The following is a 55381-nucleotide window of genomic DNA, read 5'->3' as shown; positions in this document are numbered from 1 at the left end:
TTTAATATGCAACTGCAATAAGGGAATTCTATTCTATGATTTGTATTGATGATATGCACATATGATTTTTTTTTAAAAATTTCTTTTCAAAAGTGTATTATAAGAATTCAGGATCAGAGTATTTTAACGAGTGTGAAAGTCTGATAATGATTTCAGCATATTAAACAGCCAAAGTGATAAAAGAACTACTTCAGATATGCAAAATCAAATTCCAGTTGTCCAAAAATATGTTGTGACTTATTGTCATTTTGCATATCCACAACTGGCATTAAGACTAGTAAGAATGCAGACGTATATTAAGACCAGGATTAACACTGCAAATTGCAAATATCCACACAGTTCCTATCAGTTTTTACAGACTTCTTTCTGTGTTGTGTATTTATTAAAAATAAAAATAAAAAAATGCGCTTGACATTTCACAAGTGACAACATGTTTTTAGAAATTCAGAAACTTCATATCTCTCATCTACTGAAGTTTTCAAAGTCTTTGTTGAGGCTTCACAGTGTGGCGCATTGTGTTTGATTTAGTTATCCTTCAGATACACTACCAGTCAAAAATTTGGACACAACTTCTCATATAATGGTTTTTCTTTATTTTCGTGACTATTTAGATTGTAGATTCTCATTGAAGGCATCAAAACTATGAATGAACACTTCTGGAATTATGTAGTAAACAAAAGAGTGTGAAATAAGTCAAAACATGTTTTATAATTTAGATTCTTCAAACTAGCCAGCCTTTGCTTTGATTACTGCTTTGCACACTCTTGGCATTCTCTCATTGAGCTTCATGAAGTAGCCACCTGGCATGGTTTTCACTTCACAGGTGTTCCTTGTCAAGGTTAATTTGTGGAATTTCTTGCCTTCTGAATGGGGTTGGGACCATCAATTGTGTTGTGCAGAAGTCAGGTTGGAACACAGCTGACAGCCTTATTTGACAAGGCAGCATATTTCTAATCAGTTAAAACTTCAATTTATAATTAAATTATACGATTAAGTTCTAACAAAACTCAATTTGTTTTGACAACCATCACTATAAAGACTTTTGGTGATTCAAACTTCCTCTGTTTAACAGTTTTTGAGGTCTCTGCGCTCCTGGAAAAACTTAACTTTTAGGAATGCTGTTATACCTTTAGTTTTAACACAGTTAAACACAGAGCTCTACAGAAAGTTTCTTTGACTTTATGGTTTGGTTTTTCACATGACAAGCAGAATAAACTATGGGACCTTATAGGTGTGTTTCAAAATTCTTTCCAATCAATTCAGTCTTCCACTGGTGGACTCCAGTTGAGTTGTAGACACTTTTTTTTAAAGCAAACAAGATGCACCACAACAAAATCTGGAGCCGTAGGAAAGAGAGTGGAATTTTGTACATGAGAGATTTCAGTTTTAGATTTTTCTTTGCAAATATTCCCAAAAATATGCTATATTTATGGGTTGTTTAATGTACATTAGTGGGAAAATGGCAGTAAAACAATGGGACCTAAGTAGGATGTACACATTTTTTTTTACACATTATTATTCTATTGTCAATATAAATATGGCCACAAATTAAAACACAGCATTTCTACTGACTTAATTGTACCTTCATAAGTCTTGGCAACTGGCTCCAGATGACAGAGGAAGTAGTTAATAATTACATTAAAGACATTTGCAGTCGCTCCTTAATAACCCGAGGACATTTAATTCTCTGAAGAATATAGCACAGGGTCACAATAATGTTTTTAAATTCAGTCATTATTAAATTTCACAGCAGTAGCCTTTGATTAGGAGACAGCACCTGGTTTTGGAGATGCAGCTGGTACATAAAAACAGCCTGAAGAATGGAAGTAAATGTAAAGGTAAAATTATGGACTGAGAAAAAAATAGATTTGTGCTTGAGAGAACTTAGCAACCAGAAATCAACTATTTGAGTTAATGCCTCATGTTTAACAAGGAAGAGTACAATGTCATAGTATAGAGAGAGCTGTTCTGCTTTCAGTTAATTCCAGTCTTCATCAGCAGATGCCCAGTTTCATTTTTTTCTTTAAATTGAGCTTCAGAACCCAAGAAATCCAGCAGGTTGTTTAGAATAAATGATAGTCAGCATTTCTGCCTTTCTGATTAATTACCCAACAGTGGTTTTACAAGAAAAAAAAATTAAATGTTTCTGCCCTCTAGTGGTAAAAACTGCAAACTACAGCCACAAGAAGCAGAAGTGTAATTTACTTATCTGTCTATCCACCATCTATACACCGCTTAATCCTCATTAGGGTCACGGTGGGGCTGGAGTCTGTCCCAGCATATAGAGACAAACAAGCACTCTCACATTCACACCTACGGACAATTCAGAATCATCAATTCACCTCAGCATATTTTTGGACTGTGGGAGGAAGCCGGAGAACCTGGAGAAAACCCACGCATGCACAGGGAGAACATGCAAACTCCATGCAGAAAGATCCCAGACCCAGGGGAACCAGGGATCTTCTAGCAGGAAGGCAACAGTGCTAACCACTGAACCACTGTGCAGCCCTAATTTATTTATCATTCACCATGATTATCTGGTTGTATAATTATATTGATTATAATTATACATATTTTGTTTTACATCGCTTAAAGAAATACATCATTAAGAACTAAAAGGCCAAAAATTACACAAGTTGATGTAAAATTACAGCCTGTTTTTATTACAATGTGTAACATCATCATAGGCAATCGTATTGTTTTTACACATGTAAATGTCCTTCATTAACCAGTAAAGAGAACACAATGTGTAATCAATATGAAATTGAGGCTAGAAAATAAATATTCACTATTGAATGTATCTATCTGGTATTAATATATTTGATGCCCCAGTTTTTCTTACTGTGTATATTACCTCTGACCATTATTAATCTGTCTAATCTATCTGTCTAATTAAAATGTGACTATAGAAGAGTTAAATGCAGATGGAGGGGCAATAAAGGAATCATGAAACAAAGATTTTAACATTGTTTTTAATGGTGGGAGTTGAGCATTACAAAGCAAGAGCAGACATCATCATTCAGTCATTCACAGATAAAATCCCTGATGAAACAACTATGCATTTATGGCTTATAACCGCATGCTTTGTGAGCACAGATGATGGTTTGAAAACATCATTTGTTTGGGGCAATTTCCACACTGAGATAATGGTAAATCTTCTCTGCTGCAAACTGAGAGTAAAATACAGTAAATGATATCATGTTGCAACCAAACTGAACAAAACAGATACAGGTGAATAAATAAAGTGTTTCAGTTGCCATTGTAAATAGATATAGAAATAGAAACACTGTCTGCAATATATTGTGTTCCCAGTACTGAAGTGGTGACGTATTTCTCCAGTGAACATGCAGGTCCAGTGTGCATCAAGCCTTTTATTTTGTACTTTAAGAAACATTCCAAGTGAAAATGCTGCAATAAAACAGCTTATCCACAATAATAAGCTTTAAGCAAATCAGTGTTTTACATGATTTTGTGATGGATGTGTTGAGGAGGCTGTCAGCCGATGATTGCATCAGTTTGACTGACCGCTCATACAACTGTAATCCTGCACTAATCTGGGGCCAAATTCTGTCACTGGTTTTCTGCTATTTGTGGTCATACTGGGAAATCTGTAGTAATAATGCACTTAGTGTAAGGGACAGGTTAGTCAAAGTCAGTCTTTTCTGACTGTCCCCAGAGGTGTGCAGGTTTTTATGATGTTTAAAACAATATTTGAATCTCAAGACTCTGAAAATTCTCATAAAACTATGCAACATACCATAAATAACTATTGGCAAGTATCTTCTACTTGCACACGGCAGATTGTTGTTCCCGATGTTTGTACTAAACAGAAAAACAAGTAAAGTATGGAGAGAAAAAAAAAACAGGCTGACAGCAACATCACCATGCACCCGAAGGTTCAGTCCTTTAACTGCAGGTGGAGAAAGACAGTGCTGACAAACAAATGAGAGGAAAGCGAGCAAATGTATTACATTTCCATAAATCATAGCAAACGTCTGTGCAAAATGACAACAAACCGAATGCGTAAAGGACCGTACCTCATCCAAACTGTTGTTTCATAAACTCATATCTATGAAGCGCATACATCAGCATTCCACTATGAGACTTATAAAATGGCAAAACAGCTTCAGGCTCGATCACATCATCTCTTACACCAGGTTTTGGTTTTTGTAAACAGTAACATTCCAAAAAAAAGTGCTCACAGAGAGCCTGGAGAATGTAAAGATACAGAATGTAAGCTTCAGGAAACTGCAGGAGAGACAGAAAGTCACTAAAACATGATTTGTCGGGTTGAAATAAAAAGCCTATGTATGAATAGATGAATCAAAGACAGATTTGCTCTGTGTGTGCTTGTGTTTGTGTGTAAAAGGCCCACTACTTACACACACTGCTACTCATTTATCGAAAGCTCTTTGCCTGTAAACATTTACCAAATTTCTCCCTTCCAAGACATTCCTCGCAGACGCACCGGCGTAACTCATTAATTAAATAAATAAACAGGTAACATGGAATACATTCAAGTACATCAGTTCCTCAATACTGGAATGCAAGCGGGTTCTGCTTTTTGCAGCTTGCACCACTCCGGCTGTCTAGTTCGTGGGCTACAGAATGCAGCATATAGTCAGTCATCACATGCACCTCAAAGATCTCTCGCCTCGTGGCTCTGTGTTGTTCAGAGTTTTTGTGCCTCAAGCTTTACCGCCCAATCTGAACACGCTGGGTCAAACTCTGCCCACATCTGCAGCAGCTGTGGGCTCACTTGATGACCTCATGATTGTGGGGCTACACGCCACAGCTTTCCTGAAAGTCCTCCAAGGTTGCGGTCTGATCATAGTGCGGTGAGGGTGCGGAACAGCTGGGTGAGGCAGAAGACGGAGGCGGTGAGTGCAGTACACTGTTTGGCCAGCAGCTTGGTGCTCAGATCCTGGCAGCTGCGTTTACTGCTGGCTCGTTCTGCCGCCAGACAGAAGTCCCTGAATGACCGAGCCACGTCCGCCAGACCTGCGACCGCCTCTGCATTCCTGCGGTCGCACCTGTCACAGCCAGAGAACCAGAGGCATATACCTGCCAGCTCCACCAGGGTCCGGAAACTGTCAGCCAGGGAATGGAGCATCTCCTCGGGGCTCTGTCCAATCCCAACCACCTTCTGGCAGCCCGACATCAGTCGGCGAGCCTCTATCTGGAGCACCCTCTTGTTCTCTGTGAAGTGGGCAGGGCATGTGTCCCGTGGGTGGCGACCTCTATGACCTGCCACAGCACCGCCACTACTTTCCAGGATGGAAAGGAGCTGGTCCACGTCAACACGGAGAACCTGGAAACCCGCTGGGGGTTCCGGGTACCGCTGCTGACCGAGTCGACCGATGGTATCTTTGTGCGTTTGGGACATGAAGGAATCGGAGGACTCGGACAGCGGCGAGAGGAGAGGGCTGAGCTCGGATGTGGAGGAGGAGAAGAGGATGGAGCGTGGGAAGGAGGGTGAGTTGTGGGTGGAGGAGGTGGAGAGAAAAGAGGGAACGGGGGCTGAGGTCATGAGGGGAAGGCGTGCCCCAGAGGTCTGGGTAACACCACTGCTCTGAGTCCGGCAAGAGAACTCGTAGACTGTCAGTTCATCGTCGAAGCTGTCCCCCCCGCTGAAGCAGTTGGTATAAACCGCCGGGCAGCCGCAAGCGTCCAGCGGCACTTGAACACCCTCCATGACCGACTCACATCCAGATGCTAGCACAGAGGCGCAGCCAAACTCTGATTTCAGGAGTGGAGTGGATTCAACATCGGCCGGGGTCTTTGCCTGATCCTCACAGATGGTAAACACTCTGCAGCCAGAGGAAAGTGTCTTTGGTGAGTCTGAATTCTGCTCTAAAGGCCTGCAAAGACCCATTAAAGGTCTGTCACTACTGGTCCTTTTTAATTTTTGACTATGAAAAGGAAGTCCTGGCCCGTTTAGATTCTGCGTTGTCACCACTATCGGAGGTGGGATAGAAGGTGACTGATAGCTCATTTTGTAACCTGGAATGTCTTCATCTGGACTCAGGACTTTGATGTTTGGTTCTGGAGGATCTTTTACAGGTCCAGGAGTGTCGATATTTAAGCCTCTTTGGAGGTGGCTCACGATGGAGGCTGGAGGCTCTGTTATGGGACCTGGTGTGTTCTTGTTGGATCCAGAGTACAAGAGTTGATTTTGATATTGTGGTTTGGGCTCAGTCTGAACAGGCAACTCAGATTTTACTTCATTCACTTCAGATCCCAAACTTAAACTCCTCGCTGAGGGTATTTCTGCAAAAAACTCCCCGTCCACCTCAGATCCTGTGAGCGTTGTATCTGAATCGTCTGACTCTACTGTTTCAGCATTTGCCCCCATCTCTAAGTTGATAGTTTGTGTGACATCATTGACGTCGGTTACTTTAATGGTTATATCTGCGTCCCCCTTACTGTTGTCCTCAGCAGGACTTGGGGTTGCATTTTCAGCTCCAACTTGATGGAGAGTGTCTTGGGATCGAGATAAATAAAGGGGCAGCTGTTGGATCTTTCCTCTGAGCGTTGAGGCAGATAATCGTCCCATGATGCTTTGGGAACAGGGCTGGAAGAGGAAGTGACGTGGAGACAGAGGTTCTTTGGAAATATCTGGGACTGTAGCTGTGTTAGCCTTCGCTAAGCCAGGAGTAACTGAATTTTCTTCAACTTTAGTGCTTGGCACGGTGGAATCACTTTTGGGCTTATCTGCCCTTTGATTTGAAACATTCTGAAGGGTGGCGTTGCTTTTCAATTTAGCACCTGAATTAAAAGCAGGAGACATGACACTTGTTGCAGCTCCAAGCTTCGCCGTGATAGAGTTTATAGCTCGAGTATAATCAGAATTAACAGAATGAATCCTTGGGTGAGCTTCAGAACTTGAACAAGACTTAATTTGTTGCTCACCTTTACCTGCTGCAGCTGAATTAGTACAGATGCTATGTTTTTCAGCTGTAGTGTGGTCATCTCTCTTGTCACTTGAACATAAAACTAAGGAATTGTTGGTTTCTTCGTCGTCATCTTCAAACACGTTATCTGAATTGGTACTGTCTGTAACTTCATCGCTAACATTAGAACTAACATCATTAATGCTGGTTGCGACTTCTACGCGTGACTGTGGTTTGTTAGCATTATTACTCACCTCCTTATGATTTGAAATAGTAAGTTTGCTTGCCATGTTTTCGCTGTCTCCTTCCTCCTTCGCCTGAATTTTTTGAGGAACTGGTGATGGAGGTAGTGGGGATGAAGGTGGTGGAGGTGGTGGTGAGTATGACTTTGGGCTTGACTTCTCAGGCATATATTCCTCAATATATGTGTTTATATCAGGACCAATCACATGGGATACCAAAAGACCATTACTACCCTTTTTATTCACTTCTGTTAAACACGTGTTGGCGTCTGGTGGCCTTGCAGCTCCTATGAGTGGTCTCTTTGAGCTAGACGAGTATCCCAACATCCCGTCTTTCATCTCGTCTTCATTCTTGGTAGTCTCTGGCAAAAACAAATGAGAAGTAAATGGTCCATTCCCTGTCACCCCGTTTGGTTCCTCTTTGTCTTCATCCTCTTTCTTCTCACCCATCTCCTCCTGTTCCTCCCCCTCCTCCTTTCCGTCGCCCCTCCGGTCAGCACTTTCCTTCCCGTCTGGATCCACCCGGCAGCGGACAACAGTAATGGTAGGAGATGCCGCTTTCACCAAATCTGTCACCGATTTCGATTCCATCGCATCAGGCTCCATCTCCATGTCCTGCTTCCTGGTTATGGAGGGCGACTTTGGGCCTCGACTTTGCTCATGAGACCCAAATCCAGAACGAGAACCTGGTGAAAGTGATACAGATTTTGACAGGATGGGTTTTGACTCCAGTTGAGCCGGTTCCCCTTCAGAGTGAGTGAGCGAGGAGACAGTAGGACTCGGATTCTGGGTTTGTTCTGAAGGTTCTGGATCTGAACTGAGCATCTCGGCAGCAGTGGCTTCTGCTAAAAGGTTTTTGCAAAGCCTGTTGGAGGCCAAGTCCTGCTTTGATTCTGGATCGGGTTCTGGATAAGACACCCTGGAGGTGAAATCAGTTTCCATGAACGAACGTCGCTTCCGTGATCTTTTTCTGAGCTGGAAATATGTTTCTTTGCTTTCCTCTTCTTCATTTTCGCCCTTTCTGTCCACTTTTGCTTTTCCATCTTTTTCTGCATCCGCCACACAGACTCGAATATCACTGAGGCTGAGTGTGCTGAGAAGGTCCAGCTTCATCTCTGTGCAAATATCTGCAAGATAGTAAATAAGGCATTGGTCAAACTTGTGTTAAAAAGCACAGTATATATCACAGTTCATGTACTATATATGCAGTATACTGAAGCAGGAAACAGGATCAATGAAAACTCTGATTTTGTATCGCTTGAAGGTTTATGCCCAGTTTTACAGAATAATTCCTATAAAACCACCTTTTAAAAAAAAAATTATGAATCACTTTTATTTCTATTAGTGTGTTGTGCTGTACCAAGAGGCTGCAGACACATCAGTTTTTAAAATAAAGTGCTTCAGCACTTTGCAATCAAGATACAAGTAGCAGTGACTGACTTAGAGACTTTTTTTTGCCCTGTCAGACTTCATAATGGCCATCCCATCTCATTTGTGGTTTTGCATGCAGCATACAGGCACAAGTCAGGACTACAAAAGTCAACAGATCTCAGTTAATATTATCCTAAAGGATGCTGACACTAGGGAAAATAATGCAGAGAAGGAAAGTACTCTTTGAAGTAAAGATGTAAAAGAAACACTACCTGTCATAAAGAGTAAGGTCTCAATGTGTATATATATGTCTATATATATCTATACACACACACCCATGTATGCTCGAGCACATCAGCTTATCTACAACTCTGCTCAAACATTGTAAAACTACTCTCTAAACACTTAGGATAGATAGGTTTGACAGCATTGGTTCTTTAGGTTTGTTAAGTATGAAGACCCAGAAGTCTGAATCATTATTTATAAGCCTATCATCACTACACTTTTCAGGGGGAAATGCTCAGCCATTGTGCTGACTGCTTATTTTGGTCATATTTCCTCCAGCATACATAAAAAAATATATGGACAAGGTTAAAATCTTTATTTTTTTTACTGATGAGGACTCTTTATAGCCAGTGGTTACCAAGTAGGGGTCAAATTTTCATCAAAGTCTCAGAAGAAATCACACAGGGTCATCAGATGATTAATGCAGTAGGAAGAGCATAGCTTTATTGTAGAAAATTATACTATTTTAGTGAGTTTTAATAATTTAGTTTTCAGTGAATTTCATCCTAATTTCATCTTGTGATCATGTGATTGTGTTTAAGTTAGGTCTAAGCAAAAAAAATCTGGGACCACTGCTTTTATATTTAATTAGCAGTGTTTGACATTTGAAAAACACCTAGAAAGTAGAGCTGTATTTTCAGTTCATTGTTTGTACTGTATAGACTGATGCTGCAAATTGTGCATTTCACTGCTTCTTTTGCCTTTCTGTTTAAAAGCATTCCACTGTCTTAGTAATTAAAAGTAAAGTTGAACCTCATCTAATCAAATTTAAAAGTAGTTGAGTGAAAGTTTTCAGTTTAAAATGTTGTGAAATAGATATATAAAATGCTGTAGTACAACTTATGAATACTCAGGTAAAGCGACATATCTCTAAATTGCACTCAAGTGCTGCTCTTGAGTTTTTGTACTTGTAAATATCTTTGAACAATTAAGTGTAATGAATGAAAGGAAAGTGTGGTTGCATTGAACTCCAGACACTGCAGGAAGAATCTTTATGCTCAGCATTCACATCCTGCATTTCTGTAGGTGTGGTCCATTAGTTTCCTGGCAATTATGTTCGGTTATTCTGTAATCCAATGCTTTATCACTTAAACACAGTAAATGCTTCAGCCACTAGATGGCAGAGTTCACAGCTTTTCTTTTTGATCCCTCTACAGCGTTTGAAAATGACAGAATAACAATCACCTCTTGGCACGGCCCCTGAGGTCGGGTCTTCGGGCGAGGTGAAGCGATCCCTAGCGTCAAAGAACTCATCGTCAGAGCTGCTGTCTCCAAAGCCGGGTGGCGGATGTAGGATGGGGATCGTCTCCAGGCCTTCAGCTTTGGGTTCATCTCCCTCTACCTCCTTCAAGTCTTCTCCCTCATTCTGGTGGGGGAGGCTGCGAGCGCTGTCGGGGGTGATGTTGGAGCAAATGTTGTAGTAGCAGCGAGTATCGCTTTGGTCAAAGTTAAACACAAAATCTACATGTGAGGAAGAGGAGGATGGGAGTGGAGACAACAGATGCTCTTTAAAACCACCTTCGCCTGCTTTTCTCATTGCCACTTCCATTTCTTTCAACATCTCTGTCCTTTTCCTCCTCCTCAGCTCATCCTCCTCTTCGTCATCTTCCTCGCTAGCCTCCGGGGGGCTCGGCAGGAAGTCCACGAGGCGGGAGAGCTCAGCAAAGCACAGGGAGCTGTCGTCAGAGCAGAGGTTACCTGAACATTTCTGGATGTGGTGAAGGCCCTGAGAGGAGGCGGAGGTGATGAGCTGGGGGTCGGCTCCATCGCCTGACCTCCTGCAGTCCTCTATGTGAGCTACGATGAGGGGATGGGAGTGAGCTGGCGGAGGGGTGAGGAGGTGAGGCTGAGCGTGCCTCTGGGAGTAAGGGTGAAGTTGATGGAAAGAGTGACTTTGTAAGGGAGCGTTTGGATGGATGGAGGAGGAAGAGCAAGAAATCAAGTCGTCTTCTTCCAGGGCATCGAGGGAGTCACTAGAGGGGCTGGTGAGGACACGAGAGTCAGTGTGACATGAATCTGAAGTTTCGGATATCGACGGCTGCTCTTCTGCTGCTCGAGCCTCATCTCTACCTACAGTCTTCCCTACTTGTCCAGCTTTTCCTCCGGCATCAATGCCACTTACCTCAACTTGTACTTGTCCTCCATTTTGCGCTTTCTCTGTTTCGTCTTTGTGCTCTCTACCTATATTCTTGCCGTCTAGTGGAGACTTTTTTTTTTCTGTGTCAGCATCCTTTTCTTCTTTCACTTTCTTATCCTCCCAAAGTTTATCTCCCTTGTCTTTGCCATCTTTGTTTCTCCTCCTGTCCCTGTCTTTCCTTTTCCTTCCGTCTGGGTCTGATGAGCATCTGAGACGGGGGCAAGGCTTCTCGTCAAGGGACACCAGGTGGACCAGCGGCTCCATGTCCAAGTCTGACGAGTCATCTGAGTCACTGCAACATCGTGACACGTAACCTGCGAACACATTACAACAGTCATTTCTAAGTTAGAACATACAAGTGTGCTGCATATAGAGCTCAATCAACTATTTTCTCAATTATTCAGTTAGCTGTTTGATCTAAAATGTCAGAAAACGGTGAAAAAGGTCAACTAGTCCTTCCCAAAGCCGAAGATGACATCCTGAAATGCCTGATTTTGTCCACAGTCCAAGATATTCAGTTTACTGTCACAGGAGAGTAAAGAAAAACAGGAAATCCTGCTTCATATTCCAATATATGTGCATTTTCTTTGTACCTTCCTCAGCAGAGACTCTGTGCTTTTTGGAGTCATCTATCCAGGGAAAGATGTTGAGGTTGGGGTCAACAAAAACTCGGCAGTAGCCTGCTATGAGGCAGGACATATCCTTAGCTGCTGCTGACTCCAATAGTAATGTGATGGGCTTTGTGCAAGAGAAAAGAGACAAGAGAATAGGAGATGAGAGATGTAGTGGAAAGACAATTTCAGCAGTGGAAAAGCACTTACAGTAATGTTGACATGCAGTTCTGCACAGTGTGTGTATAAATGGATACACAAAATGATGCAAACAGATCATCAATAGACTTTAGAAATTAATTATCCATTAAAAAAAACAGCTAAAAAGGCAGGTCATGTTAAATTGAATGCTCTTGTGTTGCAGTTTTAAAACAAAAACGAGCCTTTCAACTCTATTTTGGAAATAAGAGAACAGAAAAAAAGGTGAATAACACGACCATGGTATACTGGGCATGTGTTTGCTGTTGTAGACCTAAGGCAGAAGACTGGCTGCACAGCAAGCACAGCACTAGTGAAAAGTAAGACCAGAGATTTCCTGAACTGCACAATAGCTGCTCACAGAGACAACAAGGTTAGTAACGTCTGCAATTCATTACACACGTTGAATTAACTGCTGGTAGTCAAGACTTGTCTTTATTTTCTTCTGGAGAACAGTCACTTGATAAGAGGGAATGAATGTAGTGACAGTAATTCCTGATCAGAAAATACATGAAAGTGTCTTCATTATTGTTTTTAATACCCTCTGTTTCTGTCTGTTCAACCTAAAAAATTTCAGTTTGTAAACTAAAACTGGGCCAGTAGGGTTTCCAGAAGTCTCTGTTTCATTGGTCCTACAATGTACAATGTAGTGAGGACACTTGGAGTAAATTTAGCATGAGTTATTAATTTCAAAATGAATGTATTACTGTGGCTACAACCTTAAGCCCTTAACCCCTGAACACCTAAATTGGTAAAAAAAAAAACCTGCCACAACGTGGTATTGTTATTGGTCAGCCGCAAACTATAAAACAAGAAAGAATAATCAGATTATAAACTTTTCAATGATCCTGGAACAAAACGGTGGTAATATTGCAGTTAAAAATGATCCCACAGTGAGAAAAATGTGACAGAAACAAAAAACGCTCAGAAACTGCTTGTCTGGAGATCAGCAGTTCTTGGGCAAACTCATAAAGTCACAAAAGAAAACTAACCAACCTCCATAAAAGCTGAATTTCCTGCATCACAACGTCAGGTACACCAAGGTATTTGCACAATTTCCTAAGTCTGTGTAACTTGAAGGTGAAACACAAAAATCCTAATAACACATGCTAAACACGTAATGCTAACTGGTGTACACCCTAACATGACCCACCTTGTTAAATGTTATTCAAGATGTGTACCATATTTTGGCTCATTTTGTATGTTGGAAATGTTGGTGTCTCCTCTGGGCTCTCACCTTGATGTCCTGCAGGTATATTTTGACCAGGCTGACCTTGTCGGATTCAGGCAGCAGCTCGATGCGTGTGATGCTGGTGAATTCTGTGAGGGTGGACAGGATGCTCAGCTTGTGGTTGACCACCTGACTCACGCCATAACGTGCCCCCACCAACAGGGTCACCATTGACTCCCTGTCCTGCAGCTGAAGTGGAAAAAGTGTAGAGAAACAAGAGGTTTAAAACTACTACCAACCTATAAATACATACATATACACTGACAAAACCCTACCATCATTGTGGCACCAAAGGATTTCCCTCCAAATGACTTGAGGTCGTTGAGCTCCTCCAGGTAGTTGATTCGCGCTTGATCAACTGACACGCCTTTCTGCTTGGGATCGTGCTGTGATTGGCTCTTCTTCATGTGGTAGCCAATAGCCTTCCTTAGATCTTTTTCTCGCATGTTCCTCAGCAAGGTGGATGAAACAAAGTTCTCTATGCCCCAAGTCTTCCTGGAACAAACAGAGAAACACATCCCCAAATCATGATGCTGCCACCACCATGCTTCATACTGGGGATGGTGTCTTTATAATGATGTGCAATGTTTGCAGTCCGCCAAATGTATTGTCTGTTCTAATGGCCAAAAAGCTAAATTTAGGTCTCATCATACCAAAGAACCTTCTTTCAGTTGACTTCAGAGTCTCCCACATGCTCTGTGATGAACTCTAGTTGAGATTTAATACAAGCTTTTTTCAGCAGTCTCTCTTTCTTTGCCGCTTTCCTGTAAAGCTTTGACTGGTGAAAAACCCAGGAAAAACTTGTTGTATGCACAGTCTCTCAGCTGCTGAACCTTGTAACTCCTTCAGAGGAATCATAGGTGTCGTGGTGGTCTCCCTCACTTGACTCTTTCTTGCTTGGTCACTCAGTTTTTGAGGACGACCTGCTCTTGGCAGACTTACACGTGTCATATTCATTCCATTTCTTAATGATAAATTTAACTGGACTCCAAGGGATATTCAGTGACTTGGAAAGTTTCTTGTGTCCATCACCCTGACTTATCCTTTTCAATAACTTTTTCACAGAGTTGCTTGGAGTGTTGTTCTGTCTTCATGTTGTAGTTCTATCCAGAAGTACTGATTCACCAGTAACTGGACCTTCCAGATACATGAGTCTTTCTCCTACGATCACTGACACATATTCACCACACTCAGATGAGCTCCATTTCATTAAATGTGTGACTTTAGCACCAACTGACTGCACCTTTGTTGAATTAAGTGAGTCACTTTGGGAGGGTGTGGGAGGTGTGGGTTTAATACTTAGCAATTTGTTATTTTACATTTTCTTTATTTAATTGACTGCTGAATACCTTTTATTGGCACTGTGCACAATGTGCAGCATGTTCAACAAGAAAAGGCAATAGAGTGAAGCAAAGGGAAATTACTATGTGTACAATCTGCACGTGTCGTGTTTATATTCACTACGTTTCATGTCTGAAGCCTGGATATACTGGAACACTGCATCTGTGTGGTTGGATTTTGTTGGAGGATGATTAATTTAATTCCACCAGGCCAAACAAAGACTTATTTGATGAATATCATAAACATATTGACTCATTTTGCTGAGGTCTGCAAGTAAAATAATAGAAGTACAGCTTGAAATGATGTCCTGATGTCCTCTTTAAATAAATTATGCTTTGTTATATCATATTTGCCCTGTAATACATTCTCAGAGCTCTGATTTCGTTAATATCCCTCTAAAGATGGTAGAATCAGCAGGGATCTTGTGTTCTGTATGTCTCACGTGATCATCTTCAGGTTGATCTTGGGTGACTGCCCACAACTTGCCAGCCTCTCCTGAATGTGCAGCGCTGCAAGTCTCAAGGCGGTGTTACACCTCATCTCTACTGCAAAGCGCTCCTGCAGCACATCATTCACCCCCTAAAACACAGTAAATAAGGGCACAGATAGAATGAATGACAAACTGTTTGATAACCAATCTCATGTTCACTGCACATGTTTCATTATCATTCACAGTTTAACTGCTGGTGTGTCTCATTAGCAACATTTATTTTTTTCAGGAGAAAAATATCTGTAACAAGATGAGGTAGCTTCGTACTAAAAACACAAGTTGGCTTTCAATTCATTATGGTGAGCCAAAATGTCAGCACTGAGCATAAGGTTTATTTCACTCATGCCCACTCATCTAAATAGCTGCTCTATAGGGTGCCAAGGATTTGCTTTACTCGTTGAGTAAAAATACATTATTTATCCCTTTCAATAAATTAAAGGTGGGATTCAATGAAAAGCTGCGCCTTTCCGAACCAGCTGTCCTTTCAATCTGAAAATGTGTCACTGCTGCGATAGTTGGACTGTTGCAAGTGTTACAGAACTTTGCTTACTGATTTTATTCAGACTTCCTTTTAAAGTGAGGAGCCCCAAGCAGTTTCTGGGCATTTTTCTGCTGCTGTCACATTATTACTTACCCTGATCTCATTTTCACTGCAATATAAAGCGTTGGACCTCTGGAAACAGCACAACTGTGACTAGAAGTAGAGAGAACTCAGAAATGTCTTCTGTTTATAACAAATGTATGAAGTAGTGGTGGGATGCAATTTAAAAAATTATCTAATTAATTACAGGCTTTGTTATTAATCAATCGCGATTAATCACATTTTTGCCAAATAGCAATATTTGACACAACGAGCAAAGTTTTTCAATTCAAATAAATGTTGGTTGACAACTGAATCGATGCACAGACATACACATGAATTTAAACAACAAAACTGTTTGGTTCATTGATATTTATCTCTGTATTTTCCATCTGCCTACAACTTTCACAGATTACTGAAAACTCAAAGTGCAATTATAGCGATTATGTTCAACATTTTAGGACTTTTTGTAAACTCAAGCACATTCAGTGTCTTCTAAAGTGGTCTATTATGGGATGGCTACACTGTTTGCAGGTACGAGGACTGTCATAGCTTATGTGTCCACAAGATTGTCAATTTCCCACATCCCACTCTTATGTGTATATATGCATTGCATGCTGGTTGTGTTGCAGCGCTTTTCGAGCTGCATCTCCCCAGAGCTCATTTGCATAAAGTAGACTTCACTTCTACTTTATGCAAATTCGGTGCGGGAAGCGGAGGTCCGACACATTGCAAAATATTCGTTAAACATCTAAACTAGCCACTGTTGAACTAAAACGGGGACAGATTCATTAGCTGCACAGCTTATTTCTCACCTCAAATGCTTTGAGAAATACTTTTTGCTGAAGCATTCGTGTAATAAAAGAGAAAGTTTGCAGCCGAGCTGCCATTTTGGTCTGACGTTTCTACCAAACTGAAATTAAAGCGCTGTCATGTGACCAGCTAGTGGCCCACTACAGCGCATCCTGGGCATCTTCTTTGCGGCTGACAAACAGACTTTAGATGCATTATTGCTACCTGCTGGGCTGGAGTGTGCATCAGTGTTACAGTGTGCCAGAAATTAGGGAACTGAGAAAGGTGCGAAAAAAATTACGCGTTTTTAAAGCGTAATTAATTAATTAATTAATTAATCAAAATTAACGCGTTAAAGTCCCAGCCATAGTTTAAAGCTATAAATAATTTTAAAAAATATTGAAAGTTGAATGAGATCTCAGTCACAAGGTCTTCACACAAGATTGATTAGGCTTGATGGCATCATGTAAATCTCACTGTTTTTCCACTTGTACTAAAGATTTAAATGTGGTGTTTGTGGTGACATTTGAGCACATTTGTAGCAACGTGTTTGACATCAAATTGCACTGGTATGTCAGATCTGAAGTGAGAAGCAACTGTAGCAATGCAGAATAAGCAATGCGGAATAAGCTACAGAAACTAGGAATAATGTGAAGCTTCTGGAGGAAAAAACAAGCAGAAGCCAACTCAGAAGTGCAGTTCCTCGAATGGCCATGAGGCTCTAAAAAGAAGTCAATCTCCATAGTCAATGCTAAAATAGTCAATTTTACAGCAGCAATAAACATGATTACACCCTGGTGTAAACAACAGTTGTGGTCTTATTGCTAATTTCCACATTAATGACAACTGTAATGAGGGTAAATCTTTATAAAACTCACCGATTTAAACTGCAAAAAAGTTCAAAATTATGCCTGATTAAGGGTGTGGCCACTTTGAATGATCGGCATGTACTATCAAGGGACACACTGCCACTCACACTTCACCTTTCTGTTTATTATTGAATTAGCTTAGAGGAAATCAGGCACTGCCAAGATGTTGATGAAGGAAGCCACCAAACTGAGCTTCAAAACCAGCGTTTGGAAAACCTATGAATGCCGTCAGAAAGCATTTGCCATCTTTATTGAAAGGTTAAGAGAACAACCTACAAAGCATCCCAGAAATGTTTCTAATGCTACAGATATAAAGAAATCTGGAATTCACAGGAAGAATTACAGACTCAAAAAAGAAAGCGAGTTCAATTGTAGGTTTAAACATACATCAACAGTGTTTTAGTAATTACTCTCACTAGCAGTAGGGGGAGAGAAAAACTCCACACTGCAAGTTTAACTGTAACAACTGAAAAGCAACAAAACTGAGCAGTGATCTAAGGAGAGCAGGTGTTCTGCAGCTTCATAATTCTACCTGCAGGTAAAGGTACTCAAAGGCAGTGGGATCCTCCTGCAGCATCATCTGAAGGTTTTTGGGCATGAAGCAAACACGGAACAGACACCTGTAGTCATGGGCCTCCTTCTTCTGTACCACCTGAAGAACACACATGGACACTTTGCTTTGAATATACACTTTTTAATGCAGGTGAAGCTTGATTTTCCAGTTAAACCCAGAACAGATGAATGTGTGTGGATACCTGCTGTACTCTTTCCTCATCGTGCAGCAGCAGGAGTTTGCTGATGCTGTGCTTCTGCTCCAGCACCAGGGAAAAGTGTTCAATACGGCTCAGAGAAAGCTTTTCCTTCAGTGTCATCACAATGTCCTGATGTGCAAAGAAAATTACATCATGAGAGATAATATTTTATAACATCAGCAAACACGATTGCTCAGGTGAGCTGAGCTGAGACTCGGAGGTCTCAGAGAAGCCAATGTAATCCAGGGAACTAATGCACACACAAGTATTTGGACTGAGACTTAATTGTTGTAATCTTTGCCTCTTTACACCATCACAATGGATTTTAAACTGAGCAGTCAATATATGATTAAAGTGAATTTTTTCAGCTTGAATTCAAAGGGTTTAACAAAAACTTACTTACTTTACTGCTTTGACTATTCAAGAATTACAGGCCTTTTTACATAATGCTTTATTTCACAGGCTTTAAAGTAATTGGAAAGTTAACTGATAAGCAGTTTTATGGACAGATGTGTCCTGTTTCCTCATTAAGACAAATAAGTTAAAAGATAAAAGGTCCGGAATCGTTTCCAAGAATTGAATTTGCATTTGCTACCCATTCATGTGAACTATCAATATAAAATGTAGAGTGTAAGGCCATGACAGGCCATTAAAATGGGCCTGTCAGAGAGAAAGCTGAAACTTTAGGACTAGTCAAATCAACAATTTGGTGCTAAAAAAGAAGGAATTGCGAGCTCATGAACAAAAATGTGGAATTTGTATCCAGATTTTGCATCCAATTGTTAAAAATAATCTGTATTTTTTTAATTATTTAACTTCCAATTACTTTTACAATCTGTGAAAATAGAGGGACTATGTAAAAACGGTTGTAGTGTCTAAATAGCTAAAGTTTATGTTTCAAGTAAATCTTGATTGTTTAATTTTAAATCCATTGCGGTGGTGTACAGTGGTAAAATTAGGAAAATTGTGTCCAAATACTTCTGGACCTGACTGAATCTAATACTGATAATATTAGTCCACATTGAGCCAAACTGCGACTGGTTCAGAGGGTTAACTGTCTTTCTTGGCGATTTTAATTGCATGAATGGGTATCATACTATCATTGCATCGTACCTTCACCGTTGTGCTGGGCTCAAATTTGAAGGCCTTGGTCTGGCCGTTCTCCAGATACACCTTCAGCACATTGGGCAGGAAGAGCAGAGAGTTCCCCTAAAAAGAAAAATTCTGAGGTTAAGGACTTGAACATCTGCTAGTGAGAGGAGTTAGAAATATCAACCTTACCAGAAGGTAAGAGACAGAACTGATTAATGTTATTGATGTATTTTTGCCTTAAAAGCACAGACATTTTCTTTAAAATATCAGCAAGCTGGATTAGCAGTATTAAATATCACATTCTGCACTGTAATATAAGAGGAGAGAGCAGCCTGTCGTCTTCATATCCACTCACTGAGCTCTTCTTTGCATTACTTCTTCTGGCCTGTTTCTGTCTGCCTGGCTTGTTCTTCGTAGTGAGTCTTCTTTCCCCGACTCTTCCCTGTTATGATTTTAGAAAGTGTTTTTCTGTATTGACACTGTGATGTAATGCAACATTGATGTCTGTGTGTTTAGAAGTTCAAACGGAGAGCAAATTTTAGACAACCCCTCCCTTGCCACCATCCCAGCTTCCGCTTCTCATCTTTGCTGCCTTTTAACGATGGCAGCCCACCTTCTCCTCCATCTCCTCCTCATTTCCCTTCACTCGTCTCTGCCTGATCTGGTGTTTATTGTTCTGTAATCACAGACATTAGGACCAGAGGATGCGGGCAGATATTGATCCGTGTTTTCTCTGTGTTTAGTAATGGCCTCTATGGTTTTCTTTATCCAGCTAATCTCACATACACTGCAAGGATATCATCAACCAGAGCTGATAATACCGTAAAAGGAAAAAACTGTAAACAGCATTGAATACTGACCAATCATAAACCTTTACTCCTCAATATAGTGCAAAGATATAGCTACCAGTAATAAATTTAGTTTGAAAGCTCTCTCAGTTAGGAAGGAAAGCTCCCTGAGTAACATTACTGACAAATTTTATTAATGTTTCAGAGAAAATAAGATTTTTACGGATATTTATCACTTCAGATAATGTTCCCATAAGGTTAAAAGTTAACTAAGACAAAGTTTGAACAACTAAGGTCATCTTCTCAATGACTTCTGAAATAAACTGACTTCTTTTTGCAGCCTGGGGAGTCGCCCCCTGCTTCAACTGCTTCACATTTCAGACCTGGCGGATACGTCAATCTGTGTTGCTTTTAGTCTATGGTACTATTTTCTTTTGTACTGTATAAAAGTGTTATTTTTTGTGTTTATGTTTAGGTTGATTCTCAGTGTGTCAGTAGAGCCTTACAAATACATTAAGGACATTTCTGAAAACATCTGTAGGGTCGATTTTTAAGCAGCATTGTGTACATCCATTGTTACTTATTGCTGAAGTGCTGTATTGAACTGTGAAGTACATCAACACTCTGCATGCATGCAGCCTACTGCACAACACACAGGACAAACAAAATGTGGACCCATTCAATGAGAAGCAGCTCTGCAGCGCTACTGGAGATCAAAACCTCCACAGGGAACCTTTCAGAGAGCTACTTTTCAATGGAATGTCTCAGCAGAACACTGAAACAATCTGACGTAGAGATGATCAAAAACTAAGTTGTCTGTTTGATTGTGAAGCTTTGTCTCAAAAGCTTGGAGAAGTGTGTCAGCTGTACTTCTTAGTTAGCATCTACTCTGATTTTTACAGTATTTTATAGTAAATGTTTTTACAAGTGATTAAAGGATGTTGCTTTTGACAGTGATGGTCTGAAGGTTTGATGCAAAGAGGAAAGATTCTCTACTTTTGGTAATTTTATTGGCTGAATATTCTTATGCAGCACTCTGATTCTGTCTCATACGGATTTATTTTGTCTTGTAAGTGCCTGTGGGCTGGAAATGGCTCAATGGACAACATAGTAACCTGTGACAAGATGTCATAATTGATTAAATATTTTAATGTTTTAAAGCAAAACAAACATGCAATGACATGTTCCTTTGAAACCACATGAGAGGTGTTTGTGATTAACTATGGACATGAGCAGTTTTTCTAAATTTTAAACAAACACGATACATAATGTATTTTAGTCAATATTAATCAGTGGCATTACGATGTGATCTGTATCTGAATATGGAAATAATGACTGTTAATGCAAGATGTAAATACACACACAACACAGTGCAATCGGATTGATTTGGCTGGCTTTCAGTCAGGGATGAACGTGATCTAATCTGTACAGTTTGGCCACATTTAGAAGAAGAAAATTCACTGCACTTTAGCCTTCATCTGCTATCTAATGCTCAGAACTACAGACATTTCCTCAGCAAAGGAAGAATAAGCTCTGACATTGCTTGTCTAGATCTGAGGTGCAGTATGTCCACCATCTCATTCTCCTCGCTTGCATATGGGTCATTCCAAATCAATTCACCAAATTAAAAAAAAAAAAAGATAATGCCTGATCATCTTTAATTTGGCAGATTTTTTTTGAAGTGGTGAATACTGATTGAGTTGACCATGGTCATATATAACATTAGTTTTGGAGTTCTTAAACATGACTAAAGATGGGTAGGGTCGTGTTGCTTTTTGCGGAGCATTGTGGTGGCAGTATTATGCTGTGGAGCACTGTCTGACATGCCATAACTTGAGAAATATTATAACTAGGGTCCTGACATTTTGAAGGCTCATTGATATGTACATATGGTCTTCAATGGCACAATCCTGCCAAGAAACATATAAACCAGTTATATGATGGTGCAAATTTGGTACAAACTCACCTGAGAGTGTCCATTGACTTCCACCTCCTCAGCAAAGTGGACTTTGACAGGGTTGGACCGGAGCTTGGCCCTCTTCTCTGGTGTGATGAATGATGACTTTGGACCCTAAAACAAATACAAGTCAATGCAAGTTAATCAGATACTTTATTAATCCAGAGGGAAATTCATTTACTATGAAGCTCCAGTGAGGTATTCATTATGCATTCGTGTCTGAGTACAGGTGCAGCAAAGACAAACACGCTGCCTTGATTACTGCACAACCAGTTGCAGCTGGTGGACTGAAGCACTAGAAGAAACTGTCAAATAATCCTCTTGCTCTGATCTCACTCTGTGATTATAATAAAACTCTTAATCACACAGGCATCCCTCAGTTCTTCTGATGTTTCCGTCACTATCAACGAGCCCAGCAGAGATGAATATTTCCTGAGAAATGCCACTAACTCCTTAAAGCTCAGTAATGATTTCTTGTAGGAGCTGCGAGCCATGAATCACTGGGTGCTTCCATCAGCAAGCCGCTGATGAGAATCACCGAGGAGCAGCTATTTATTTACCGATCTGCTTCACCTTAGTGCAAACACATACGTCAACTTAACGGATACAAAGTGATGTGCACGTGAAATAAACACACGTGCAGATTGAGTGACCGGGGTGTTCAGAGGAGGAGCTGAATCTGCTTCCGAGGGTGTTGTCACAGTTAACGGTGATGTAGTGGTGGGACCTTGGTGACAGAATTGTTGCTTGCGATGATGTTTGACCCCGAGGCTCAGTGGTGGTTTAGCTGATTAATGGGTTTTTTGACAGCAGCGTTTTAGAATCCCCCGTGCATGTATAGTCATGTGCTGTGCATGTGTGAGTGGCTTTTTACAAGAAATATGTTCAGTTTGTCTGATGCTGGAAGAAGTGGAACCATTATCCACTAAAGTGTGTTTTTGCAAAGCGTGTTTATGTGTTTTTTTTTTAGGTAAAACAGACTCACCAGCATTATTCTGAGGACTGTCATCGTCAATGTATCCTGACACTCCCTGAAACAAAAAGGAAGAGAAAGCAAAGGGACAGATGTGATATGCATTGCTTTATGTTAAGTAGCATTTTGTGTCGTATGTACTAATAATCAAATGTGTGTGTGTGAAGGCAGTAGTCGCTGCAGACCTGATTATTTCAGCAGCTTGCTCCGGGGTCAGGTCATCGACAGCGACGTTATTGATCTTCACAAGCTGGTCGCCAGGGATGAGCCGACCATCTGCAGGACCACCTGCACAGACAAAACGTCCTTGTGTTGTCAAGCCTGAGGGTCTTCAATTGGCCTGCGCTCATGCTGCAAACTGACACTGATGACAGGGAGAAACTTGTATTCTAGTGATTTCCTTTCATCACACACCAATGCATAATTTTTCTCTCCAAACCTAACAGTCCTGCTGCAAGAAGGCTCGTGATCGAATCACTGTGCCTCCAGTTTGGGGTTTTATCAAACAGCTGTATATCTGTACGCTTCATTTAGCTTTCGAACATCTTCCTTGATCCCACATCGACGATCTTTTATTTATTATCTCTAAGTCCAGTACTAAATGACTGCTGTCAAAGCCACTGGCAACATCTGTTTTCACTCTTTCTAGCAGTGTAAAGACATGTAGATGTGTTTTAGATCAATCTAACAGATGCACTTCATTTGCATTAAGTTCAGCTTAATTTTTCAGCCTTGAAGGTTCCCACTTGGGTTTACATCATTCTAGCAGTTAGACGGAGTTCTGTCTTGAAACTAAAATTTCGATTTGCAAAAAAAGATTGTGCTCAACTGCTTCAAATGTGTTCATATTAGGAGAATTTCTGTTAACTTGTGGGCATGCATACGGACATCTGCAATGACTTTCTAGTTTGTGCGGAGGATGCATTTCAATTCATGTGCAATGTCTATGTATTTCAGCGTTTTTAGTTGGTACATTTCTACAAAGTCTGCAGAAAGCCTTGCATATATCTTCCACTGACAGAATTTACATCACTTCGAACCTAGCCAACCTTTTTTGTACATATAAAACATTGTTGTATGTGTTTAACTGTGCTCTTGTCAAGATTTTACAGAAAAAACTTTGAAGACAATGGCACTGACATAAGCTGACATCTAGAAAATTCATAATGTTGAATGGTACCATACTAGTGAATTACACAACATTAGATGAACTCCGAATGATGCAGCCAGTACTTTATGCCAACAGGCTTTTTTACATGGTCTGAGTTTCCACCGCACCAGTGCTAAACACTTTAAATAATGATAATAAATCAAATTGCAATCTGAAATTAGCTCCCTGGCTGCAGAACAAAAAATGGAATGTCCCTGTTATTTATGTAGCACATTTGAAACAACAAATGCTGACCCAAAGTTCTTTTCAACAAAGAAATAAGATTAATGAATAAAAATTAAAATCTTAAGCTTAAACCCTACTATATAATTTTAAAATTTACCACATTATGGCTCTAATCATAAACAGCAAACATGAATTTATTCATCATCTCTATCACTGCCTCTGTCCAGCACACCTCCCACCATCACCTTCCTGTATCATCAGCATCCTCCTCCAGCATGTTCATTTTTCCTGCATAACCTCAGTTGACCCTCTAATTCAGAGAACCGTGAAACACCATATTGCTTGATGTTCATTCCAAAATGAAAACGGACAGATGCAGGTGACACCAATAGGCCTGAAAATGCTTTTTAAATAGAGGATTCATATTTCAGTGTCAAATACTGCAGCACGTGCCAGAGACAAGAGAGGGGAGGGAAAGTATCGAGCCAAAGCTCAGTGAGGCCACAGGAGACACGAGCAACAGTGTGTGTGTGTGTGTGTGTGTGCGTGTGTGCGTGTGTGCGTGTGTGTGTGTTACACAGCCAGAAACAGATGGTGACTACAGACTTCAGCCAGACAGGAGAACTAGAGGTAATCTGGCCTCAGACCTCAGGAGGATTCAGATCATTGAGCTTCTGCATCTCAGCAGCAAACTGCACTTCACAGATCAAATACAGGCTGAGTAGAATTTACAGTATGCATTTGGTGAATTTTAAGAAATTATTTTTCATTAGTTAGGTGTTCATAATACTTTGGGACATCTGTGTTTTTGTTTTTCTGGAAGTCACTGTATTTTTTGCTATCTGGTGTCTTTTTTGTTTGTTTTTTAAAATTAAATTTATGTTTTCCATTTGCTTCAGTCTACAATATGAAGTAGATTAATTGAATATTTCTTTCTACTTCTAGCAATGGTTGTACTGTTTACATAAAGGGGGAGGGATTTTATTTGAAAAATGAGCTCACAGTGAGTAAAAACACGTCAGGAGCAAAAAGCACAAAGAAATTGCTTGGAGTTCAGAGGGTTAAATCTGGTGCTGACACTCCCTTAGACTTGTTTGCCCTGGATCACCTCCAGCTGTATGTATATCCCACCTCCTGTAAAACCTCTGTTCCACCTCTAACCTTATTCGTATCCATCTATTGCATAACAGGAAGCACATTAGGCATCTGACTGGAAGAGCTTCTCTGTGAAAGAGCAGCCTGAGAGGAACTGCTGCATGAGAGCCTCAATCATGGGCTAAAAAGTCCATCTTCCCTAAATCCTTCGAGATTTGGTTTACATGCTCATTATTCTGAGGATGCTTTACACACACACAAACACAAGCACGCATGCAAACACACAACATTAGTGCCACAGTTTCCTCTGCTAATGCAATTTTCTATGCATGTATGCAGCATCAGCACACAGCATCAGGCTCCCTTAGAGGTTTCACTTCTGTCAGTTCGTTTTGTACACTGGCTGCAGGCCTGCAGTGGTCTGGCTCAGCTCCACTCCTTCATTTGCTTTATGCTAAATAAGTGCACTGCTCTGGAGACAACAGGGAGAAGAGGCCGAAAAAAAATATTCTGCTTCCTAAAAGAAAAACAATATACAGCATTTTCTCGTCTAACACTTCCAGTACAACGTAACTGACAGGAACATGATCCTGTCAGTTATGTTGGCATTTCAGTACTGAAAATAATAGCTTAACCCTGTGAACCCTGAAGCCAGTCTCGGGCATTTTTTTTAATCACTGTGGGCTCATTTTTTACTGCAATATAAAATCCTGCACCTCTATCGATACAGCACAACGATGAAGAAGGAAAAAGAACTCAAAAAAACGTCCTTTGTGCAGCATGACACAGTTATAATAACAGAAATCCTAAAAAGTTGGATTTCTTTTATTATGTATTTTCCAAAAATTTTAATAGAAAATTTAATCAAATATTTTTTCTCATGCCAACAGGTTCATAGTTTCTGGCTCTGAAAAATGTATTTAATTTTGGTGATTAACACCCCCCCACCCACCACCCCTAAAACCAAATAGCATGTTTTAGGGTTCAGAGGGTTAAAGTGACACTGAGATGAATAGAAAGTAGAAAATAAATTCCTCATTTTTGGGCTCAATTCATGTGATTTTTGTATTGAAGACCATATAAGTTCAAGACGAGTCCTACCAGGTACTCAAATTATCTTACTGAATGAGTGAAATCGCATCAGGGTTCTGCAGGTTTGTGGACTTTTCATCATAATATATTTACTTGATAGTAATGCAGCTACAGAGTCTCTCTTCTCCTACACAGCTTTATCCTCAGTGTGATACAAGCTAATCCACAGCTGATGCAATAGGAACTCACCACTTACAAACTGAATGATGGGAGCTGTGTTTTAGGGCAGGAGGCTCTGACAAAGCAGTAAAAGCACTGCAGACCCTGGCAATAGAAACAGACTCTTGGCAGGTAGGACAGAATCTCTGTGGGAGAAGAAGCTGGTGGAGATGTATCAACCCCACATAACCGGACTAAACATGCAGCGTCAGCTATTAAACCAAACTATAATACTGAGTAGTGCTGCACCTCTTCCTGCTTTAGTTGTAGGGAAACAGGGCTACAAATCAGAGCATAGAACAACCACATATAAACACAACAAGGTTTAGTATTACATGTTAGAAGTGCATCCTCAGAGCTGAGCTGTAAATAACAATTTGCAGACCTTCAGAGTAATTTCTTCATTGCTTTTCTTTATACCTTGGTTACACCCTATAAATCTTGTCTTACCTGGGGTGACCTCCTGCACCAGGATGGGGGTCTGGGAGGAAAGAGTGAGGCCGTGAGAGTCGAGGTTCAGGTCCCGTTGGATCTGAACATTGAAGCGGAAGGGGTAGTTCCTCTGATCGGAGCTGCTGGACTCTGCTGCCTTTCCATCCACTGCAACCCGATCTCTGGAGGAATCATTCAGAATCACATCTTACTGCAGTGTTTGCACTTCTGCCAGGGCAGCTCAGTTGTGAGCTGCCTCATATTTGTGTGGAATACAAAGCAAAATGAACAGTAACAAAGCATAGCAGGAAATGTTATTTACTGGATGAAGAAGCTAATTCAGATGGCTTGGATTTCATTGATTTATAGGATTTGCAGATTCTATGATGTGCAGACTTTTCTTTTACCAAAAGACATTCTTTCAGTGACTGCAGTCCTCTAAAATCTATTCAATCCGATGAATGATTTGAAATAGTTAAAACGGACGTTTACCTGCTCAGAGAGTGAGACCTGCTGCCTAAATCTCGGGACCTTCTCAGCCATCGTCCCACCACCTGCTCCACCCGGCTGGTCCTGCGGGACGGAGAGCGACTCCTGTCCTGCACCTCCATTTACCTGGCAGGGGTTAAAGGTCAAAGTAGTCATTTACACAGTAGGATTAGTTACATGACTCCACATTAACCCTCAGATCTCCAAACCCTGTCAGCCGGTTTGAGAGGCATGTCCATACATCCATTATCTATAGACCGCTTAATCCTCATTAGGGTCATGGAGGGGCTGGAGTCCATCCCAGCTGACTTAGGGTGCAGGCAGGAGACACTCTGGACAGGTCGCCAGTCTATCACAGGGTTACATATAGAGACAAATAATCACACTCGCATTCACTCACACCTACGGACAATTTAGAATTATCAATTAACCTCAGCGTGTTTTTGGACTGTGGGAGGAAGCTGGAGTACCCAGTGAAAATCCATGCATGCATAGGGAGAACATGCAAACTCCACACCAGATGATCCCAGGCCCAGGCTGGGACGCAAACCAAGGACCTTCTAACTGCGAAGTGATGGTGCTAACCACCGAGACACTGTGCAACCCTAAGGCATGTTTTCTGTAAACTCGGCTAAAATGACCAGAGCAAGAAACTGCAAAAACAGAAATAATAATTGGATTTTCTCTTTTCTGATGGTCTGTGTGAACTAATCATCTGTGATTCATACATTCACTGGAAGTTGAACAAAATGTAAGCTTGAAATTGCGATATCTAATCGAAATTCATTTCATAATCATATCTCATTTCAAAAATTTGACAAAAACAAATCATTTGCTCGAACAATATTTTGTAAAAAAAAAAACAACCAAAAAACCAAAACAATATTTCTTGCTCCTCTGCACACTCGTAAAGTAATTAGTGGCTCAGTTGCAACCAACAGTAATGGGACAAAAGTTCTGGGATTTTTTGGCTGAACTGCAGGACGTGTTTACCCAGAGCAGAGAGGACAGTATGTACGCCTTCTGGAGCCATGGGAAACTTCTGACTCAGGTGAACATACAATATTTACTCTTATTTATTCTCCCATTGGTGGATGTGGAAAGTCCTCAAAGGATGTTATATCAGCTGCTTGAAGCTAATCAGAGTGTTTCCATGACTACAGTAAACAAGCATGGCGTCTGTGGGGGAATGTGTGCTGCTGTGCTCTGTGCAATGAAGAAAGAAGTAAAGATAACGCCTCTGAAAGGACAAAAAATATCTGTCTTAATAAAGTTCAGCTACAGCTTCAAGGAACAGTTAGGTAAGGCTGTTTTGAGTTGAGGTGAACTTAAAAGAAAAGGTCAGCTTTCTCTTGGTGTTTCATGTGTTGCTGCCCTTGCTGCCCTTCAAGCTTCCGTCTTTGTAGTATGAGTATAATGTAAGAGTTCCTAATCAAGATTTGGTTTCTGTGCTTGTTCCACTTTCCGCTTATTAACTTCACTGATTGGCCTGGAGCTCTATTTGTGTCCAATCAGGCTGCAGCATCATTATGTCTGGTTTAAAAGTGCATTTATAATCAGAGTCAGGGCAGCTGTATGTGAATGAATTTCATGTGAACAGTTTGCCTCTGTGCAAAAACAAATGTTTTTGTACATTCAGTGTACTTCTGAAACACCTGCTATCTGGTTTCACATCTTTGTGTTCTGCGACTGTGTACCGGTGGTTACTTGAAGCGCAGAGCTTGGCTGATTTGTGTAATGAGGTACTCGTCTGTCTGCCTGGAGACTCAGCCATACTCAGGTTTTCCACCTCACCCACGCTCAGTTAGATGTACTGTTACATACACTATCAGCTGGGGTGCTGCCGCCTTTATATTTCAGTTTGGGCAGAAAGTTTAGTTGTTTTTTTCTGTAGTTTACTTAACAAGTTGCAGCACTGTTTGCCTTCTTTTTATTTTCATTTATCTTATTGATTTAGCAACCCCCACATGACCTGTTTTACCTTTAATCACTATGCAATAAATAACTTTCCTAAACCAAAAACAGTCGGTTTATGCTGCTTCCTTTTACTCCATCAGAAAATTCAGCTGAAGTAAATAGAGTTTATATGAGCACAGAGAGCAGTAGAGAAGTAACAGACATAAAGTACTTCATGTGCACAGACTCTGTACTGTGTATAAACCACCCTATTGTTCTGTGATACTCTAAAGTATTCCCATTACTGTCCTTGCATTGTTAAAAACTTTTACATTTAACTGACTTGGATTTTGCTGCTGCCGTCAAAACTGTTTAAACTGTAACGTTTACTGCAGCGGACCAATGACTCCTGTATTGTTGCAATAATTATACAGTGATGCTGATGAAGAACCTATGTTACAATGAATTAAACTAAGAAAAAACAATCAATTTTCAGCACCATGGAATATGTCAGTGAAATGCTGAAGTTCTATTTAACATTTTTCAGGTGAAACACACCAGAATGCAACCGTGTGTAAAATCAATCTTGAATATTTTGTTACTGTTCATGTTCTTCTGTGTTTTGATAACACAGGAATAATATCTGACTTCCTTAAATATATATAAAAAGAGAATATAAATGCAGTCTACAATAAGTAAGTTGTATAATTCAATGCTTTAGGGACACGGAGGGCACAAACACAGTCATTAAGCTTTGCAGTGGGGACTTCTGGGTATTCGATCGGGGCCAACAATGATGTCACTCGTGGCGTCATGCAGCCTAATAGGCTCTTAGCCAGAGTTATGACCAAACTGCTCCTCCGCTGCCCTCAATCCTCAGTCAACATCAATATCAATAGTTGATCATTTCAACATAATAATGACGGTGTTTACTTTAAATGGGTCCCTGCTGTACCGCTGTGAGGCAGCTGGTTGTCATAATGTCTGCGTACAGTCTGGTGATTGGTGGGACAGATGTAATGGACACGGGTCACCGCTGGTGTCTGTGGGCTTCAGTCAGGCTAATGCATGAGGCCACAGTGCAGCAGAGAGTTAATGGACCACTGAGGAATCCACAATATTTTAGATAATAAGGTCATATCAGCTTACACACACACAATCCTGCTCAATAAGGGCGACACACTTTAGCAAATATCCAGGAGTATGGACAATTATTGTGATAATAAATAACCAGTTTGAGTGATTTTTTGAAGAAAAAGAAGCCACATCTCTGAACAAGCTTACTAAATTTGAATATTTTCTGGTTTATTTATTGCTGTATGACACTAAACAAAATATCTTTGGATCGTGGACAAAACAAGACATTTGAGGACGTCATTTTGTGCTTTTCCAAAAACTGATAGACAGTTTTCACCATTTTCTGACATTTTACAGATCAAACAAGTAACTGCTTGAGAACATAATTGACAGCTGCAGGAAATGATGCAAATACACACAAATATTGCAAGTAATTCGTACTAAAAGATGGGATACAAAGTCCAGAAATACATGTAAAAGTAGAGTGAAAGTTGCATAATACAAAGTTTCAGCAGTCGAAGAAAATATTTCCTTCCAAATTCCACTTTTGCATTAACATCTCTGTGACAAATCAGCAGAAATCCATTGTACGAGGAACTTTATTCAGAGCGGGAATATTTGACAAATTGTCCTGTCGATGCCTCATATGAGCTTTGACTGACTGTTTGAAAACACTGGTGGATTGTGTCCTTCATGCTTTACAGTGTAGTTCCAGCGAACAGTAAATCTTTAAATATACATGTGGGCAACATTAGCTTTAACAAATTAGAACTTGCTGTTTAGGATGTATGACTAAATTAATATCAGCTAAGTATACTGTATCGGTGAAGGGACACAAATAGTGACTGATGAAAGCATAGCTGCTTTAAGTTACTGTTGATATAAAAAGAACAGCAGCCTCACCTCACTAGAATTTAACTGGTGAAACAGAGAGTTTTGTTTGTCTGTAAGCTAACTCCAACTGTTCAACAAAAATATGTCTCCAAATCAAGAAAATGGTCATTTTAATGCATTTTGTTTACCAGTGATTCAGTTTGAAGTGTAAGAGTAGAACAAGATGGAGTATTTCGAAGTTTAATACCACTTGCAGAAAACAAAGTTCAGTGCCCCTAACCATCAGTTCCTGGGCGCTTTTTACTCCTGTCAAATTTTTACTCACTGCATGCTCATTTTTCACAGCAATATAAAGTCCTGCACCCTGATTTAGACAGTGCAACCACAGCTGGAAGGAGAGACAACTCTAAAATGTGTTTTGTTGCATTAAAACACAATTTCTATGCAATAAATTATAAAAAACTACACAGAAAAAAACCTTTTACAGCTTAATTTAGCAATTTTATTGATTATTTTACACAAAATTAAAAGACTTGGAATCAGCATCAACAATATTTTGCTATCAACACCGGAAAAAATGGTGGCTCTCCATACTGTAGATATTTTACTACTTACATTTTTTTTTCTTTCCATACTTGTTCTCCAGCTAGTCTGAGAAAATACAGCCTGCACATTCAGCTGAAAAGTCCCTGAATTTTTGGTAGCTGACTGTTGGTCATAGCTGAGTCACGGATGGATCCATGGTTATGTAGTGGAGCTTAGAATTTATGTTTTTTTTTTTTTTTTTTAACAGGATCAAATTCATGCAAACTGTGTATTTTTGGCATTTTTTAAAAAATAAGACAGAGAATGAAGTGATTTTGATTAAAAATCTGTCTATATGGAATAAGTTAGATTTGGACAATTTTCATGGAACAGCATGTCACAGATAGGTACCTCAAGGGCCACAAAAAGTTTTAAAGTCCAATTACTGGGCACCCAGATAGCTCAACAGGTTGAGCAGGCCACCCATGAACAGGTGCTATAGTCTCTGATGCTGTAGCCTGGGTTTGATTCTGGCTCATGGCCCTTTACTGCAAGTCCACCCCTCATTCTTCCCCCTGCTTTCTTATCTGCCTCTCTACTTACCTACTGAATAAAGCCAACAAAAGACCAAAAAAATCTAATTATTTATCCTGTTTTCACAGTTGCTGACTGATAAATGATGGAATTTTGGCAATTTTTTTAATCATAGCATGTGTGACAGACTACTAGTGCACCACGACTTTGCTTTATGAGCGAACTATCGAAGCCTATTGAAAAAGGACTAAACACTGACATGGAATACGAGAATACAAGCAGAGTATTTCCTCTGTCTCTTTCACCAGACACACTAAACCTTCCTGCCAGATGACTGAGGCAGTCAAACAAAGACTAGGTCATTAGCTGACACCTGAAACCTGCTTCACACCGTCTGAGGCTGAATCTACTCGACTGACTGGGAGACAGATTCTCTGATGGAGAGCATTCATGGAGAATCAGCTTACTGTGAATGATACACAGAAAGGAAAGGTGAATGATAAATACTCTAATGAATGAGAATTAATTAATCACACAATGAGAAAGAGTGGAGGGATAATTTCATACAGAATAAATGAGTAACTAGAGGAAAGGATGAATATATGAATGAACAGAGCATTTAGTTTCAAGCAGTATGAATCCACAAGCTTTTTTAAAAATGTATTTTTTTAACAGTTTGTAGCTTTAACTTTAAAAACATTTACTATTATTGTACAAAACATCTGTGTTTTGTTAAGTCACAGAAAATAAAAAAGTATTCATTTATATGTTAACTGCAAAAGAAATGAAAATAAACCAAAGGCCAAAACTGTAAATTTTTCGAAATTTTTTCTTTTACATTTGACTGTAAAATGCAAACAGGTTTTGTTTTCTCAAAGTCAAATTAGCAAAAAATATTGTTATATTGTAAGTAGAGGCACTGGTGGGCCTTCCTGCCCAGGCAGGAAGTGTTGCAGCTCCAGGTGAGGTCCTTGGTGAGGTGTATGTCCAGGTACCCAAAGCTGGAGACCTGGGGGTGTGAGTGTGTCTGTCCTTCCTGAAATCCATGATTATCTCCTTGGCTTTTTTCACATTGATGGAGAGAGTGTTTTCTCTACACCAACCCTCCAGATCCTCTACCTCCTCTCTATATTCGGGCTCATCGTTGTTGGAGATGTGTCCCGCCACTGCTGTGTCGTCCACTAGCTTCACTGTATGGCAGCTTGGGTGTTTCGCAGAGCAGTCATACAGTGGTGGACAAAAGTTTTGAGACACCCCATACATTTGCATGTACTGTATACTGTATTAAGAATCACTCCTAGGTGCACTCTTCAAGTGCAGTTTCTTTAAGTACAATCACAACCATAATACTAAACAAAAAAATATTATTTGTATTTGTTCTTGTCTGTCTAATGCAGTCACACCTTTTTTTTAAATGAAATTTTATTTTTTTTTTTTGTCATTTTTGCCTTTATTGGATGGGTGCAGTGGAGACAGACAGGAAAAGAGTTGGGGGAAGACATGCAGCAAAGGGCCGTGAGCAGGAATCGAACACAGCCCCCGTACATGGGTTGCCTGCTTAACCCGTCGAGCTATCCTGGCGCCCCGCAGTCACACCTTTTGAAACACAAAAAAGATTTATCTACAAATATTTCATGCTAATATTTGAGATTGTGTAAAATTTTAAGGGTGTGTTCGAAAACATGTTGCCACCACTGTATGTCTGCAGGGTGAACAGGAAGGGCTCAGCACACAGCCCTGGTTGAACCACTGCTGAGGGTGAAGGATGAGGAGAAGATGTCGTGGATTCTGACGGTCTGTGGCCTGTTGGAGAGGAAGTCCAGGACCCAGTTCCTAAGGGAGGGGCTCTGTCCAAGTGCTGACAGTTTCTGCACCAGGGTCTGTCTCTTTATCGTGTTAAAGGCAGATGTGAAGTCCAAAAAGAGCAAACGAATGTAAGAGTTATTGCTCTCCAGGTGGATGAGGGATGTGTGAACCACTGATGAAATTACATCATCAGTGAAGCGGTTCTTCCTGTAGATGCACAGATGGGGGTCCACAGCGACGTCAAAGGATTCTTTTATATGGACCTAAACCAGCCTCTCGAAGCACTTCATGGCTATTGGGGTGAGGGCTAATGGCCCATAGCCACTCAGGCCTGTCACTGTGTGTTGCGGTCCACAAATTAGCATTAGTGTGTATTTGGGCTTAAAAAATAGTTGATACATGTTTACCTTTTATATTCCTCATTTTATTAAATGACAGATAATAGTCAAAATGTATCTAATAGTACCTAATAAAATACATTATAATATAATATAATATAATATAATATAATATAATATAATATAATATAATATAATATAATATAATATAATATAATATAATATAATATAATATAATATAATAATACTATAAATAAAACTAGTAATTAGATTTTTTTTACAACATTTGATCATAAAATTACACATTTTTTAGCACTTTAAATCCATTAAAAAATCATTTTACAAATATTTACCTTTATTTAAAGAAAATATTATGTACACTACGGTTTGAAAAACAGTCATTCTACAGACTTTCCCCTTGAATTTTTAAATACAAATAATATCCAGTAAAATAATAGAAAATATAAAAATGATTAAAGCATAAGCAAGTGTTACTGTAAAATTCTACAGCTTTGCTATATTTAAATTTACCATTTAACAGATATTTGCTGTATTTGCGCTGTTTTCTTTCCCCCCACCACACATTTTTTTTCACAGGATTTGATTTTACAGTGCCTCAGTTATGGACTGATGGATGAAATGAATGAGTGAATGATCTCAGCTGGGAGGAATCTCCTCCAGACTGCTGAAGATGGACATTAACACCATCCATTAGAGGAAACAAAAGGCTAAGGATTAGGAGAGGAAGAGTAGAGGAAGAGGAGGACAGAAGAGCTACCAGTGTGATGGAGGTGGTGGAGGATGAGGAGGACGTAGTGATGAAGGTGGTGACAGTCAGACAGCAGTGTCTTTGGGGATCCTGATTCATAATCACATTATCCATCTGTCAGAATCCCCCCTCCTGCTTTCTTTTCATCCTATCTGCTCCTCACTTCTCACTGTTTCAGATCTCAATCCTCCTGTTGGCTTCTGCCTCCTCAGGTTGCACAGACACAATGTGCAAGTGTGCACTGTAAAAATATTTTTTTTAAAAATCTATAAAAGAAAAACGTGAAATCTGGCAGCAAGGGAGCCAGAAAAAATACTTTAAAAATACTGTAATGTTCAAAAACAATGAAAATAATGGCGGCACAAGTCTGTGAAATAATGTTTTTTTTCCTTCTAATTTAAACACAGTAAAACTGCAATTTAATTTTCACATTTGTTCAAATATTTAGTAAAAAATTAATTTAAATAATTAACATTTTTCAATTCGTGATGTACACAATTTTTCTTTCTAATAATATATATATATCTGTAAAATAATTCTATTCTTTTAGCTAATTTAAATGCAATAAAACAAATTTTTGATGTGGACATTATGTACAGTTTTGGTTCATTTCTTTCATTATAGTCAGCATGTATAAGAATAATGACTACTAATAACAGTGATTTTACAAGCTATTACTTGTAATTTAACAAACTGAGAAAATCTGTACAATAACAAATGATTTACCATTTTTAAAACCCTTAATATGCACAATTTTTCTTATGAATAATTGCTTTTTTTGGTAATTTAAATACAGTTAAAAAATTAATGGAAACACTGGAAAAAACTAATTGCCATTTTAAAAATTACTGATTTTTCATGTGGACACTATTCGGGTTTTGGCTTGTTTTTATAGATTTTTCCATGTAAATTACAAATTTTTGGTTATTTTAATGGATATGATTTATAATTTTGAAAAATGGGAAAATCTGTAAAACAACAATTAAACAAGGGACATCCTGTTTTTTCAGTCATTACTATAATAATAATGTCAGATATCTGCAAAATAACATTTTTCTTTAATTAAATCTAGTTAAAATAGTGTAGTTTTACATTCAAATGTAAAGAATTTTGTAAAAATACAGATTTCTGATGTGGATTTACAGTTTTACCCTTGTATGTAACTGAATACTTTTCTTTCTGTGATTTTGCTACTTAGCTGTAATTTTACAAACAGGATAAATCCAAAAAGTAAGAGCAAATTGTTCAAGAAATTACAGTTAAAAACCATAGTTTGGTGCTGACCATGGTGCTGATCTCACAGGTGAAACTGATACATGTACAAATATAAATAAAAGTAAAGCTGTGAAATCCTGTGATTTCCAGAGGAGTCACTGTCTTCGAAAAGTGTAAACAAGGATGGATTACAGCCAAATGTGTGTTCATTTCAAACGCTGCGACAAAGCGTTCATACACATCCAGTCCCCTCTAATCCCATAAACATGCTTTCCTCCCTAAGTGGCTTTGATTGACTATACTGATTAAGCTCAGGGCAGTGCTCTTATTAAATCCACTACACTAAAACAGTGTTGAGTCTACACAGCCATTCCCATTCTGCAACCACAGCATTCAAGACAGGAAATGTCGGCTGTTTTTTGGACAAGGTGTAATATTAGAGGCAGCTGGGAAGCTCGAGCTGTACTTCCCCCTCACATCAATCACAGTATTTCTCAGCCTTTTATAAATACTCTCAGAAGCCTTATTACTGTTTTCTCATAATGAAACAATGGGATTTTATGCAATTTTTGATGTTCTTTGTGTCTATTTTGGATAAGAAGTTTTTAAGTCATAAGATTTAGAGGGGGGTTGGGTTTGGCAATATTTTCTAGGTTGATACCTGGGAATGATTCTCAGGTAACTTTCCCAGCTGTATTTCTGTAAAACCAGGATTCTCAGAGCATCTTCCAGCAAGTAATTCTTATTTAGCGGTCAAAAGCAGACAACAAAGAAATAAAGTAGGAGGCTCTGAGCATTATCAGACAGCAACTGAAAGTGGATCTCATGTGATCATGGACAAAAACAAGACAAACTGTAACATCACAGCCATTATGCACCTCTGATTTAACTCCTCTTCACTTTGATGCACATATAAGTTATAGCGGCTGTCAAATAATTTTTAGTATAATAATTACATGGTTGACTGAATACTCTGGATAATGCAAACAAATAAATTGCCCAGTTAAAGCAGCAGTAAAAGTGACTAGAAAGAAAGAACATCTGTCCCTCAACAAACTTTATAAAACAAATGTCATCAGACTTAAAAACAAGATCCTGAGGGATCCTCACACATTTCATATTGAGCTGATGAACGACAACCTTCAGGTTGACATTACTGAGCCTGCAAATACCAGATCAGCCACTTTAAATCTATTTTTTCACTTCTATTTTAATCACTGCTCAATCTGAACTCTTGATGTGTCCGGCGACACATTTTATCCACAAAGTTGACCTCTGGATCACCGGTTGTTGTTCTGCTTGCATTATTCATGAGCTTCACACAAGGCGCATTAAGGTGCTCTTTTTTTATGAATGTATATGTATGTTTCAGATATATGACTTATTCTGTACCTAGTTGGGCCCTTTTGATTTATTATTGTGATGTCTGTAGAGCTGTAAATATTTGTACAACTGCCCAAAGCAAATTTCCTTTTGGGAAAGATAATCTTATCTTATTTTATATTAAAGTCAATAATCTGAAGCTTTTAAGCAGTCCTGGTCCACAGTTTGAGACTAGGTTTTGAATGACAACTTTCATGCCACTCAGAATAAGCAAAACATAAAACAGTAAAACACAGCAGTGACATAAAACATTATCAGGTGAGTATAAACCTTTAGCAACACTCTCCTATTTTCAACATTTCGAAATAGACTCTTGTAAGTTCTTTCACTGACAGCTGAGTGAAAAAAAAACTGCATTAATTTCATGTCCGCACGTCCAGTATAGAAATCCAGATAGGACATGTTTATGTCAGAATAGAATAAAAAGTAAAAACATTAAATAAAATAAAGAGCTGCTGTGTCTTACACTTTCTAAAACATATGTGGAAAAAAATGATATTTTCGTTACAAACCACAAGACTGAAAAACTGTTTATTTCCCCAAGCACCTCCAAGTCACATAAACTCACTGATGAACTAGTAACTGTGGAAATTTTAAAAAATGTGTCTTGAAAAACTACAAAACTGTATATACATGACCCACTGCTTCAAATATGGCTGCTGTCTGTTGCATTTTTACTTTTTATACATTAGTCTAGTTTTCTATTCTACTTTCGTACTGGAATTTATTTAATTCTAATGTTCCATTTGTCTTTTTAACTGTCCTAAATGTTTGTATGCCTGAGGAGCACTACACAAATTTTGTTATATTGGTGTGTGACCTCAATAAAATGACAATAAATCTGCTACTCCTTTTGGCTTGAATCAACAGCTACACTGTATATCCAACATTTTTTAAACATCTAAAATTATTCAAAAGAATATTGAATTTTCCTGTAATTTTTTTAATTCACAAAGTTAAAATAAAATCTAAATAGCATCATTATGTGGTACAATGTGGTTATGTGTGGCACAATATGTTTTTTTTCTATTCTACCTTTTAAGGTCTAAAGCACTGGTTTAAGAAGTTGTTAGTCAAACTGTAAGTCCTCACAATAAAACATTTAATCATCAGCTCATTTCTTCTATCTCCAGCTACAGCATGAGCTGCCAGATATGTGCGCTGACCAGTGACCTGCATGTTGTTGCTGGCAGAGTTTCAACACTGAGCCAAGCTGGCAACACCACTGTGGGTGGGGAAGCAGGTGTTAGGAGATGCTGATGAATGTTAAAAAATATCTTCAAGTCTACTAAATCAGCTCTAAATGTTCAGTCTACATGGATCTATTGCAGCTTCATCTTTGATGTGATAAATGGAAGTACATGTGATAGATAATGAAGCACTGAGGTGCCGCCTGCATGTCTTACTTCTTCCTGTTATTCTTCTTCTTCCTTCCCGACATGAATGTTTTTCTGTCATCCCATTATTCACCATGGAATCACTCACTTATGTGTCCCCTTCGGTCTCTTTCTATTAGATTATTTTTTATGTGGGAGGAATCAGGTTTCTCACATTGTTTTCTCTCTGCTTCAACACAACTGCAGAAATGGAGCTTAAAGTAAAGATCTCAGAGAATTATGTATCATATCTAATGCACATTTATCCAATCATTTAATGCTATTTTACCATTTTATTTCAGATTTAATACTTAATTTATACATGATTTTGCAATCAAAGGCCAAAATTTGTGAGTAGTTGTAAAAACAGATATTAGATTCACAGAACTAACATTCATCTTTCCTGCATGGATAATGTTAATATGTGTGTAATTATTTCTACATTCACACAGTTGGATGATCTTGATAGTGATGCCAGAAGCTGGATCAAGTCAAGTTTGAGGCTGCATTCACATTTTTTTTGACAAATTGAATATGTTTTACTTGGAATCACAAATATATTAAACAAAAACTAAATGCTGAATGTTGGTCAGACTAACACCACAGTCTGATTCATTTCTAGCATGAAAATTTGTTATGATATGAGAAATTAAAAAGTAAAAATGAGTCGTGGTAGCACACAGGGAGAGGAGATGACTAAGTATAAACTGGAAAAATTACATAAAACGCAGATGCTTTCCAGCTATATTAGGAAAGATTATAAGAAGGTATGAGAGGAAAGCACAACAGTGCAACCTTGAGATACAGAAACTGCAGCAGCAGTTTACAAATTTTAACACCATAAGACAAAATGGTGCATCGACCAAAGAGAAGGACAAATTTCCATTTAATGACGACCTGGATAACATTCTGGGGACTCGACGACAGAACAATCAATGTCAAGTTGGGTAACATGATTATGGCCAAAACGATTTTTTATCAATATTGACATCATGAATATTTAACACTATTGATATACTGATTTTAGGAACAAAGTATCTTTATTGCAGTTTCACATTTAAACAGAGCACTGCTTTCATTACCAAGTTGCTCAGCATTTCTGCTAACGTGCGAATCTTTACATCAAGATGAGACTGGTCACAGATAGTACATCTCCCAGAAAAAAAAAATATTAATAAAAGTGTAATAAAACTTTTAAATGAACAGAGCTGCTAATCAAAGTTCATCTGATCAATACTGAGATCACGATTAGCCTATTTATTACAATTATTCATTGACTTCAGCGACAAAATTTATATTTCACCCTCACATTAAACGGAGCTCTGCTTTCATTTTCATGTTGTGTGAAATTCTTACTCTTGAACAAACCTGCATTAAAACAAGGCTAATAAAAGGTTGAACTTCAGAATTCAGTGCAGTTTATAGAGGCAAAATTAAAATTAAACTATACCCCAAACTCCTCATTTGTTGAGGATCTACTTATTAGTAGGCACTACATTGCTCCTTAAACGCCACAGTAAAAGGTGGGTATGCACAGAGAAGCCTCTAGTCTCCGTCAGTTAATGCAGCTCACAGGTGTGACACCAAAAATGACTGAGAAAATACAGAAAAAAAGTTCTGATTTCAGATTTACCCAAACTGAAACCAAGTGATTTAGTTTAAATGAGCTGTTTTCTACGAGCGAATCATTTTAAGCAGCTATCACGTACATAAAATTATGAAAAGTCAAAATCAATATTATGATTAATATTCTATTAATTATGCAAAAGCATTAATGACATTGGATTTCTTTAGTGCAATTAAATCTTCCTTCTCAATGTTCCTTACATATTTTGCTGTTCACATATGGAGCCTGCATGTCAACAAACTCAATAAAGTTTAAAAGCACCTCAGTGTATCGAAGAACATTTAAATCAGTGTAATAATTATTTAATTTTTATTATCAGATTCTTCTAATAGATTAGTCATGTAAAATGAGAACAGTGTGACTTGTTTTGTATCAAGCAGCAAAACAAACTGAAGCATGATGTGTTTCAGTTAGGTTTTCTTACTTTTATGTTCTCACATCCTTTCCTGATTGTGCTGTTTGCTTCCACTTTTCTCAATTTATGAAACTCACAAAGTTTTCTTTTTGCCAGCATAATACTACACATCGTTTAATATAAGTAACACAATAATCAGATTATAGTTTCTTCAGTCATAAGCCTTAGAGGGCTTTATTTCAGGTAGCTGTGTCTGCTATAAAGTTGCTGCAGGAAACACTAATCTCTGCCAGAAAGGTTTTCCTTAATGCTGAACTGAGGGCTGGGCTTTGTAACAAATGCTGCAGAGAAAGACACACAAACTCACAAACACACAAGCTGACTAATGGGGCTGCAGCAGCACTTACAGTCTTTCCCCTCCTGCCCACACTGCTGCTCTCCAGTGTACATTTATTCATTTACTTTGTCATCTGTTCTCCCTTCATCCACACTCTCTACTCATATACTTCTTAATATATAGCACGGTGGAGTTTAGATGCTGCTTTAGTGTCTTCTAGCTTTACTATTCCCCTGCTTGTTCTTAAGAGTACTTTTGTAATGACTTTAAAGGTGCGGCTAATAAAAAAATGCTAAACATCTCATCAAATTCAATAGAACTATACTTAAAACATGTAAAAAAAAAATATATTGATTTGGATTCAAATCAATCAGTCTGCAGATATTTTTTTTCACTTTATCTATGTTTTCTTATAAAAAATCTGAGTGTAAATGTCTCAAAAATGAATTTAATCATTTGTGACATAATACATGCAGTTTATTTCATTTTGATATGGAAACTTGAAGTCTGTATTTCACAAACAATAAGATTGGTCTTTCAGTGGGGTAGGAGGCGTCTTGTATCCAATAGGTTAAGGTACAAAGATTCTGGATTTCTCAATGGCTGAAGGAAGCTGAGATGATTTCTAAAGAAATTGTAACCAGCTAATTCAACTTTTTTATGCAAAAACACATTAAAGTATGTTTATGCATCTTCAAACATGCCTTGAAAGGATCTTTGATGACAACTGGGATCCTCTGGTTTTCTTAAATATCCCTAAATCATGTTCAAATATCACATGTTCACATGCTGAGCCAATACTATGACAGTATCTGCTAAACAGGTTGCATACATGCTGATGCTAACATCTGGCTTAAAGAGACACTGTGGCTAAATACCGAGATGCTAGCACAGCTGTCAGTAGTGGAAAGTAACTAAGTATGTTCACACAAGTACTGTGCTTCACAACAATTTAGATTTTTCTATGCCAATTTGTACCTCCACTCTTCTACATGTCAGAGGAACATATTGTACCTTCTACTCTACATCTTTCTAAATGCTTTACTGACTTTAAAGATGAAGATTTACACAACTGATAACATGATAAAATTTAGAAATATAATACAACCCTTAAGGCTTCTTTCAAAAAGCAGTGTGTAGTGAGGCTCATATTTCAGATCTAAATAAGATGGTAACATCTACAGCAAATAGTAATTTTCCCTCTATATGACTTCACTTCAGCAAATGTTGAAATAACCCAGTATGACAGCAAAAAGCAAATGCTTGAGGAAAACTGGGAACAGATTTGTGCGTCAGAACTTAAAACTTTATGTAAAGCAAAACAGCTCAACCTGCAGCAGCTACAACATGCTGATGCATCTCTATGAATAACCCAACAATGCCATATATAATAATACACCAATCAGATGGACTAAAGCAGCACTTTTACTTTAATACTTCAACTACATTTTGCTAATGCCCTTATACTTAAGCAAAGAATCTGAACACTTCTTCTTCTTCCGTCACTGACGGCTGCAGACTCCCGGTCTTGTTTCATTGGAAGATAATGCTCTGTATCTAACGCCTTTTATTGAACGTAGCCTTCCTGCACAGTGCTGACTGAAACATTTCACATTCAGGACAGTCAAAGTCTGATTAAGATTAGACAAAGCTCGAGGAGGAACATGAAGCTCTACTCATGAAAATATAAAATGCAATTGCAAAAAAGTGCAAAAAACATGAGAAGCACAGCCAAACATCCTCCCTGTGACCTCTCTGTAGTACTGAAATGTCGAGCAGATTCGTTGCACATGTGTCGTAGGAGGAGGTAGAGTTCAGTATATGCTAAAGCATGCATTACTTACAACTTTTGCATAATGCTCTGAATGCCCACAGTCAGTCAGAGTAGGCAAATGGGATTACAGAGTGTGTCTGCAGGCTGTGACAGGGAGTTTGTGCGTCACTCCCGCTGAGCCAGATTAGACTGAGCTTCGCCTCGACGTTACAGGTCTGTTTAGGGTAACACACTGGCTGAAATACGCCAGACACCAGCTCACTTTTTATTCGCTCTCTCCGTTTCCCACGCTCTCTTAATCCAGTAATCTTGTCATCTTTGTGGACAAATAACGCTCACAAACATCATGTGTTGCCTACAAAAAGACAGATACTCACACACCTGCTGTCTGCCCTGAATATCAGGGCTCCATGAAGGCGCCGGTTACAGTATCGCTCCGCATTCTGTCCGTCCATCGCTCCACTGAAGACGTGTCTTCATCTCCTAAAAGGGATGAGCAGAATTAAAGGCTGTTGTAGTCTGAGTTTATTAGTATCATACTACCAACTGCTGTTTCATGCGCTGCACTGATCTGAACTGGAAAAAGCAGGATGTAGGAAAAGCTTCCCTCTTCTCTCACGTGCAAATCAAACAAGTCATAGCAGGGAGGATGACAAAGTGCAGAGATGAGGGAGGAAGCTCAGAGGAGGAAGAGAAAAAACAGACAAGCCAAGCACAGAATAAAGACACACTTTCCCATCAGAGTTTGACAGCGGTGCAGGGAGAGAATTGAAGGAGGGAGGACCACAAAAAAAGGAGAAAAGACAGTGAAGTGAGTCGGGGGAGGCAATAAAGACAGCAGGGCTCCATCGCAGCAGGACGGGATGGGCCTGCTTGCCTGCCTGCTTGCCTGGGCTGCTGGTGCTGTTTGTGGAGTCCCACTTACCCCTGCTCTGCTCCAAACACCATCCATATTTAATGAGGCCCTTACAAAGCCCTGGGAAAAGAGATGCTGGGAACTCTGCTGTCCCTCCTCCTTCCCATCGCCGTCTCCCCGCCACTCAGATTCTCACTCCTCTTTACTTTTCCCCATCACAATTCTCACTGTTTTCTCTTCTCTTTTGCTGCTTTCTCTTCTGATATCTCTTCAGTTATTTCTGAACACTGCACTCTTCTACAATGCTTAGCTATTAGCTCAGCATGTGGAGCTTAATTTTAGTTTGTGCATTTCAAATTGAGTTGCTCAGAATCAGCTGTGTTCTAAAACAGTGTGTCGCCACTCACTTTTTTATTTCTTGTGCACATTCAGAAACAAATAGATGCACTGGTGCTTGTGTGCAATGATGTGTTTGATGTTATGTATGTTTGTATTATGCGAGTGAGTGGCTGGAGTTTGTGTTTGTGCATGTGTGTGTTAGTCAGAGTGCTGCATGCATCAATAATGTATCTAGATAATGCAGCCGCTTCACTCTACCAACAACTAACAGGCATACCGACGCACACAGAGGAAGACAGAGAACGGGAGGCAGAAAACACATGAGGTTGTAAAGAACAGAAAGATGACAAAGGGAAATGTGAGCGATGCAATAAGGATCAGGAGGGGTAGGGCAGGAAGGGAAGGGAAACCTCAAGAACGTATGTCTACACTGCATGAACTTTCTGCTTTATTTCAATAAAACAGCCATGATCTTTTAAGATAACAGGCACCAGTCTTAGATAGTGTTGTTAGTGAGTTTTCCAGGTGATCTCAAATGAAGGAAAGCCTCATTAGTGTTTGCTGTACAATTTTATGCAAGTATAAAATTCTCCAAAAAACATTAGTAAGAAGAAACATCTTAGTTTTGCAAGTTGGTAAAACTGTCCAAGATCTGTGAGTTTGGTCAGAAAAAGGCCTAAAGTTTCTGTCATTCAGTTTTATACTGTTAAAGGAGGTGCTATAAAAAAAAGAAACCAGGTATTTGAAACTGCTTGAGTCTCTGGAGGCCCGTGAAGCAGGATGCAGGATCCTGCAGTGTCAGTTTCTTAACCAAAGCTCATAAAGAAAAATGTTTGCAGCAGGCTTTGAAATGCCAACATTTCAAATGGTATTTACTGTGCTGGATGGATGGTGAGCAGTGATGTACATGAATTTGCTAAACGAGTACATTCACTGGACATGTTTATGTGGTCTTCTGCAGATTGCAGGTATATTTACATCTTTTTCTCCTCCTCTTCCACTATATACGTGTTACCTTTTTCAAAATACCTTTACTACGGGAAACAACAATGTCCACACTGAAAACAATATGCTTTGCAGAGGATTTGGATGATGCATAAGGCAACTCTGCAACTTTTGGGCATAAAAAAGCCATTTTAATCACAGTGCTTGCCACTGTATCCAGCAAAACAATTTCCCCGTGACTATTTTAAGGGAACACCAAAGCCACATCCTTCATTTTGCTCCACACAATATGATTGAGACTAATTTAATGATATACAAACAAGTGTTTCTCCCCCAATAGCATAATGATAATGAGGTGCAGTCAGACCGTTCTATAATGCAGAATGTTCTTCCAAAGCAAGCTTAGTTTGGAACTAAAAAACATGAACATGAGCTTGTTCAGGGTTGAGTCAAAAGGGGAATGTTTTAACTTTAAAAAAAAGTAAAAAAAAACAAATTGTAAAAGCAGAAAGAGTTGTCAAATTTTCAACTTTACATCAGTCCTCATCTGTGACATGCATTCCAAATCTAAGCTTAAAATCCTAATATTTCACTTCAGACGACTCTGCATAAAAAAAAAAAAAAATCTGCACTCGTCTACAAAACTGAAGACACTAATAACTCAGTTGCAACAAACAGTCAATCAACAAAAATTCATGATCTTTTCAAGTGAGCTACAGGCTATGTTTACATAGAACAGAGAGAAGAGAAGTATGTAACAAAAAAAGTGGAAATAAAATATGTATAGTATATAGAGTTTTGTTTCCAGTATTTGTAATACCTGTGGTCATTTGGGAAAATGTTGCAGTGAAAAATAAGCTCACAGTGAGGAAAAATGTGACAGGAGCAGAAAACATGCCAAAACTGCTCCATGTTTAGGGGGTTAATGAATATAATGGCCAGATTTGCAGCCACAAATCCATGAAACTCAGTAATCTCATGCACCAGTTTAGTTTTTAAGTTTTTCACAGCCACATTTCACTCATAACCATATAAAAGGCAACACATAATTTTGAATTTTAAACAATATATTCATGGCAATTTAGCATTTGCTAAAGTCCAGAAGTTCTACTTGGAGTGTGCACATTTAGTTGACTTTTAGCTATCAACTTTATGTTTTTTTTTTTAAAATTGTACTAGCTCTTTTTGTTTCATCAGTGCTGATATCCAGGCTTCTGTTGTTGGGTTCATCTGGCTGGTTTCAGACAAAAGATGATGGTGAAAAGCGCCAGGTTTTTATATTAGAGCTGCCAATCAGACTATACCACATTCCTGCGACACCAAAGAGGGGGAAGGGATTGTTCAATTTAAATATTACATAATTCATTTTTATTGTGTTGGGTATTTAAATATGTTCATATTTGTCTAACATTGTTATTCTGACTAAGCAGACCAACTGTGCTGTTTTGTTTTCTTTGTAGTTAGTTTAGTTGTCAGTGTTTTGTGTTTGCCCTGGGTGTTTATTTGGTCTGATCAACCAGGATACAATATGTCCGCCTTTGTCCTTCTGTTCATTTGACCTGTTTTTATGGAATTTTTACCTTGCCTTTGAAGCTTTTGTCATTTTTTGGAGGGGGAAATAACCCCACCTCCCTTTTGTAATACATCTGCGGCTTCTTCTGCTTTGTAGCTCGGCCCCTCACAGTGAACATTTATTTAAGAATGATTCCTGAACAGGTAAGGGAAGACAGTAACTGAATTTCTAGTCTTCAGGTACTGGCTTTGGCTTCTTCAGGTACTGTTTGTGCAGCGTCTCTCCACAGTCATGTGAATATCTTTACACTCTGTACAAACAAATTCTTACTTCAAAGTACATTCACGAGTTTTAAATATACTGGCAGATTCAACATTGGGTGAAAGTCAATCTGTGCTTCCTTGAACAAGTCAGATACACCAACAATAAAACAATGATTTAAGTAGAATTTGTTTTACCCAAAAAACACTCACAGTGAGAAGAATCAAGCAGTCACTCCATTCTTGCAGTGTATTGCTGGAGGAAATGATTTTGCAAGACACCTCTGATACAAACAAGATAAACGAAAGTTGTTTTTTTTCTTTTTAATCTACAATGCCAAGAGCTAATATTTCATGTGTAAATTGGCTGCACTGTTATGTTTTGCACACTCAGCTTTTTGTAACAGTTTTTCTCATCAAGACTGTACTAAAGTCTATAAAAGTACATGTTTAACAGCAATCTAAACATAACTGAACACAGACATACAGGGGATAATTGAATAATATGAGGTCACCTTATGAATGTTGCTTTAATTGGTTTTCTAGAAATAATGTTTGAATTACTACATTACCCACAAGCCTTAGCAGCTGCAGAAGTTACAAGTAGAGTAAAATCTGAGCGGCTGAAACTCACAGGATGTTTCTGCTCAGCAGGAGAGAATTTCCTTTTCTAGAAACTCACTTTAAATATGACATTACAATAAAGTTGGCACGAGTCTGAAGTTTGTTTGCAGCATTCAATGTATTTTTCTCAGATTTCTTGCTTTCTTCCTCACGTTCTGCCCACCATTTCTTTGTCACATATGCTTTAAACATGTAAAAGTATTATTATAAGATGGCGAATTTATGTGTCAATTGTAAACTGGATGCAAAAAAAAGCAACTCTGAACAACAGTAAAACACAACAGTAAAAACAGTTACATTTATCAAATTAGATACAATTGGCTACAAATAACAGGAAAAGAAGTTTTGGCTCTGTAATTTCGTATAGATTGGTTGTCTAAATGAGAGATACCTACCCTTAACATAAATGTTGAATAAATGTGTTTTCATCAGTGTATAATATCTATAGGCCTTAGTAATCTCTCAAAATAAATATATTTATTTATATATAAATACATCTATATAGCACAATCATATATACGATCTGCCAAACTATGATATATTTTAGGTTATTCCATTGTTTTCTCACAAATATCTTTCATGAAACAGCAAAAAGCACAACATGTGCACATGATAAGATCTGATAAGATTAAGACTACAAAAGATGTGTATTTATAGAAAATTGCACAACTTTTGTCCTTTTTTTGCAGTGTAGTAATTGCGTATGTCTAGCAGGATATTAAAAATATGGAATAATTTGACTGTAAAGTGCAGCCCTAAAAAGATGACATTTGACCTTGTCCAAAGTTGCAGATTTGACATGAATGATGAGAAATAGCTGAAATTTTAGGCTTTCATTTTTAATATCTCCTGAGATGTTGTCGTTCAAACATAGTCTTAAATTTGAACGTGCCAAACAGCAACAACAACAACAAAAAAAACATGTTAAAAGTCGGTCATGGACTTAAAAAAAAAACTCAGAGAATTTATGTCAAGCTAGAATTTCAAAGATTTTTATAAATATAAAGGGAAATCTGAAATGGTTGAGCAGAATTTGTTGAGCAGAAGTTGTTTGAAAAATTGAGATGCTTTGTGATGGAATGATGCAAAGGTAATGTTACTATCCCACTTTATATGCACAGTATCTCAGCTCCCACATGTTAGCACAAGCATTAGCAGCCAATCTCACTAACAAGCCTCATATATAAGTACAAAAAGAACAAAATACAACTACTAGTATCAGTGTAGAACATCCAAAATATGAAGCACAACACTTGTTTTATTTAATGCTTATTTAAATACATTGTTTGTGCTGCCTTCTTGAACCATAAATGTTGTACCGTGTTGGCTGCAGAGAGAATCAAGTTATAGGTTAAAAAATAAATGACTGCATATAACCATTACAAATCTATTTTTGGCCACATGGCTCAACCTTCATTTCCCTCCTTCATTTCTAAAGAATAGCAGCTTCATGCGCAGTTTGCCAGGCCAGGTGAAGTTTTAGATGATCTCACTCGTTGATTCATATTTCATTGCAATTTATAATGAGCTTTGAGTCTCAGGGAACAGAATGCTGGCTTTGGTTCAGAAGACACATTTATCTTCGATCTTGACTCTGTCAATAAAGTAAATGGGTGTTTATGGCCAATTTGAAAATAGGATATGAGGTGAGACCGGAGCCATCCTATTGGTTTGTGTATTTTTGTTGTCCAGTGCTGCAAACCCTGTGTCTACATATTCTGCTAGTCGAAAGGCTTTCTCAATGAGACAAACAGCCACTGATGTTACTGTCGAGCAGATTGATTGATCCACTGACACGTTGGCAGTTAGACTGAGTCTGATAAATTAAATTCATCAATGAGGGTGATATTTTTAATAAATGCTGACTTGATCTAGTCAGTACTCTACTTTTCTCGGATCACTTCAAATAACGAGAACCAAATATTTAGTCTTCATTTAGCCTTAAGCAATCTAATTAAAGATGCCCTCCAGATATATTTGCAGATGTATAAAGACAATCTGCTGTGAATAATAGTTTATGTCTTGTATTCTACAAAAAGGTTCATTTATCTGGTTCTTAAAATGACACGTGCAATTCCTTCCTCTATGAAAAATTTAAAATGTATGAATATGCAAAGATTTTTCAAAAGTTTAACCCTCTGAACTCCAAGTAGTTTCAGTATGTTTTCTGCTCCTGTAACATTTTCACTCACTGTAGGCTCATTTTCGTTGCAATATAAAGTCCTGCACCCCTATGGAAACACAACAACCATGACTAGAAGTAGAGAGAACTCAGAAATGTCTTCTGTGCAGTGTGGCACAATAATAATGTCATAAATCATAAAAACAAACAAATGAAAAATATGAAAATTTAATTTTTATTTGCAACCTTTCTCCAAGTGTCCACACGTGTTACCAATACTGGAGAAAACAGTGGCTCCACACGCTATGGATATTTCACTACTTACATGTTAAATTTGTTTCCATACTTGTCTCCTCACTGGTTTGTGTAAATGTTGCCTGCAGTTACGCCACAAATTACCTCAATTTTTGTCAAGTGTCTGTTCACACTAATGACTTCACGGTCGCATTGAGGAGTGTAGATTTTTTTGCAAATGACTTATTTTTGGCAAAATTTTACATGAGGCATGTAGAAAGAAGTGATTTTGATGAAATACCATGATTTTAAGCTTGGATTTGGTTAAGTTTCCTGACTGAACAACACAGATGAGTAGTCAAAACAGTCGAAAAGTTCATAAGTGTGTGACTCTCTCTGTTTTTAGAGTTTGTAGCTCTGATAAATGGTGTAAATTTTAAGTTTTTGAAATTTTTGTTTAAAGACAACATGCCCTTCAAACCTGCCGGTAGGTTTTGGAGTTCAGCGAGTTAATTACCCCTCCACATCACACATGTTTAAAATGCCTGTTGCACCATGATTGATTGAGACAAGCACAGACAAACTTTCAACTTTCAGCAGATGAATTTGAAAACAGTCTTCTCGTGTCTTTCTGCACACTGAAGCTCAAGCATTAACACATTTCTGGATGGTAATGACTTTAAGCGCACATCTGTAATGAGTGTAAGCTCCGTCTTTAAAGCTTTGAGTCTTTTAGCCTGTGAATGTAGAGTTTTTACAGCTGTATAATGAACAACAAATGAGAAACCAGAGCTGAATGAACCTCTCGTATAATTTGTGTTGTGCGTTTTCAGTTAGTGACGTTGACAGAAGACAGACTGAAACAACGGCCATCGCACTAACACGGCATCACCCAAATCAAACATTTCAGCCGGCTTGTCACTCTCGTCACAAGCTGCTGTAACCCAGAAATCATCTGCTGCCCCCCCCAGTTGCTCTGGTCGCTCCGTTGGATGAACCTCCAGAGCTTCATGCAGCTACAGAACTGCGTAAACTCAGAAATACGGTGAGCCTTGACTGAGTCTGAGCATTGAACTGAATATGAAAAGCTTAAAATGCACTGCTGGCTCTAATGGCTGATGTAAGTTTTAATTATGAATGTTCCTGTCTTTTCTTGCTACGTTTTATATTCATGATATAATGTAGCTTCACTGACATGTTCACACTGGCGTTAGTTGTCCTTACTGACCGTATGCCACCTTTTAACCCCTTCACACCCTGGAGGAGCCTGTATTTGACCCTGAACATATCTGTTAGAAAAAACACCACCATTTTCTGGTGGATGTAGAATTGCTGCACTTCATTTCTGTTGCAGAAAATATGGAGAATTTAGAGCAGCTTCAGTAACATTGAGGCAGTTATTTACTCTCTAAATTACAGTTTTGACTAAGCATTTTTTCTGGAGTTTTTCAAATCTCATTCTGGCCTTGTGATGAGGGCTTTTTGTGCTTCATTACTGTGTTTGTTTCTCCATTCTACAGAGTCCACGGCTGTTCATTTTGGCCTCACAGTTTTGCAGCTCATACTAACTGAATGTTGGAAGTTTTTAAGCCTAAAGGGTTTGATCCTCTGAACACCAAAGCAGTGGGTTTAAAAGGCATGCAATGTTTTTATAAAAATGCCAAAATTACATCATTTATCAGAACCAGAAATTGTTAAAATTGAAGAAATCATCAGATTTTCAACTTTCACATGGTGCTAGAACCAACTGTGTTCAAGGTGCTGCACTGTTGGGAAAATTAACTAAATGCAAGCTTAAAAAGGTTATATATCACATGTCTCATTACCAACAATGGACAATTTGTCCTAACCTGCTTCTGCATAAAATGAAAAATTCCTGGCTCCTTGGTGCAGACATGAAGTCATGACTGACCCAACTCCAACTAACACAGTTTATCAGATCACATTTTGAACTTTCCAACAGTTTTAAGCTACTCGTCTGTATTGTGATATTCCAAATGTAAGCTTAAAATTGTGACATTTTATCAAAATTACATTTATTCTACATTTCTCATTGGAAATATTCACCCAAAATAAAGTATTAGCTCTAAGATCTTGTGGGGGAAAAAAAATAAAATTCTGTGCTCCTCTGTACAAACGTGAAGCCATTAATGACTCAACTGAGACCATCAGACATGTCCTAAAAATTCAGGAAATTTTTGGCTGCTTACATAGAACAGATTGAAAACATGTAGTACGTAGAGCCACCATTTGTTTTTTGTCTAGAGTGAGCACTTGGAAGAACATTGTTTATCTTAATTCCAGGTTTTATCAATTTTCTACGAGTACAATTTGTCCTTTTCTAATACTGCAAAAAACACATTTTTAAGTTCTCTCTACTTCTAGCTAGTTGTTCTGTTTCTGTAGAGGTGCAGGACTTTATACTGCAGTGAAAAATGAGCCCACAGTGAGTAAAAATGTGACAGTGGCAAAAAAAAAAAAAAAAACACCTAAAAATTGCTTGAGTTCAGAAGTCAGGCCAAAATGGGACTGTTAAATGTTTAAAGTTGTAAAATATATGTCATACAAGTCATCTTCTGCACATCTTTCGGGTTTTTTTTGTATAATCCCAAAAAAAATTACTAAACTCTGACTACAAAACTAAACTATGTATCAAATCATAATGCAGTGTTACACTCTTAAGGTGTAACATTAGAATAATCTCCCACTCACACCTTTGCATTTATGAGAATTTATGGAAATGGAAGCCGAAGTACAAGATTTTCCTGAATCAGCAGGCAGGTATGAGTTGATTGTTTGTCTCCATCCAATAAAAACTGATGCACCTCTCATGGGCCTCCTGTAACCAAAAGAGCTTTAAAAACTATTTTTGTGGTTGTCTGAAAGCCCCTTTAATCAGGTGTTTCAAACTGAAGCCACACCGACAGAAAGTGCCATCTATATGGCAAAGGAGATTAAGGTTGACCTAAAACCTTTTAGACCTCATTAGAGCTAAGTTTTTGATTCACCGCTCTGTAGCAATAAATCGCAGAAAGTTTTTCTGGAAAGGCCCCTGACTTTTTCTTTCACAGATGTTTTTTGAGAGGCTTTTTAAAAGGATTTACCTCTTACAATATTCAGGTTTCAAGAGGAGCCTAAGTATAGCACAATGTGAAGGCAGACATTGAGTTTTCGGGGGGCTGAGAGTTCAATACGTCACATCTCTGGTTTGGAGAAATAAGTGAATTTGACGCATATTTTTACCGCCAGGCGTAAAGCTTTGACTGTGAGGAGGGAGATTATATTAAAGCTGAGCACTGAGTGTCAAGCACTTTTTTTCATTGTGGGGCTTTTGGAAAGTGCCACACAAAAAACTTGGTTATCAATAAAAACTGCATCTCCGAGGGTTTCTTGAGGTACATTATTTGTTATGTCTAAACATATGTAGCCGTGAGTGTGTGTAGAGATGGTTGACAAACACACCCAGAGTTTTCACTCAGTATTAAACTTGACAAATACTCAGCATCAAAAATGTAGCCAAGCCTAAAAATAACATCATAAATTAGTAAAGCCTGGGAGGGCCTTCAGAAAGCAGCCAGCCTCATACTCTTCTTCTGTTTCAGTTCTGGGCTCGCTTTGTATTCCTGCCTGCAGACATGAACTGATACTCGGCTGGAGTCGAGCCACATGACTGAACCTTTTATTAGCGGAAAATGACCAAAAAAAAAAAGCATCAATGCAGTGTATCCCGTGCTTCACAAGACTTGAAGCATGATGCAGCAGAAATGTGGAAAAAATGCATGTGTGTGCGTGTGTTGTGCAGTGATGCATGAGTAAAACACATTTTCATTTCACACAGACTATGCACTATTAGTGCGTTCATCAATTCTTTAGCAGCATCCAGAGAATGACTTGCTTGTGGGAGCAGGATGGAACTGTCTCTTTCTATCTGATGAGTGGAGTGAAACATTTTCAGCATTAGGATCAACTTGGTGGCACCTTTTCAATGTTTTCTGCACAGACAAGCAGAACAATCCCTCTAAACAGGTAGATGACTGGATGGGAGTCCAGCAGCTGCAGGTTTTATTTACTCATTTCTGTCTGTAAAGTGTGAATTAATGATAAATTAAGGCTAAACCTGCTGCATGTGCTCCACTTGCTCAGTTTAAATAGTAGCACAAGTTTAATCCTGGAACAAATGTGGAGTCCAGCTTTTTCTATTGAGGCACGGAAGACAAACAAACATAAATCTCTACTGACATCGAGCTATTTTTGGCACTTTCTGCCGGGTTGTTGTTCTGTGTGTCGGTGAGGTGTTTAAGGACCTTACCGAGCGGCGATGTTCCTCCTCTCTAATCCCCTCCTGAGGGCAGGGCGGGCCGTCCCGAGCGTGTCGAGAACCCTCCTGGATGTGGAGCAACTTCGGAAAAGGGGAAAAACGGAAAACGGCGCAGCTTCCCCAGAGAAGTCCGTTAATCCATTTTACCTGAACGGCAAAAGCACGAGACAAAAAACACGGACAGGGACCGAAAAGGGTGCGAGAGGAACCGGGCAGGTGAGCGCGTGAGATGCTGGACGCGGCTTAGGCGTCGGTAATCTTCTCTCTCTCTCTCTCTCTCTCTCTCTCTCTCTCTCTCTCTCTCTCTCTCTCTCTCTCTCTCTCTCTCTCTCTCTCTCTCCCTCTCTCTCTCTCTCTCTCTCTCTCTCTCTCAGACACGCGCATAAAGTTTTAATAGTGACGACGGGTCGCGCGCTGCACGGCTGCTATTTACACACCTGCACCTCCTCGTGCGAAAATTGTACGTTTTGCGCCTGCGTGTTGCGTTGCCATATAAACACACCTGCAGCTGATGTTCTACCTTCAGTTTAACAGGGGAGTAAGATTACAAACATCACCGCAAATTTTACTGCTAATGAAGCATTTTTCATTTTTATAGTATTTCAGTATACTATTGTTAGATGGTCGCTGCTCAAGAAGAGATGTCGCATTTCTTTAGGACAATAGAGTTTTTGTAGGAGTACACCTGATCAGTTTACAGAATATTAATGTGGGACATATAATTACACAGTGATTGATAGTTGGCGTTTGTCGCCTCCTGCTGGCCTTTTTACTGCATCTCACAACTCCAGTTTAAGCAATATGTCGACAGGTTTAAAAAAAAATTTTTAAAAAGACTTTCAATGCTGTTTAATGGTAAATCTGAAAAAGAAAGACTGTGAATGTAAGATTAAGTCCATAAAATAACAGAATTATTTTCAAGTTTATATTTAAAAACTGAAATGTTTCAAAAATGTTTTTAAATTAAATAACAGAAAACGTGCTGGAGGTTCAGTGCACAAACTTTGTCCTGTAACCAAAAAATAGAAAATTTCAGCTAATTTATGCTTCAGTTAGTGTGAAATAAGGAATGATAGTTTTTGTAATTTTTAGCAATAACAACTGAACTTTTATGTTAGT

At 38.8% G+C, this 55381-nt stretch overlaps 1 protein-coding gene across 2 annotated transcripts; it reads right to left on the bottom strand.

Moving 5' to 3' along the window:
- Nucleotides 1-2958: 2958 nt before the first annotated feature.
- Nucleotides 2959-54541, bottom strand: LOC111577337 (FERM and PDZ domain-containing protein 1). 2 transcript variants are annotated; one of them, XM_035954333.2, is made up of 16 exons: nucleotides 54254-54541; nucleotides 43429-43534; nucleotides 27209-27331; nucleotides 26735-26898; nucleotides 22788-22890; nucleotides 22615-22660; nucleotides 21639-21743; nucleotides 18906-19001; nucleotides 17796-17921; nucleotides 17573-17692; nucleotides 14752-14888; nucleotides 13244-13463; nucleotides 12975-13157; nucleotides 11522-11666; nucleotides 9977-11242; nucleotides 2959-8262 (listed from the first exon to the last, which is right to left on the bottom strand). In XM_035954333.2, exons 3-16 carry the CDS (start codon nucleotides 27325-27327, stop codon nucleotides 4829-4831), a joined length of 6264 nt encoding a protein of 2087 aa, XP_035810226.2. In that variant the 5' UTR covers nucleotides 27328-27331; nucleotides 43429-43534; nucleotides 54254-54541; the 3' UTR covers nucleotides 2959-4828. The 2 variants fall into 2 exon arrangements, with proteins under 2 accessions (XP_035810226.2, XP_035810225.2); XM_035954332.2 differs by having other exon boundaries at nucleotides 43433-43534.
- Between the last annotated feature and the right edge of the window lie 840 nt (nucleotides 54542-55381).

The sequence above is a fragment of the Amphiprion ocellaris genome, chromosome 4 (genome assembly GCF_022539595.1).
Source record: "Amphiprion ocellaris isolate individual 3 ecotype Okinawa chromosome 4, ASM2253959v1, whole genome shotgun sequence".
Lineage (NCBI taxonomy): Eukaryota > Metazoa > Chordata > Actinopteri > Pomacentridae > Amphiprion > Amphiprion ocellaris.
The sequence above is the reverse complement of the archived record's forward strand: the minus strand, read 5'-3'. Positions and strand labels throughout refer to the sequence as shown.

Bases quoted from the DNA above. Each gene is read 5' to 3' on its own strand.
- LOC111577337 (XM_035954333.2), bottom strand. From the start codon at position 27,327: ATGGAGGTGCAGGACAGGAGTCGCTCTCCGTCCCGCAGGACCAGCCGG. The intron at 19,002-21,638 runs GTGAGTTTGTAC...TTTTCTTTTTAG, and splicing joins AAGTCAATGGACACTCTCAG to GGGAACTCTCTGCTCTTCCT. The intron at 8,263-9,976 runs GTGATTGTTATT...ACTATCTTGCAG, and splicing joins CTCAGGGGCCGTGCCAAGAG to ATATTTGCACAGAGATGAAG.